General features: G+C 32.6%; 5 protein-coding genes and 1 long non-coding RNA gene across 6 annotated transcripts; 1 reads left to right on the top strand and 5 right to left on the bottom strand.

The window, feature by feature from the left end:
* Positions 1–13,379: 13,379 nt before the first annotated feature.
* LOC105798266 (uncharacterized) lies at positions 13,380–15,854 on the bottom strand. Its single transcript, XM_012628264.2, has one exon. The coding sequence runs from the start codon at positions 15,716–15,718 to the stop codon at positions 13,682–13,684; it is 2,037 nt and encodes a 678-aa protein (XP_012483718.1). The 5' UTR covers positions 15,719–15,854; the 3' UTR covers positions 13,380–13,681.
* A 15,860-nt stretch (positions 15,855–31,714) lies between these two features.
* Positions 31,715–35,257, bottom strand: LOC105798265 (uncharacterized). The gene is made up of 8 exons (XM_012628263.2): positions 34,812–35,257; positions 34,443–34,623; positions 34,253–34,347; positions 33,935–34,040; positions 33,497–33,714; positions 33,303–33,345; positions 32,947–33,200; positions 31,715–32,277 (listed from the first exon to the last, which is right to left on the bottom strand). Exons 1-8 carry the CDS (start codon positions 35,006–35,008, stop codon positions 31,854–31,856), a joined length of 1,518 nt encoding a protein of 505 aa, XP_012483717.1. The 5' UTR covers positions 35,009–35,257; the 3' UTR covers positions 31,715–31,853.
* Positions 35,258–38,274: 3,017 nt separating this feature from the next.
* On the bottom strand, positions 38,275–41,405 carry LOC105798263 (V-type proton ATPase subunit d2). Its single transcript, XM_012628261.2, has 10 exons — positions 40,976–41,405; positions 40,637–40,757; positions 40,048–40,155; positions 39,856–39,958; positions 39,587–39,667; positions 39,367–39,452; positions 39,194–39,253; positions 39,046–39,094; positions 38,837–38,971; positions 38,275–38,678 (listed from the first exon to the last, which is right to left on the bottom strand). Exons 1-10 carry the CDS (start codon positions 41,154–41,156, stop codon positions 38,547–38,549), a joined length of 1,056 nt encoding a protein of 351 aa, XP_012483715.1. The 5' UTR covers positions 41,157–41,405; the 3' UTR covers positions 38,275–38,546.
* An 8,250-nt stretch (positions 41,406–49,655) lies between these two features.
* Positions 49,656–50,528, top strand: LOC128032428 (uncharacterized). Its single transcript, XR_008188555.1, has 3 exons — positions 49,656–49,982; positions 50,155–50,237; positions 50,387–50,528. It is a non-coding gene; the product is annotated as an uncharacterized LOC128032428 (long non-coding RNA).
* A 59-nt stretch (positions 50,529–50,587) lies between these two features.
* Positions 50,588–55,646, bottom strand: LOC105797425 (AP2-like ethylene-responsive transcription factor At1g16060). The gene is made up of 9 exons (XM_012627407.2): positions 55,543–55,646; positions 55,369–55,451; positions 55,230–55,238; positions 54,642–54,730; positions 54,305–54,378; positions 54,167–54,217; positions 53,972–54,051; positions 53,518–53,881; positions 50,588–50,669 (listed from the first exon to the last, which is right to left on the bottom strand). The coding sequence occupies exons 1-9, from the start codon at positions 55,644–55,646 to the stop codon at positions 50,588–50,590; spliced, it is 936 nt and encodes a 311-aa protein (XP_012482861.2).
* An 11,540-nt stretch (positions 55,647–67,186) lies between these two features.
* LOC105797822 (AP2-like ethylene-responsive transcription factor At1g16060) lies at positions 67,187–69,228 on the bottom strand. The gene is made up of 7 exons (XM_012627731.1): positions 68,934–69,228; positions 68,807–68,815; positions 68,610–68,698; positions 68,354–68,427; positions 68,217–68,267; positions 68,023–68,099; positions 67,187–67,936 (listed from the first exon to the last, which is right to left on the bottom strand). Exons 1-7 carry the CDS (start codon positions 69,226–69,228, stop codon positions 67,359–67,361), a joined length of 1,173 nt encoding a protein of 390 aa, XP_012483185.1. The 3' UTR covers positions 67,187–67,358.
* Between the last annotated feature and the right edge of the window lie 2,861 nt (positions 69,229–72,089).

The following is a 72,089-nucleotide window of genomic DNA, read 5'->3' as shown; positions in this document are numbered from 1 at the left end:
TTAAATTCTTTTGCTAAATTTGTTGGTTTAATGTTTTGAAATAAAAAGCTCACTTAGTAGACATGTAATAAAAATGACATTACAATGAACTTGAATTTAACAAATAATTTTACTAGTATTTACAAATTTTAAAAGTTACATAAGCGTTTTAATCAAAATAAAGTATTTGGACTAATAAATGACATTGTATAAGTTTGAGGTAATTTAATTTTGTAAAAGTTAAAATACAAAGATTAAATCTTAAATTTGGGTGTAACCCCAAGACCAAAATTAAAACATTACCATTTTAATGCAAAATAAAAGAAAAAAGTAACTATATAGGTAAACATATGGACCAAAATTGAAATATTACTATTTTCCTATAAAATTCAAAAAAAAAAAGAAGGAAGATTGATGACCCGTGTCAACGACCCTTCCATATATTGTTATATAGATTTTACCATTTACATATCCTTTTTAATATTTCTTTTAAGATACCTTTTTAATATTTCGATTAAATTACCCAAAATGCCATTTTTTAAATTACTAGAATAGGCCGATTTTTAGAATATTTACGGGAATAGATGTTATATTAAGGTTGTTAGGGTTTTTAATGTGTTAGAGTTTAGGGTTTAGGGTTTTAAATTGATTAATTTTTTAACATAATAATTTTGATTATTGAATTCGATATTTAAAATATTTGTATTTACACTAATTGTATGTGGCCGCCTATATCGAGCGCTTCGTTTAAGTTGTTACCCAATAAGTCATTGCGTCGCAAACCAAAAGGCCGTCCGTCGTCGACTCGAATACGCGATAACATGAATATTCGAGATAGGTCAAACCAATCGAGGAAGATGCAAACTAGAAAACAAGTATCAATTCCATTGTAATATGTAAATGTGTGGTTCTGTGAAATGAGAATAAATATCAGCTTTCATTTTGTGAAATGGTAACAAATTACAAGTTCAATTTTGTGAAATGATAACAAATATCAACTTTAATTTTTGTTAAATGATAACAATATTCCTCTAAAAACATAACACTAAAAATCATCAATACAATATAAACGTTCGATCCAATGATAAAATTAATCAATCTAGATGCTGGTCAAAATTTGTGTCACATCGAGGTGGTCGAAGGTTATGCGCTGAATTTCTTCTTGGTTTAGCCTCTGGGCAGAGTTGTGGTCGTTAAAGTTGTGGTCTCGATAGTTGCCCTTCTTCGCCTTCGGTCGATTGCGATCCTTGCATTCTCGGTTGCAATCGTGCATCCTTTAGTCTAGGAATAGGTGATTAGGAAGATGATCCAGCTTGGTAGAATAAAGATATCGGAGTTGTTTGAGTCACAAATGGTGAATAAGCATAACTATATTGAGTCTCATACACCGATGGGATAACAGTGGACTCTTCGTCGGTACCTAAAACATAGACAACCTATACATCATCATCGGTATTGTTGTCATCAGAGTTGCTGATGGCATAGGTGTGTAATACATCGAGGATGGATGTATTACACTCTAACTTGACATCGGACTACAAGCAGAAAAATGTGGTGCAATATATGGTGCTTGTGTGAAGATGATAGGGTTAGAATACGTACCAGAATAAGACAGTACATACTGATCGGTGGGTGGTGTAGGCATCAATTATGTGGTCGTTGGTACCGTAGGTGCTGATGATGGACCCGTCTCACAAACCCTTAGATTTTAAAGAGGCCGTTGTGGCCTACTCATATGGGGATACCGACACCTCGCCTCTTCTCCATAAAAATATGGCTTGCCATGGATCTTAAACCATGGCATATACTTCGAATAGCATGTTAACTCCGAAACGATAATAGGTCCGCGAGTAGGTAAGAAATCATACCGATTATTCCACATGTTGATATGTTGGGAGTAAAATACCGGCCAAATCTCATTCAGTAGCTGCAAGTAAATAGGATGTAGATCATCAAGGTCTTGAGGTGCTACGGGAATCAATTATTGGAATCTGAACTGTCGCAACACTCTATCAGTCTTATGCATCTCGACAGTAGTGTACACTACTAATGAGACCTTCACGTGCCAGATGTTGGGATTCACAAAGAATTTCTCGTGGATGACTTCTGGAATTGCCAGATCCTCATATGGTGTCCATTCAAATTATATTAACGTGATAAAAACATTAGTTATATATATACTACTAAATACAAAATCGATTACATTAATATTATATAGTTCAAATTTAAATAAATAGATACCTCCGCTTCCGATCGTTGGTCTAATAAAAGTCGTATATCTTGAAGCTCAGTAGGTAATCCCACGTGACTCGGCCCATGGTTCCACATATTTAAATAACTTGTCAGCATAATAATATTTATTTAAATCAATTTTATTATTAAAATATCTATTGAATTTTAAATTGTTACAAGTGGGAATGTATATTGGTAGGTCGCCCGAGGATGTAAAAATAGAAATCGATACCGTGCCTATGATTGCAGTAGTAAAATGCAACCATCAATTTTGATTTTTCCCAGTTGCGTCGACCGACACATCTTTCGCTACAATGTCGCCAACATGACGAACCCTCAACTGAGCGTTTTCCCTAAATCGGCCTATACCCATAAATATTTCCAAAATTGGCCTATTCCAATAATTTTGAAAAAAAAATCGGCAGTTTTGGTAATTTAATCTAATATTTATAATATAATACTAAACATATTTTAAATCATATATTTATATCATTCTCAAACTTTAAAACATTCCAATTAAACTACAGAGATTATATCAATAATATCATTCCATTACTAAAATCATTAATTTAACTATTAAATAAAAATATCATATTTTATGTTACATAATTTAAAGTGAAAAGAATCAAAAATGAATATTATAAATATATTGATTTTGAGATTTTGAAACTTTACAAAAGCTTTTATCATTTGCTCACTTTTTCAGTTTTACTTTATTTTAATTTTTTTAAAAGTTATGCAATAACATTTTAATTTTCTTTTAAATTATGCAACGTAAGATTTACATGTCATTTAATGGATAAACTAATAGTTTTAGTAATTGAAGGACTTGATTGATATAACATCAATCCTTAAAAATGTAATTAAAATATTCTAAAGTTTGGTGGCTAATTTAAAATGAAGATCATACTTTAGGGCTATCTAGTGCAATTAACCTTATATATACACTAAATATATTTTAATGGGTTAATATTTGGTACATTAATTGCATACTTTTTTTTAATTTCACAAGCAAACTTAAAAACTACCACATGCCACATGTCCTATTTCTTTTATAGTGAGTATTTGGTACACCAACAATATATTTTTTATTCCACAAGCATCTATGTTTTCTTAACATTTATTTTTTTAATATTTTACTACCCTATAAGCTATAAAACACTTGTCAATCCTTTGACCACCTTGTGAAGTCTAAAACTCTACTTACATTGTCCCAATTATCAAATAATTTACTTTCTTTTATATATTTATTTTAAAATTTATTATCTTGTATGTATTTCCCATATTTTAAGGAAATTATTCCATAAACAATGTGTGGAGATTTTGACTCCACAAGTGGGTTAAAGGTGTGACATGTCCTATAAGGTATAGTAAAAAATAAAAATCATATGAGAATGCAGGTTCAAACATTAAAGATAAGGTTATTAGAAATCATCATGAATCCCCAATATAGACCATAAAACAAATATGAAAATTACAAAAAAAAAATTAATGTGATATATGATACAGTGTGCTAACCAACGATGCAACGTGGAGTAGAGGTAGATGAGGCAATCCACCCCCACCCCCACCCCCACCCCCACTTCATTACCATCTCTATTCTTGAGCTCTGTTTTTGCTCACTGGAAATCTGAAACAACCCTACCCAGTGTAAGCCATTGCCTGCATCTACTGACCTTGTATATCATGCATATTATCTTTCAATTCAAAAGGGTCTAATTGAATTCACCCCTCTCCCCTCATAAAGAGGGCAAGAATTAGAGCCATTTTTTGCACCTCTTTTACAAGGATAGTCAGCCTACAAGCTTGCAATGTTTTTTTTATTGTTAATTTACACTAAGAGATAGATAATTCATGATTTCTATGTCCACAACCAGAAATGTATAAAGAAGTAAAAACCATGAAAAAAAAGTGTCTTACGGCCAAAATGAAGATAAACACATTTATAGAAAAGGAAAGGGTTTACAAAAGAGAGAAAAGAAAAAATTTGAGAAGTAACTTGAAGGAGAGCTTGATTCAAAAGTCTATGAAAAAATTGCACTCCAAACTTGAATGTCCTTCTTAGGCTTCCTCCATCTCCTTTTATAGGAGAAGTTCTAAACTTTGTTTAATTTCATTTGAATTCCGCACAGTTTCCTGATAAGGATGATGTCTCATCTTTGATTTGATGATATTTTTTGTCCTGATGTGGTTGCTGCCACGTTGCTTCTTTTTTTGTCTGGACATAGATGCGGTTCCTTCCACATTGCTTACTTTTTTGTCTGGATGCAATTGTGGTTTCTTCCACGTAGCTTCTTTTTTTGGTCTTTTTCTTTGTTGGTTTTTCCCAAGTAGTTTCCTCTGTCTTTTCTTCTATCCTTCTTGAATATTATCTAGATTAATTTATTTAATTTCATCTAGATTTAATGAGTCAATTGACAATCTTGATGAGTTCAAACTTTCCCATTTATTTTTTTATTTCTTCAATTATATGAGATGAAAAATCGTCAATCTCCATGTCAGCTATCTTTTTTAATAGTTGAACGGATTCTTTACTTTTATCATCCTAGCGATATCCAGCTCCAGCATCATATACCAATATTCTTCGTCCATCAATCCAAAAGCAATAATATTTTTGTTGAAGTAGATATTGGGCTTTGGTCATAAATCTATTCCTCTGTAGCTACTGATAGGTTGGGTCCTCCAAGCATTTTTTTAATGGCCCATATTTGATATGGCTGATAAAAATTTTCTTTTTCTGCTCCTTTTATAATTTCAGCATAACTAGCTTGGTATGCTGAATTTGGATTTTGCAACTAAGGTAGTTGACTTACCAGTTGTGGTGTAAATGATAATTGAGTTGATATTCCAACTGGTTGTTTTACTATTGGATATGGAACATAATATCTTTGGTTAGGATAAAGTGATACTTGAGAAGGCATTTTTATAAATCCTTTATGAGGAATTTTTTATTTGAAGGTATACCTTTTTTTATGAACAGTAGTCTATTCATCGACTTTTTCTAGAGGTTGTTTACCTCTATCCATAAGGCCTGTTAAGATAATCAACAATAATATTATCATTACCTTTGACATATAAAACTTGAAATTAAAAGTACATAATTCATTATACCATCTAATTCTTCTAGGTACAGTTTCCAAACTTTTATTAGTAAGGAAATGTTTAACTGCTGATTATCGGTTTTATGATAATTTTTCAGGTGCTAAATATATAAGAAAATTTTTATTCCTTTCTTTATAGCTAAAATTCTTTTCATATATGACATAATTAATTTCATTTGGTTTAAATTTTTCCAAACTATATCTACATATTAATTTTTATTATTTATTGTTCTAGCTTTTAAAATACAACCCCAATGATTTTGTGAGACATCTGTTTCTAAGATTAATTTATCACATTGTTTAGGTAAATAAAATTTCAGAATCTAATTGATTTCATGTCTTAAATTTTTATAATTTCGAATTTGCTTTAGACCGGATAAAGGGTTTATCCTTTTTAAAAAAAATTTCATATAATATACCTATTTTTTCGGATAAGTTAGGAAAGAAATTTCTTCCATAATTTATAATTCCTAAAATTGTTGAAACTGCTTTTTATTTTCAATTTTTCAGGAAATTATTTTATTTTTACTATAATATCATCTTGTAGTTTAAGACCATCTGCAAATAATTTTAATCCTAAAATTTTATTTCTATTTTTCTAGCTTTATTTTCTTAGGGCTTAGCATGGTTCCATGTTTTATAAATTCTTAAGAAATGATATCTAAATGTTTTCTATGTAATTCTAATGCATCTGAAAAATCAAAATATCATCTATATAAACTACACAAAATTTTTTATATTTATTAAATATAGAATTCATCCATCTTTGGAAGATTTGTGGTGCGTTACATAATCCAAATGACATTACTTTCCATTGGTAATGTCTATTAAATGCACTAAAGGTTGTCAAAGGTTTGGACTCTTTTGTTAGCATGATTTGTCAGAATCCCGATTTACAGTCAAATTTACTAAAATATTTCGCTTGTTTAGCCTGATTAATTAAAACATCATTTCTTGGAATGAAATAACCATCAATAATAATATTTTAATTTAATCTTTTATAATTAATGATCATTCTATCTTTTTATTTTTTTTATTTCCGCATGATTTCTAACTATAAAGGTTGGATTAGAATGTGGACTATTAGTTTTTCTATTAATCCTTTTCTAATAATTCCTTAATTTCTATGTCAAATTCTTCTATATCTTGTTTAGTTAGATCATAGGTATTACTCTAATAATTTTATTGGGATTTTCTAATTTAATATCACAATATCTATGGCTATTTTCCATAATTTTAATGGTTCTTCACTAAAATTATTATCTAATATTTTAAACAACCAATGACTTATTTCAAGTTGTTTAATTTGTTCCTTTCTTAGTGGTGAAAATTTTTATCACACAAAATTTATGATTTTCTACTAATGGTATTTCTATAGAAGTTTTTCTACCAATAACATAAATTAAATTTCTATCAATAGAAAATGACAAATGTTGATATATGAAATTATTACCTAATAATATATCTCCATGCATTTCGGAAAACATAATATTTTAGGTATTACAAATCTTATATTATTTATGTAAACTGGTACGTTTCTAGTTTTATATTGAATTATAGTTTCGTTACCATCTTTCCTATGGCTCTTATTGGGTACTTCATAGGTTCCCATTTTTCTAAAGGAATGGCTTTTTTTCTGCAACTACTAGTTGTAGCTCCAGTATCTAGTAAAGCATGTAAAGAATATATTTAATATTCTTTAAATTGAAATGTAATTTCAATATATGTGTAATATTTCCTAGATTAGAAATTTGAAAATATAATCACATCACTTGTACCAAGTTTCATTTGTTGGAGATTATTGAAGTTTGTATTTCTTTCATTCTAGTATTTCTAGAAGATACAGAATTTCTACTTGGTTCTGTGAGAAAAATAGGAATATGAACTGTTTTCATTCCTATTGGTGTTGAAGATATAAAACTTCTACTTGGATTTTCCTCATCTTCCTCTATTTGAGTATTTGAGGTAAAACCAAATTATCATTTGTATTTTTATTGTCGTATTTTTAAAATATAATTTATCACCGACGACACATATTCTATTATACTAACTGGTTTAAAAGTACTTGCACTATTAATTCTTTCTATCATCCAATCTCTTGGAATTGATAGATCTCTTAAATGTAATAATTTTGGTTGTACTTCAGTTGTGATTTTATTATATTCAAAGAGTTCAATAATTTTATTATTAATTTCTTTAATTTCTACTTCATTATTTTAGTATATCCATTAATAGAAGTCCAACTGATTGCTAGATCTTTAGCTAAATCATTTATTTCAGAATTTTTGTCTCAATTCTAAGACATAAACAGTCTTCTATCAAAAGATTTGTAATAGATATAAAGTAATTTGGTTTAACTTTAAATTCTATTACTTCAATACAAATTTGATTGAATTTCTCCAATAAGTGTTTTTATTGGATTTTCAAATTTTTTCTAATAATCTGCTATTATTGGTATATCATGTCCTCTTCTAAATAATGCTCTTATAGTTATCATTATAATTGCTAAATGTATATATCTAAATTGGGGATATTTCTTTTAATCCTCTTAATTTTGTCTTTAGTAAATAGAGGATTTCATTAATCCGCCTCTAGTGTCTTTGACAATTGTATTACCACTTATTTTTTTCTATATGTCTTTCACACCATTTTTATATTTAGATATTTTATAAATTTCTTCTTTAGAAATATGATTTTATTAATTTTTCTATCATTTCTTCAAAAAGTTTTTCTTCTCCGATTATATTTCCTAATTTTATATCATTGTTCATTCTTAGGAATTTCTTCTATCGATTATTAGAACTACTTCCTATATTGAACATAAATATATATTCTTCATCATCTGTATCAGAATCTATTTTTGATATTAATTCGTATAATATTTCCTCAGGATTTATTTTGTAACACCCCTTACCCGTATCCAACACCGGAATAAGGTACGAGGCATTACCAAAACACATACACTTGTAAACGTATTTAACCGAGTTATAAAATTTCATCTAAATAAAAACTTTCAAAATAATTAACATGTTTCTATAACTTTTCACAATATATCCTCAAAATATTATAATCATAATAATTAGGGCCTACGAGACCTAGTACATACTCATACAATTCAATGCTTCATTTCCATTTCATTTAATTCGCAATTTCTCATGCTCACAATTTAGATCATATCACTAGCAATTTCCATTTAATTCACGTACAATTCAATGTCACTAAGTTTAACACTAATACGTATTTACCATTTAACTCAACGTTTATCGATTATATCATTCAATAACACATTTATGAAATTCTTAATTTTGCAATGAAAATATCACTTTAGCTTAAATAACAACATCATCCCGGTATAAATACACTACCACTTATTCATTTACTTTAATTCATTTGGGCCCATTTGTCACTTACCATCCTTAATCAAATTAGGGAACAGTTACGGAAAATTGAGTACTTCACTTTCACTTTGACATATGACCTCTTATCACTTGTCCTTGATCGATAAGTGTAGCTAGGCTACCACTTATCACTTTGCCATTTGATCGATAAGTGTAGTGAAGCTACCACTTATCACTTTATCACTTGATCGGATAAGTGTAGCCACTTATCACTTTGTCTCTTGATCGATAAGTGTAACCACTTATCACTTTGTTTCTTGATCAGATAAGTGTAGCCACTTATCACTTTGTCTCTTGATCAGATAAGTGTAGCTAAAGCTACCACTTATCACTTTGTCTCTTGATCAGATAAGTTTAGCACTTATCACTTTGTCACTTGATTAGATAAGTGTAACCACTTATCACTTTGTCACTTGATCAGATAAGTGTAGCTAAAACTACCACTTATCACTTTGTCACTTGATTAGAAGTACTCAAATCCGGCGTTCCACTTAATTTGATCATTTATTCGATTTTCACATTTTTATTTTATTCTCATTTCAACAATAAATACATTTCATCATACATTGTATAATTCATGAAATTAACATTTAATCATTAAATTTCAGCCATATGAACTTACTATTTCATTATCTTCCACACTTGTTTCCTATGCACATTACACAAGATATAAACATATCATTCAACCATAGTTGCAAGCTAGTGTATTGAAACATAACTCTTTTTGGAACTAATCACATGATAAACCATTCATGACATTATTTCATGCCAAATCATATACCGAATATACCATACACACATGCTATGAAATTTTATTTTCACACATGAGCTTAAACCATGTCCAATAATGCACAAATTTAAGCATCATTTCTATTTCATCATCTATCAATTATAATCAAACATATGACCAATTATACACAAATCATTCATATATTTCTCAATTTTCCTCCTCCTCCTCTCCATTCCACATCCTTAATGTGTATAACACACTTAAACAACATTAACCATAATTTCAATATTCACTAACATGTATATTCAAAGCTGTTTATCCGAGTCAGAGTCACTAAATTATTTTTACCCAGAGCTACAGAGCTCCAAATTAAGATCCGTTAATTTTCCCTGAAACTAGACTCACATATATTCATAGCATAAAATTTTCAGAAATTTTTGGTTGAGCCAAATAATACAGTTTATTCTTTAAAGTTTCCCTGTTTCGCTGTCTGACAGTTTCGACCACTCTTCACTAAAATTAATTATCTCATTGTACAGAATTCAGATGATGTTTTCGTTTGTTTCTTCTAAAAATAGACTCATTAAGGATTATAACCATATAAATTATAACTCATAATCATTTTTTTACAATTTTTAATGATTTTCCAAAGTCAGAACAGGGGAACCCGAATTCATTCTGACCTTGTCTCACAAAATCTATTATATCTCATGATTTACAATTCCATTGCTCACATCATTTCTTTTATAAAAACTAGACTCAATAAGCTTTAGTTTCATATTTTATTCATCCTCTAATTCAATCTCTACAATTTTTGGTGATTTTCAAAGTTACACTACTGCTGCTGTCCAAAACTGCTTTAGTGCAAAATGTTGATTTCCATTTTGCCCCAAATTTCACAGTTTATACAATTCGGTCCTTTCTCAATTAACCCCTCAATTAATCTAATTTTCTCTATTATTACTTTACTAGGCATTATAAGTTGTTACACAACTATTGAAATTCAGAATTTCCACATATAACTCTATCTTCAAACTCTTTTACTATTAGGTCCCAAACATTCACTTTCTATTCAATTCTTTCAATAAAATCAGCATATGAACAATTTAAAGCTCTAATTTCATGATAAATCATCATATACTTCCAGCACATATTCATATCAACTTTCAACTTCTTTCATAAAATCAAAAACTAATGAATTTAACAAGTGGGCCTAGTTGTAAAAGTCATAAAAATACAAAATTTCAAGAAATAGTCAAGAATTGAACTTACTTGTAATAAAAATATGAAGAACCAGCTTGAAGAAGCCCTTCCATGGTGTTTTAGCTGATGAGAATTCAGAAAAATGAAGAGAAATCTAGATAATTCCACTTTGGTCCTAACTTTATTAAGCAAATTTTGCAATATTTCAATTTTACCCTTAATTCTCTTTACTTTCTGCTGATTTCATGCCCTGCCGTCCAGCCCAAATAGGCCTTGGGTCTATTTACCTTTTAAGCCCTCTTCCTTTTATCATTTAAGCTATTTAATTATTTCCTATAATTTTGCATTTGTTACAATTTAGTCCTTTTGTTCAATTAATTATCGGAACTTTAAAATTTCTTAACGAAACTTTAAGACTAACTTTTTAACACTCCATAAATATTTATAAAAATATTTATGGCTCGGTTTAAAATCCCGAGGTCTTGATACCTCATTTTGATTCTAATTATTTTAATATTTATTTCTAGTGCACTATTCACTATTTCAAAATTTTCCTAACTTCACATTTAACTTATACTTACTAAATTAATAATATTTTTACCCATTTGTCGAATTTAGTGATCTCGAATCACCGTTCCGACACCTCTGAAAATTCAAGCCATTACATTTTTTTTTTCGTCGGATTTGTGGTCCCGAAACTACTGTTCCGACTAGGCCTAAAATCGGGCTATTACATATTTCCTCTTCAGAACATATTTCTAAATCTTATTCTTCAAGTGTTTTAATCATTTTTCTTACACTTTTTCCTTGTTAGGACAATTTGGTGCTATATGACCTTCATTACATATGAAACATTACATTTTGTTTTTAATATTTTTAAAAGTTTTTCTTCTAATGAAATTTTTCTTTTATTATAACCAAAATTTTTCTTATTTCCTAGTTTCCATCTAACTAGCTTATATCTTCTATTTTTCTTTTTATGTTTTCTATAAGTATTTGGATGTACTGATTTAAATCCAAATTCCCATGCAGCTTTTAGAATTTTTGTACAATGTTTATTACTTAATTTATACTTAACTTGTTTCAAAGCTTTACTTCATAAACAATAACTAGTTATTCTTATGTAAAATTAATTCTATTTCTTATAGAATCTATAGTTTCGAATCCACACGGAAATTTTAATGTGTTTTCTAAAATCGTAGGTGGTGGGAATTTATGGAATTATTTTTTCCAAAATCTACATTTTCATTTTTTAGTTTTTGATATTCATGAAGAATTTTTTAAAAATTCTTCTAGATATCTAATATCACATAATTTAATTTTGACAATACATAACTAGATAGGCTATCTTGATCTTTTTTATTAGTATAGCCGCAAAATTCTGTTTTTAGAATGGTTAACACTTTAATTACATCTTTGGGAGTGTGAATCTGGTTAATTCACTGCCCTTTTTGTTCTTTTCCTTTTTCTAATTCTTCCCATCTTCTTAAGAATTGTACAATATCTCCTTGAAATGTTCCAACAAAATAAATTAAATTTTTTTCTTTTGACCAAGTGTTGTTGTTAACAACTATAGTCATAAACTCCGCCCAATCATCTATGGTTTTTTCATAATCTGCTATGGGAATATTAGTTAGACGATTCTCCTAAATTTTCAGATTTTATTTCATTAACAACAATATTTTTGTTTAATTACCAAATATTCTAGTTGTATTTTCAACTTGTTCATTTTAAATGATCTTAAATAAGCATATTCATAAGCTACTAACCTAAATTATAGCTGACATCAAGACATTGAAGCACAGACCACAAAAGATTAATTCCAGTTGTTAAAATCCATTTCCTTGTTAATATCTTTTGGAGGTACATTGCAGATTGCAAATGCCAACGGTAGTTTTTGCCACATTCTCTCCAACAAACAGTCACAAGTGTGGGGGCAAAGCATTTGCTTAAAATTAACTGAAAAGCAATACAACTTATGCTACAATTGCTACTTCGAATCGGTGTTCGGTGCTGGGATTTTCTATGTTGCTCATGACCTTTCAATTTTCAAAAATTACTCTTGTTAGCCACATATCTGGCTCCTCAAAGAGGGCTATGTTTATCGGGTATGACTGTGTGTGCAAGGATAACTAGGTGTAAACTTAAACGCACCAAAATCCCATTTTCATCATCACCCTAAAACCTGATCAACATCGGTAAATCATATCATTGAGACTCAAACATATATCATGCATGAATAAATAAATGGAAATTTAGATGGTGAGTGACAGACAAGATTTTGGGGTTTTCCAGCAAGAGAAAACAACCTAGGGCAAAAAATAAAAATAGAAAAAGATAAAAAAGGCAAACAACAAATTGAAAACTTGTGTATATCCACCCCCGGTCTAAAGTACTGCTCGGTGACAAGCTTATCTCAAATCAAGCAAGGGGCTAACTTATCGACCAAGTGCAAATGTGCCTCGAACTAGAAAACAGCAGACTAAACACCTAGTTCTTATTCCGTGCAGAAATGTGAAATTCTATTTAACTATAGGATTCATAAGGATGTCCTATACCGTAAGACTTCATATTAGTACAAGTTATAAACTTGTGGTAGAAAAAGATGACAGGATAAATAGTAATAATCTAGTCACAGAAGTGCACTGCAGTTCATCAGGCGATTTTAAGGAAGCTAGTTGCAGACCGAATGTTAACATTAACTACAAACAAACAACTTCAAGAGCACGTGCAAGGTCTTCAAATTTATAGTTTCATTCCACAAAAGAAGGGAAACAGGTGGATGAGAAGGCAATGATGGATATCAGAGATACCACAAAATCCTTTATGATCGAAAGATTGACATCCATCCAGCATGTAAGGAAAATATAGCATGAGTTGAGAGATTATGCAGTTAGGAAAATCAACAAAACAGAATCTGTCCTAAAATTTCAGAAAGTCTCGAGTAAAACTAAGTTTCAACCTTGGGACTTACCACTCGCACAGGAATAAATGTGTTCTACTGAGTTCAAATGATACAGACTTTGCTTCATTAACTATCAAAACTGCTTCCTCTTGTTTCTAAAAATTTTGTCCCTTTTTGCATACACATAAGAGAGTGCAAGGAAACCAACTGCAGAAAATGATAATGCAGCCCACGGGAATGGTGGGTCCTTGAAACAAACAAGTGATGCTTCGATTTCTTGTGATGCAGTGTATACGAGATCATGAATTGCATAAAGATCATGATCTGAAGACTTTATGTAATAGAATGCCATCTCGAACTCAAAATGCGACAAAGCAGAAACTGCTTTATCCAGCTTGTACCGGAACAAGTGCCACCTCTGTATGAACTCAACATGCTGCTTCTGTTTAAGGAGATTTCTATCCCCACCATGTGCATCAATAGATTCGAGAACATCAATAGCACTTGTTAGACTGTAATTCAATGATGTCAAGAGAAAATTTCTCCGAGCTGCATCCTTCTGCACAAAAGACAATGACATAACCTCTGAAAATGGTCCAAAAGGTGTCTGACCAACACTCCATGTATAATCCACAAGTGTACTGTTATGTGTAGGGCTCCATAACAAATGAGTTGGCGACACTCCCCACATACTCTGTAAAATTGAACCAACAAGCGGCCTCTGCAGCTCCCTTGTACGAGTGAAAACATGACGACCATTACAACTGTAATCACTCACAGTTTGAGCAGTCCTTGTCCTAACAGCGATAACCATATCTCTAAATGCAATAGACTGATGATACCGATCCAGCAACAAAATGGTATGATAATCCAAATCAAACACATAAACAGGAAGTACCCTACTACCAAATTCCTCCTCGGGCAAGCCTGCGACCCTCCTAAACTCCTCTGCCGAATCAGACAATATCTGATGCAAACGTTTCGAATCCAAATACTCGCTCACAATCAAAGTGTAGTTATCAAACAGAAACCTCGAAGTAAAGGAATTGATCGACCTAGAAACCGCAAAAGAACAAATCGAACACTCCTCGTAGTTAACACTATACCTTTTGAACTCTAAACTCTGATTGCCAAACAACAACTCACCATCATTTGCCTCATTACGGAAGGATTTTTCAATCTCATTCCAATCCAAACCACTTGAATCCACATTTTCAGATGCGTGAATATGGATAAGCTCAACAGTTAAAGTATTCTCGAAATGAACAGGAATTCTCAAAGGAGGAACAACAAGTACCTGATAAGCACTGTATATCAAAGAAGCCAAGTCGGCAAGCAAGGTTTTTTCGGATTTGGGTCTTCCATGTGCAGCTGCCAAAGGGTGAAACTCGCCTCTCGGGAGTACCCCATCACCAGATAAAGCCGGCCCATAGTCAACGGGACCAGCCCCGAGATCAATCCAAAGATACCTTTTGTTGCCAGTCCAAAGGGTCCCTAAACAATTGGTGTAGCCTGCGGAAGACTCGGAATGAGAGTAAGAGTAGGCATAAGGTTGCTTGGGGGTAACACCCAGATTGAGAATATAAATGTAAACGGAATTATCGGTTTTCTCGGAGTCAAAATGGCGGGAAATGATGGAGTCGACGGTGGAATAGGGGATGGAAAGGAGAGGTGAACGGAGGGAGGAAGGGGTAGAGGAGAGGGCGGAGGAAAGAGCGGTGGAAAGGGTAGAGGAAAGAGAGGAGGGAGAAAGAGAAACGTCGAGATGGAGGGAGTGGCCGATGGAAAGAGAATGATGGGAAGAAGAAGAAGAGATGAGGTGAAAGTGAGAGGAAGTGACGGAGGATTGGAGGAAAGAAGTGAGCAGAGAAAGGGAGGAAGAAGAGAAATTGAGGCCAACGAGGCGGATATGGAGAGGGATTGGGACGGAAAGTGAAAGAAGGGAGGAGATCAGCGAAGCGATATGGAGAGGGGCAGCGGAGGAGGAAGAGAGGGATTTCTTGAGGGAAGAAGGGAGGGACTGAAAGGGGTCGTTTGTCGATTTCGGGTCGATGCGGGACTGTTGGGTTAGAAAGGAGTCCAGTCCGGGAATCGGTGCGGCGGAGCTGCAGAGGTTTGTAGTGGTGGAGAGGAGGAGGAGGAGGAGAAAGACAGCGGTCGGCATCTTCATTTGGGGCTTCAAAAGTTTGTTGACTGCTTAAATGGTTATATGTTGAAAAATCATATTAGATCTTTCAAAGATAGGGGAAAGTATGTTCCGATTACGGACTTTCGCCTGCTACTGCTTTGATCTATCCACTGATACGTGTAAATAAGATTTTTGTGTTTTCAATCTTATTTTAGGTTTAATTAAAAGAATCTCAATTTAATTTAATTTAATTATTCTTTCATATCAAAATACAACACTATTTATGCAGTTTTGAGTAGACCTGATCATGAGTCGGACCACTCGGCCTGGCCTAAAGACTCGCCTAAAATGTGAGAGGATTTGAGCAAAAATATAAACCCGAAAAATGGGATTGAACAAAAAAATAGGGCCCGTTTAAAAAATAGGTTAAGCCTCAGGTAAGGCATTTTTTGTTTAAGTCAGGCCCGGCTTGGCCCAAATTCACTAAAAGACAAAAAAATGTGCTTTTTTTTTGTTTTTGAATGTTATTTTCTTGTTGTTTTCTCTCTATTTTGCTACCATTTTACTATTATATTGCTACTATTTTGTTGTTATTGTTTGAATATTATATAAAACTTATTTTATTGTTAATTTTGTTATTATTTTAAAGGCACTTGTTAATTTTGTTATTATTTTAGAGGCATTTTCTTGTTAAGTTGTATTTATTTTAGTGTTATTTAAGTCTACATATTTTTTAAAATTTATTTTCAATTTGTTGAGAAATATTTATTTTGATTTTTTAATATTTTTGATGTATTATATATATTTAAAAATTATATAAAAATAATATAAAAAATTAATACGGGTGGGTCGGGTCAGGTCGGGCCTGAGTTTTATCATTTTTATCCAAGTCGAGCTTGGGCAAAATTTTAGGCCTATTATTCGGGCTGGTCAGGCCGAGGCCTAGTAAATGGACTTGAATTTTTAGTTGAGCCGGGCCCGGCCTGGCCCGGCCCATGAGCACCTCTAGTTTTGAGTTATGCCGCTATAGCCTAGAGATATTTTGGAAATTTTATGTTATTATTTGCTTGATTCAAATCGGTTAAATGCGTGTTAAGTTTTTATTTAAGGGTTGAGAAGGTACTATGGATAATTCTAGATCGTGTATCAAAAAAGAGCGATATGATAATAACTAATGTTCAAAAAATATATATGTTAGAATTAAGTGACCCGAATCCTTATTTAAATAAAATACTGTGGTAAAATAAAATAAAAGTAAAATCCCTATAGAATTATAATTCTTTTATTTATTTTAGAATAAGGTTTTTTAAACCTTATTAAAATCCATCTATTTGATATTGATTAGAATAAGGTGTTTCACTCCTATTAGAATATGATTTTACAAGCATATAAATAGACATAATCTACTCATCTTGTAATAATTCGAATTTGACATAGTGAATTTTCTTCTCCTCTGCCCGTGGTTTTTTCCCGAAAGGGTTCCCACCTAAAATCTGTGTGTTCTTTATTTTTATTTCTATTTCTATTTTCTTTGCGATATATTGTCATTACCGATATTCTATTTTTACAAATTGGTACCAGAGCTTCTGGGTTGTTCATCCCAATTACGGTAATGACGTCTTTAAAGTATAAAATTCTGATGTTGGATCGCAACACCAGATTCGCGTTGTGACAGATAAAAATACAAGCAATTCTTGAACCGATGGACTTAAAAGAAGCCCTGCTAGGGGTAGATAAGATGCCTTCAACATTGACGGAGGAAGAGAAGAAGCGCAAGGATCGAAAGGCATTAACACAGTTACATTTGCATTTGTCTAACGAAATTTTACAGGATGTGATGAAGGAGAAGACCGTCGTTGGATTATGGAAGAGGTTGGAAAAAATATGTATGTCGAAAACTCTAACTAGTAAGCTGCATAGGAAGAACGTCTTTATGCTCATCGTTTGGAGGGAGGTGCGTCTGTGCACGAACACTTGACAGTGTTTAAAGAAATTCTCTCAAATTTGAAGGCCATGGAAGTTCAGTATGATAAGGAAGATCTAGGGTTGATTCTACTTTATTTGTTGCCCCCGTCTTATTTAACCTTTAGAGATACAATTTTATATAGCCGCGAGTCTCTCACAGTTAATGAGGTTTATGATTCTTTAACCTCGTATGATAAGATGAAGCATCTTGTGGTTAAAACCAACTCTCAACGAGAGGGTCTCATTGTTCGTGGAAGACAAGATCGGAATGCTGATATAATCGTGGAAGGACACAGGAACGAAATCCTCGCGATAAATCTAAAGGTAGATCGAAGTCTTCAAACAGAGGTAAAACTTATAACTTTTGCAAGAAGAAAGGGCACATTAAATCTGAGTGCTATAAGCTACAGAACAAGATCAAAAGGGAGGCTACGAATCAAAATAGAAAACAACCAGAAAATTCTAGTAAGGCTGATGTTGTAGAAGACTACAGCGATGGTGAACTTCTAGTCGCTTCTGTCAACAATTTTAAAGTGAGCGATGAGTGGATCCTTGATTCGGCCTGCACATTCCACATGAGTTCCAATTGGGATTGGTTTACAACTTACGAAACAGTGTCTGAAGGTTTTGTTTTGATGAGAAATAATGATTCATGTAGAATTGCATGTGTTGGAACAATTAAAGTTAAGATGTTTGATGGAGTTGTCAGAACACTTAGTGACGTACGACATGTTCCAGAATTGAAGAGAAATTTAATTTCATTGAGTACTCTTGATTCAAAATGGTACAAATACACAGCTAAAAGTGAGGTTTTAAAGATTTCCAAAGGTTCTCTCATTGTGATGAAAGGGCAGAGAAAGACTGCTAAGTTATATGTTTTGCAAGGTTCTACTGTTACTGGTGATGTAGCTGTCGCATCATCTTCCTTGTCAGATGATGATATTACTAAACTTTAGCATATGTGCCTAGGGCATATGAGTGAGAATGGCATGGCAGAATTGAGCAAAAGATGACTTCTTGATGGGAAAGGAATTTGTAAACTGAAGTTCTATAAGCACCGCGTTTTTGGGAAGCAAAAGAGAGTTCGATTCACCAGAGGAATCCATAACACGAAAGAAACGTTAGAGTATATTCATTCTGATCTATGGGGGTCATCTAGAGTGCCTTCGAGAGGTGGAGCTAATTATATGCTAACTTTTATTGATGATTTTTCCAGAAAAGTGTGGGAGTTCTTCCTAAAGCAGAAAAGTGATGTGTTTTCCGCATTTAAGTCTTGGAAAACCATGATTGAAAAACAGACAGGAAAGCAAATAAAATATCTTCGCACAGACAATAGCTTAGAGTTCTGTTCTGATGAGTTTAATAAACTGTGCAAGTCAGAAAGGATCGTGAGACACTTGACAGTTCGTCATACTCTACAGCAAAACGGCGTTGCAGAATAAATGAACAAAATGATCATGGAGAAGGTTCGATGTATGTTGTCAAGTGCCAACTTACAAAAGTCATTTTGGGCTGAAGCAACCTCTACTGCATGTTTTTTGATCAACCGATCTCCATTCGTTGCCATTGAGAAAAAGACTCCACAAGAGGTATGGTCTGGTAATCCTGCTGACTATTCTGATTTAAAGATCTTTGGGTGTCCTGCATATGTTCATCTTGATAATGGAAAATTGGAACCAAGATCCATTAAATGTGTTTTTCTTGGATATAGAACTGGTGTAAAAGGGTATAAGTTATGGTGTCCTGAAAATAGAAAAGTTATGATTAGCAGAGATGTTGTTTTTGATGAAACTGCTATGCTACCTAACTTATCTCTTAAAGACTCTTCCAATAAAGAAAATCAAAGGCAGGTGGAGCATTAGATTAATACAGAATCTACAACAGAGTCGACTACTGAAGCCAGTACAAAAAGTCAAAATAGAGTTACTTCTTCACCACAAAAATCAAAACAGAACTAGAAGAGAAATTAAATCTCCAAAGAAGTATACTGAGGCTGATTTAGTTGCTTACGCTTTAAATGTGGCTGAAGATATAGATGCAAACCAATAACCATCTAATTATTTTGAGGCGGTTAGTTGTGAAGACTCAGAAAAGTGGATGTTTGTTATGCAAGAGGAGATGGAATCACTACACAAAAATAAAATATGGGATCTTGTGAAACTTCCTAAAGGTAAAAAGGTTGTTCATTGTAAATGAGTGTTTAAGAAGAAAGAGGGGACTCCAAGAGTTGAAGAACCCAGATATAAAGCAAGGCTTGTTACAAAGGGTTACAGTCAAATTCCAGGAGTGGACTTCACAGTTGTTTTTTCTCCAGTTGTGAAGCATAGTTCGATTCAAGCTTTGCTTGGTATTGTGGCCATGCATGATTTGGAGCTTGAGCAGTTAGATGCAAAAACTGTATTTTTGCATGGAGAACTTGAGGAGGATATTTACATGTAACAGCCAGAGGATTTTACAGTCTCAGAAAAAGAGGACTATGTTTGCTTCCTGAAAAAGTCCCTTTACGGTTTGAAGCAGTCACCAAGACAGTGGTATAAGAGGTTTGATTCCTTTATGACTTCTCATGATTTTAAAAGAAGTAGTTTTGACAGTTGTGTTTACTTTAAGAAAAACAGTAATGGTTATTTTGTGTATCTACTCCTTTATGTTGATGACATATTGATAGCAGCGAAAGATAAATGAGAGATAAGAAAGGTCAAAGCCCAACTAAGTGAAGAATTTGAGATGAAATATTTGGGACCAGCAACGAAGATACTTGTTCTCAGAGATAGAAAATCAAGTAAATTGTACCAAAGTCAGAAGGGGTACATTGAGAAAGTTCTTTGCAGATTCAATATGCAGAATGCTAAGCTTGTTAGTACTCCTTTAACAGCTCAATTCAGACTTTCATCGGCTTTGTCTCCACAATCAGATAATGAGATTGAGTACATGTCACATGTTCCATACTTTAGTGCAGTGCGATCTCTCATGTATGACATGGTTTGTTCATGTCCAGATTTATCATATGTAGTTGGTGTAGTTAGCAGATACATGGCGAATCCCGGTAAAGAATATTGGAAATCAGTTCAGTGGGTTTTAAGATACTTACGAGGTACTACCAATGTTTGATTACAGTTTGGAAGAACTAGAGACGGAGTCATTGGGTATGTTGATGCTGATTTTGCTGGAGACCTCGATAGAAGAAGATCTCTCACAGGTTATGTCTTTATAATCGGAGGTTGTGCAATCAGTTAGAAAGCCACTTTGCAAACTACAGTCGCTTTGTCTACCACTAAAGCTGGGTGCATGGCGATTACTGAGGCTTGTAAAGAAGCTATTTGGTTGAAGGGACTCTTTAGTGAACTCAATGAAGACCTTCAAATCAATACAATATTTTGTGACAGTCAGAGTGCCATCTTTCTTACAAAAGATCAAATGTTTCATGAGAGAACAAAACACATTGATGTTCAGTATCATTTTGTTCGTAATATTATTGCTCGTGGTGATATTGTTGTGAGCAAAATTAGTACTCATGAAAATCCTGCAGATATGATGACTAAGTCACTTCCTATAACCAAGTTTGAGCATTGCTTAGACTTGGTTGGTATTCATTGTTGAAGATAAACCCTTAAGGGGTTTTATAGAAGAGGTGGAGAACTTGTTCGTTGAGAGTTCGCAATAAAGAACTTGTTCATTAAGAATTTGTGTCAAGGTGGAGATTGTTAGAATTAAGTGACCCGAATCCTTATTTAAATAAAATATTGTGGTAAAATAAAATAAAAGTAAAATCCCTATAGAATTATACTTCTTTTATTTTATTTTAGAATAATGTTTTTTAAACCTTATTAAACTCCATCTATTTGATATTGATTAGAATAAGGTGTTTCACTCCTATTAGAATATGGTTTTACAAGCCTATAAATAGACATAGTCTACTCCTCCTGTAACAATTCGAATTCGACATAGTGAATTTTCTTCTCCTCTGCCCGAGGTTTTTTCCCGAAAGGCTTTTCACGTAAAATCTGTGTGTTTTTTATTTTTATTTCTATTTCTATTTTCTTTACGATATATTGTCATTACCGATATTCTATTTTTACAATATACTATGTGAGTTTAGATTTTATTTGTAATGACCCAAAATTTATGGGCATCGAAAAAGTATAATATCGGGCCTCCGTCTTAGTAAATTGAGTTCAAAAATAATTATTAAAAATAATTACTAGACTAGTTGTGTGTTTAATTAGGTTTTAGATAGGTGAATTTAGCCTAATTAAGAGTAATTAGCAAAAAAGATTAAATTGAATAAAGGGTAAAAGTTTAATTATAGATTAAAGGAAAATAATAGGGACCAAATGGGAAATTAAGCCACATTTGGAGGTTGAGGCAGCAGATTGTAAAAATCTTAGATTTTTATATTATTTATTTATATAAATATATAAATTAATTATAAAGTATATTATTAAATTAATTATATTATAAATATTATATTAAGAAATAAATTAAATAAAGACAAATGTATGGTGATAATCTAATACAAGTGTATTAATAAAAAATACATTTGTAATACTTATATTTAATTATTAAATAGATATTTGTTTTAATTATTATTATTATATTAAAGCAATTAAATTAGTGAACAAATAAACGAAAACAAAAGGAAATAAAAGGAAAATAAAACAAAAGAAACAAACAAAAGAAGAAAAGAAATAGGTCCAATCATTGATCCCGAAAATTTCTACAATAAAATAAGGTAGGTCACTAGTATAGTTCCCTAGCCACGATTCTGCTATTTACTTTTACTGAAAACTGAAAAAAAAATGACTAAAACAGAGGAGAAATTGTATTCTCCTGATCGGTAGAAAGAGTAAAGTAAGTACGACTTTGCATGCTTTGCTTATCTCGAAAGTAAGAAAGATTATAATTGAATCCGTGAATCATTTTTCAGTCATTCAATCAAAACAGGGGAGAAAGGAAACGGTAAGAAAAATAAAAGGGAAAACTAGGGATTTGAAGCTTGAAGTTTAATAGGTAAGTTAAATCAAGTCCTTTTCTCATAAATTTGATGTTTTTGGAATCCTAGAGTGAAATACTCTTGGATTTAAGTTGAAAATTTGAAAGTTAATAGATTTTTTAGTAAGGTTTATGTTGAATAAATGACGGAAATGTGGGTTTATTTGATAGAATTTCTAGTTAGAATTGATAAAAGGATTAAATTGTGAAGTAAGCTATAAGTTTTATGTTTTAGGGACTAAATTGAGGGAAATTCAAAATTTGGAAAATATGCTGAAATTTTAATAGATACGTTTGAGTTTGGATGAAATTTGAATAGAAATAGAGTGTGAATTGAATTAGGAAAGTAAGTGAACTTAGTTAGGATTAAATTGAGAATAAGGAAGAAATTGAATAGAAATTCAATTATTTATCATAATTGGTGCTGAAATTAATAGTGTAAATTATTTTTATGTTCGTAGCTAGCAAAGAACTAGAAGCATCAGCTCGGAAAGGAAAAGAGAAGATTATCGAGGAGTAAACTTGAGGAAAATCACGGTTTGTATTACTATAATTCAAATTATTTTTTATTTTAAAGTTAAATTTAAATTATGTGTATGGTAAGCAAATAATAAGGTAAGTGAAATATAAGGTAAGTATTATTATTAAGTTGAAATAAATTCAATTGAATAATGGATATATGTGTGGAATTGAAATGAATATTGACTTGAAAATGGAAAAGTAAATTTTGAATTGAATTGTGATTGGAAGTGAAAAGGTGAAATTGAATTGAAATGTGAATTTGAAAAGTATATGTTGGTATTGAATTGTGTTTTGATTAGTGAATGGAAAAGTATAATTGATATTGAAAATGAATTCTTGAAATAAAGGTGAAAATTGGATTGTGAAATTGAAATACCCTATTAACTAGTCGGACTGAGTCGCATATAATTGGCATGCCATAGGATTTGGAAGAGTACGGGATTTATCGGCTTGACCGATCAGGCACTTTATGTGTCGTGCATCAGGCACTTTATGTGTCGTATCTCAGGCATTTTATGTGTTGTATCAGGCACCTCGTGTGTCGTATCAGGCACCTCGTGTGTCGTTTCAGGCACTTATGTGTCGTATATTGATTAGGTACTATGTGCCGTTTTAGGCACAATGTGCCGTTTTAGGCATAATGTGCCGTATTGGTGTGTTTAGGTTGGAATCCGTGTATCCGTCAAGTCCAGATTGTTAATAGGGTGAATAATTAAATGAGTAAATCAAATGAATTTGATCGGTTGTAGTATTAAATATGAGAAAATTTAAAATTGTTGATTGAAATTGAGATTGAAAATAATAGGCATGAATTTAATGTTTATGTGGTGATTGAAATTGCTACACGTGATATGTAATTGAGATTGAAGAATAGCTATATATATATATATATATATATATATATATATATATTGTATTGCTATTGTTAATTAATGAAAGTTTATGAATTAATTGATATTTAAGAAATCGGATAGTTACATGCTTGGTAATTCTATTTCTTTATTGCTATTATAATTTGAATTATGGTAATACCACTGAGTATAAAATACTTAGCGTACGGTTGTTTCCGTGCGCAGGTTGAAAAGGGGTCAGAGTCTCGGTTTAGCATCCAGGACAATCCCGACTCCGGCATAAAGATTTTGGTGATGTTTTCTTCCTTTAAGTGAAAGTGGCATGTACATAAGAATTATAATGTCTATTTTGGTATGTTATATAATTTTGTTGTAAAGAAAGGTATTTGATGTTTTGATGATTATATTAGTAAAATGGTAGAAGTTATTTATAGCATTGGTATCGAATTGAAATGGCTTGATTAGTTTTATGAATTAATTAGAAATGATAATAGGATTTTCATTAATTAAGTTGTTATGTCAATATGTCAAGTATAATTTAAGTATATAAATGTATTGGTTGAATTACTGGGATTGGTTTGGTTGCGATTTAAAATTCGCAGGGGGTTTTATGTAAAAATAAGCAGAAATGCTGCCGAAATTTATAAAAAAAAATGAATGAAGTCAATTAGTAAAATTTATATGAATTTATGATTTATTTTAATATGTTTGTTATTTATTTAAGAATTATTTGTAAATTGTCTGAAATGTCCGGTAATGCCTCTTAACCCTATTTCGGCGACGGTTTGAGGTTAGGGGGTGTTACATTATTAAGTCTAAATGTTTTTTAAATTATTAGTTTAATCCTATTTGTAATTATTATAGTTCTTTCTTTCTTTCTATCTTTTTTGATAATTTTCATTTTGGTTTTATTTTTGGGATAATGATAAAAAAAACAGAAACAGAACGATAGAAAAACACACGGTAACAACTCCTAATCCTACTAAAAGTAAAGCTAAAACTAAAAAGTCAGCAAAACAACTCAGAAAAATCCAAATCAAACAAGCTAACACAAGTTGAAACCCTAAATCAAACAGCAAAAAATAATTGGCCATAATCTTCCATTTCGACCAAAACGATGAACCTCCTCGCTTAACTCACCGAAGTTATTGTGACAGGAAAGGAGATTGAGGGAACCTTTTTCCCAAGTCATAAAAACCTCAATTCCAGTACCAATCAGAGCATTCAATCCTCATGGTGTGTCGAGCTAGCGCCAATCTTTTGTTACCACTTCCCAAACCCCTAAAGGAACATCCTCTACCCAAAACCGATCAGTCGACCCCTTCCAACCCAAAGCTACCATTGCATGCGCAGCAGTATTACATCCTCGAGGTACGAATTTGAAACGACAGAACTTAAATCCTTTCAATAGAGATTTCACATCCCAAATAATAGGTCTTAGAGCTGAGTAATCTTCAACATTTGATTGTAATTTCAAAATTACAGTCTTCGAATCACTCTCCAAGATGATTCTCTAGAAACTCATTTCTTGGGCAAGTTGTAGTCCATGCAGGACCGCCATCACCTCCGCCATACAAATTGTATGAGCCCAGGTATGGACACAATAACCCTGATCCCATTATTTTCCCCATATCATTCCAAATAATAAACTCTAAACTGAATTGATCTCTTGGTTCGGAGTAACTCGTATCCACATTTACCTTAACCTGCAACGGCGGTAGAGGGGACCAATGGGTTACCACAGTTGGAGGAGTGTGCCTCAAAACAGAACTTAGCCCCTAATATTCTCGTCCATAACCACAAATAAAGGTAACAATTTCATTTATACTTTGTGAAATCCTTTCATGGAGGTATTTATTTCTCGCATACCACAACCCCCAAAGTGTAATAACAACAATTTCTTTATTATATGTGGTTGAATGCTAAAAACTTCAACACAACCAGTCTAGGAAACCTGCCTCGACCACCACTTCAGGCCACTAAAAACCTAATTTTCCCCAAACTTGCTTTGCGAAAAAGTAGTCACGACTAGCATGAGTGGTAGATTCAGCTTCCTGCTGACAACGTGGACGTAATTGGCTTGCTATAATTCTTTTACAGTATAAAATTTGCATAGTTGGAACATAATCTTTAAACAAACCTCCAAAGCAAAATTTTTATCTTTGACACACAATTTAAACACAATAATTTCTTATAAAGAAAACGCTCAATCATACTCACAAAGCGCAGTTGTAATAAAGCTCTATAACTACTGTGTACTGAATATTCACCTTGTTAGGGATCGTCCCGATTAAGCAACGAACAAGTAAAAATAGTAGAAGAAATTGAGAAGATGAACACACAAATTTAACGTGGAAAAACCCCTCCAAAGAGGATAAAAAACCACGGGCAAAGATAATTTTACTATAATGGCAAAAGAATGAAGAGTACAAAAGATGGAGATAAAACTAAACCCCGAAAACCCGAAAAACAAAGAACCCTCAAAACGTAAACACAAAATTCTCTGAATGTGTTATGAGTTCTAATCTAATGGGTGTGTTTACTAAGGTTGTAAAAGAGCCTATTTATAGGCTAAATTCATATGTCAAATAATAATAAAATAATCTAAACTAATTAGTGTTTGACTGAAACAAATAAAAAGAGTTTAACTAATAGATTATTTCTCAAATTTGACTAAAAATATGAGTCATACTTAATACACCTGTATGCTCGCCAAACTAAATATGCTTATCATTCTGTTATTCTTTCATAATGGGATGCTCATAATAACATTTGCTTCATCTTTTATGAAAATAGATCTAATTAAGCTAGTATTCCAACAATTCAATTCTTGTAAAATTAAGTCACTAACTCGATCCGCCCTTGCTGCCTGCTTCGTTGTGATCTTCGCCATTTCCTTACCCGGTAACCAGTAATCTTCCCAAATTGACACCAAGTGGTCTGAACCAATCCTCTATTTTATCCCCGACTTCAACAGACCTTTTGCACTCCAAATACTCCTCCAAGTCATAGAAGGGTTTGAACCTAAATTTGACTCAAGAAAGCCCATGTTTGGGTAATACTTCGCACAAATCAATCTAGCCGAGAGAGAGCCTGGGTTCTCAAGTAACCTCCATCCCTGTTTCGCCAATAGTACGATGTTGAATTTTGCCAAATCTCGAAAACCCATCCCCCATCCTCTTTCAAATAACAGTGTCTCCCAGGAACACCAACGCATTCCTTTCCTTCCTTCGGATTTTTGCCACCAAAAATGGGCCATCATCGCTTCTAACTCCCTGCAAAAAGAATTAGGTAGCAAAAAATATGGCATGGAAAACATTGGGATTTCCTATAATACTATCTTAATGAGAACTTCCCGACCTCCTATTGATAAATTTTTTGAACCCCATCTATTTAGTCGACCCATACATTTCTCCTTTAACCCCCTAAAAGCCTTTATTTTACTCCTACCAACAATCGACAAGAAACCAAGATACTTCTCAAGTTTGTTAATAGAATGCACCCCTAACATTTGACACACCTCCACTCTTTAAGTTTGGGACACATTCGCACTAAAGAAAGACCCTGATTTATCAAAGTTGACAAATTGTCCCAAACTATTTGCATACTTCTCTAACACCCTTTTCAAAGTATTCGCCTCTTCTAACGACGCCTTACCAAAGATCATACTGTCATTAGCAAATAGTAAGTGAGTGACTGTAGGAGCATACCGATTAATGTAAAGTCCCTTAAAGTGACCATGCATGGCTGCCATTCGTAATAACGTTGATAAACCCTCGCTGTAGATAAGAAATAAATATGGGCTAAGGGGATCCCCTTGTTGCAGCCTACAACTCGGGTGGAAAGACTCCCTCACTTTACCATTAAGCACAACCGAGTACGAGACTGACTCCACACAACGCATCACCTTTTTGACCCACAAATTCGTTAAACCTATCTTCCTGAGCATCCGCCTTAAAAAACCCGTTCAACTCTATCATAAGCTTTGCTCATATCTAACTTTAAAGCAAAAGACTCCAATCTTCCCTTCCTCTTATGCTTTAAGTAGTGTAATATCTCATATGTCACTAGAACATTGTCTGATATAATCTTTTCGGGCACAAAGGCACTTTAAGCCTCGTCAACACAATAAAGAATCACAGACTGTAATCTATTCATAAGCATTTTAGAGATAATTTTATAGAAAATAGTACACAAGCTTATCGGTTTGAATTAAGTCATGTTTTGTGGGTTACTAACCTTGGGAATCAAAACAATTTGGGTACCATTTATCTCTACCATGTCATGTTCACCAGCCAAAACTTTTATACAATATTAGCCACCTTCGATCTTTCAATCTGCCAAAATATTTGATAAAACACTACATCGAGTCAATCCTCCCTCAACGCCTTTAACGGACTCATAGACTTTATTGGGTCACTAACATCTAGGGGTGAGCATTCGATCGAATCGAATCGAAAATTTTTGAGTTAATCGAGTTTTCGAATCTCATTTTATCATCCTAACTTTATTTGAAGTTTTCTCGAATCGAGTCAAGTGAGATGGAATTCGAATCGAATCGAATCGAATATATTTGTTCGAGTTAAATTTTAAAATATAATTTTAGGTCCTTGTAACCATTGTCACCCATCGTAATAAAATTTGTCCACCTTAATCAAATTTTTTATTAACTTTCATCACTTCATAATTTATTTATTAATTTTTATATACTTGGTTAGCTTCTTTGCTTGCTTAGTTGTTTCAATTATCTTGATTCTTGTCACCATGTATTTTAGAATTAAAAATATATTAAATGTAAAAATATGATTTTTAATAAAAGTTATTTTAAAAATAAAATGTGAAATTGATACCAATATAAAATTTTAACACGAATATTTTATGGCATAATTAATAATTCAATTTTAATATAAATATTCAATATGACTAAACAATTCAATAATATAAATAATATAAAATGTGAAATTTAATTTAATAATATAAATAGTAGATATAAATAAAATTATTACTATTTATGTTTAGTGATTTTTTATTTGGATATTTTGATTTTTTTATTTGGGAGTAAAGGGTGAGAAGTAAAAGTTTAGGGGAAAAATAAAAAGTTTTTGGGAATAAAAGTTTGAGGGAAAGTAAATAGGGGAAGTAAAATTTTGGAGGGAAAATATTAAAAAAAAATTGGAGGGGAGAGGGTTTGAGATAGATGGGAGGTGAGATTGGAAGAGAATAAAAGTTTTAGGGGAAAAGTGGGAGGGAATAAAAATTTTGGGGGAAAATAAAAGATTTTAAGGGTTTTTGGGAGTAAAATTTTGAGAAAAAATAAATGGGAGAGTAAAATTTTGGTGGGAAATGGATTTTGGGTAGATTGGGGGGTTGGGAGGGGAGGGGAGTAAAAGTTTTGGGGAGAAAGTGGGAAGGAGTAAAAGTTTTGAGGAAAAAGTAAAAAGGTTTGGGAGTTTGGGGTAAAAATGTAAAATATTATAGTTTGATATTCGAATTATTCGAATTATTCGAGTTATTCGAATTCGAAAACTCAACTCGATTCGAACTCGAAATTCGAAAAAAAATTCGAGTTGATTCGAATAACTCGAATAACTTGATTCGTTTAACTCGAAATTCGAATTTTTTTTTTATTTTTTCGAGTCGAATCGAGTTTTGCTCACCCCTAACATCCATAGTCGAGAAGTCTCGCAATAAATTCTCATTCATATTTGACGAAATGTATGTCTCAACCCCTTGCAAAACTTCTTCAACGTCCGTCAAGCCATTCGAAGATAAAATAGAAGTAAAATAGCTGTTGGCAATGTTTAACAAATCCAAATTACCCTCATACAAGATGCCACGATCATCTCTTAGATTTGTCACATGATTTCTCCTTCTCCGATGTGAAGCAAAATTATGGAAATACGTAGTATTTCTGTCTCCATTTTGCAGCCTGTTGGCTTTCGCCCGTTGTTCCCAATAAACCTTCTTATCAGCCTCCAAATTTAATGTTAATTTCACATCGACAGTCTCCCCCAATACCTCATCTATAGGATAGGACTTGTTTAACTTTTGGAGTTTATTTTGCAATTCATATCTTGTTATAGATCGAGTTTTTCGTAGCGTGTTAAACCATTTATCAAGCCCAGCTCCTACCTCTCTTAACTGTTTCGGAACCCCACCAATAGTAGAATCCCAAAGCTACCGCACCTCATTCTCACAGGACTCCTCCATAATCCAAGCAGCTTCAAACTTAAAATGCGAGACTGGGTTGTTACTCCCCCTTGTATCCGTAGCTAACAGCAAAGGACAGTGATCAGAAAAAGATTCATCATTTGCTACAACTCTATCAATCCGCTCTCAAATATTACTTCCTTTGAAATGCCCCCTCTCCCACGTACACCACTGACCCAGATAACCCAAATTCGACATAGAGCAGCCCTCCAACACCGCCCGGAAACTCCTCATCTATCTTTCCCGAGCCACCCTTTTTTTCAGCCGAGTATACAATCTCATTGAATCTCCTATTATTATCCAAGGAACATTCGGTAAATCATTCAACTGTCTCAATAAATTCCACGATTCCTCTTGAAATTTCTCCTTAGGTACCCCATAAAAACTCATACATCATATAATATTAACATTATATTTATATAAAATTAGTTAATAAGTAAAATAGTAAATAATTTCTGCTTATATTTTATTTAAGGTCCTTAAACATTGCATTTACGCTTGTTTTATTTAAATTATTTTATTACACACGAATACGTGTGGAAATTACGTATTTAGAACATAGAAGTGTATTTGAAAATAACATGCAATAAGTAATAAAAGGTATGATTTGTAAATTTGAGATTTTACTAATGCAATTGGCATGCCTTCAAATCCCACTATGTGTATTTTTATTGTTTTTTAATTAAAAAACTAAAATGTCATTGAATAATATAATTTATTATAATTACGAAAGGATATTTCTATAATTTTTCAAATCGAGTTGGTGCTCGGTTGACTCGGGAGACCAACTCAGTTAGGTGCTTAATTAATAGTATAGATATTTTATATAGTAAAAGATGAAAATGCCATTATATTAATATTCAATCTTTTATTAAAAAAGGTAAACTACACTCAAGGTCACTGAACTATTAGTAGGTTTACATTTTGGTTACTCAACTTCAAAAATTTATAAAATGATATTAAACTAACTAAAACTCTAAAGTTATAAAAGTTACTGCCAACATAATCAAAGTGTAAACTTTTAAATAGCTTAGTAACAATTTTATAGTTTTTGAAGTTAAATAAATAAAATGTATTTACCCAATTAAAAGGGCTTTTTAAGATTTAACCGAGACACTCAAGTAAAGCTTTTTTACAATAAATATTATTTATTTTTAAAACTGTCATTTGACATTTTGGAAATTAAGTTTTTACTTAAATATCAAATATTTACCTTATTACACTCCTAAAAGAACCCAAATATTATATTATTGAAGTACAATTTTAATAATTACATGAACTTAATTAAATTTAAACTAACTAATTTGAGTAATTCAATTTTCATTTCATTTAACTTGTTCATTTATTTAATTTTTTGAGCGCTTTCATTAAGCATTAAAAGGTAAATATTGATCACAAATTTTAAAACTGGTTGACTTATTTAATTTTAAAGCTCAAATTTCTATTTGATTTAGAACCTTTTGCCGTTAGAATATTAATAAAAAGTGTCCATTAGAGCAAATCAACAAAGAAATGCCTCGAGTTTCTTTTTAATTTCATAAAACTACATAGACATATGCCCCAGTAAAGCATCTCACTGTTAACCTTATAATCATCTGCATAAACCAATGTTATGTTTAAAGAAGAGAGATGCAAGGCAATCATTCATTAGAGCCGTCTGAATCACTATATGTTTGTGTACCCCAAAATTTCCAAACATCCGCTTCTTCTTCGTCATCATTGCATTTTGAAGAAGTCGGACGAACTGCACCGGAGAAATCCCGGAAACTGACAAGTCCCTGACTTTCACCATAACTAGCAGTAGCGATTCTGCATGCATTCACAGCCATGGCCGAACATCCGATATTGGTATTTCCAAGCTCTGGACGATTACAAAGCAAAGAGTTTGTTTGTTTGCCAGTGTCAATCTCCCAAGCATTAACAAAGTTATCTCCCAGCCCTCCAGTAACTATTTTATATGGATCCATATGTAATAGTGACACTGAACCCATATGACCATCCAACTCTGTAACCGCTTTTGGTTTTGATGCCTCTTGGCTTCTCCTGATATCCCAAAGCAATGCTCTGTGAATCCAGTGTAGAATTTCGAGTATTAGTTTCAAAACCGGAGATAAAACAACCTTAAGTTCAAATTAAAATCGGCTTGCAACAAATGGAAAACAAAAATCAGGAAAAAAAAAACCTATTTAGCATGAATAGAAGTCAACATAACCATCCATTTTGCGGTAAAAGTACTATTGAGGCCCCAGTAGTTACTTAAAAAATGAACAAATTAAACCCTGTACGTTAAACTAAAGAGCAAATTAGTTCATTAAACCCTGTACGTTAAACTAAAGAGCAAATCAGTTCTTTCTATTAAAAAAATTCATCCATTTGAACTGTTTAAAACTAATGTGGCTGTTGGAATAACCAAACAGTGACATGTGACGTGCCACGTGTACATCATGCTAACGTACAATGACCAGTTTTTAATAGTAAACTAGATGAAATTTTTAACAAAATGACTAGTTTGCTCTTTGATTTAACTTACAGGAACTAATTTACCCATTTTCCTTTTCAAAATGGATCTCACAATGCCAACATGCAAAATCTTTTACCTAAAATGTCGGCTAGGCATTATCTCGATAAAGTGTAAAAACAATCTCATTCATACTTTCTTTACCTACCAAACAATCATACCATGACAAACGGAAAATTAAAGGGAAGGATTCATAACAAGGAAAAAGGTCTTACTTGCCAAATCCACCGGTACAAATTAAAGATTTGGAGGGCATAATTGCAAAGGAGTACAGTTTTGGTTGGCATATTGCTACAGTGTTAACCTTTCGCATTGTCCTCAAATCAACTACCACAACAGAGGAACCAGCTGCAATGTAGAGCAATGCCTCATCGCATTTCATGTCCACAGGTGCACCCGGCAAGGAAGTCATTCCCACGCAACAAGAAGAACGAACAGCTGATGATGTATTCGTATCCCAAACTCTCACCTGTGAACCCCAACTGTTGAGAAATATACGAGTACAAACATGAAAGTAAAACTCGGGTGGTGTTAAGAAGTGAATGCTCAAGAAGAAAGCCAAACAAGATACCTTAGAATCCCTTGACATAGTCACCAAAAGGGAAGGTTTGTGCCTGGAAAATGATAGGCAAAATCAACTATTGATTATAACTAAAGAAAATATAATCAAATGTAAAGAATATAAAGCTCAGACTTCGATAACGTTCTTTCTTAATTGAACAAGGGATAAAAAGACCAAGTATTCTTGAAGAAACAGATTCATACCCTGCAACTGACATCAATGAAATAGGTTTCTGATGCCCATAAAGTGTAGCCTTTAAAGCTTGTTGGCCACGTTTTCCACTAGAGCTAAGGGACCAGAGGCGAACAGTGCCATCTTCCCCACCACTTGCCAACACTTTGACGCCACCAGCACCTAATAATTTATCTGACAAGGTGGAAACAGCACCATTATGACCTCTAAAGCACCGATGACAAGCGCCCTACAAACAAAGCATGCAACCAGGACGTTCAACGAGAACAGAGGCTAAGAAAGATAGCTTACATCCTATTCATAATACAAGCACAAAAGAAATGATAAATTGATGATAATGAACAACCAAGAGAATGCCCTTCTACTCAAAGTAATGCAAGGAATAAATTGAGGTTAATAATACAGCTCTGTCAAAACGGAGAAAAGCAAGTGAATGCTCAGGATAATACCTTCCACCATAGACGAATTGAGTGATCACAACTTGAGGTTACCAGAACGTTTTCTTCTCTTTGTATCTCACTCCGAACTAAAGAAGTTTCATTAAGTGGAAACAATCTGCAGAGCAATTACACAAGGCATATTAAAGGGAAATCAAGCTTTTGCATACGAGCATAACCATTTCCGATGCCTAGTGTAAATAAGTATGCCTAACTTGAAAATAAAAACATCACCAAGTACATCGACAGATTACAACCAAGAACACCATGCTCTCTATCATAAAGACAATGCCGCTTATTCTACAAGGATATCCATCAAATATTGCTCACCTCATGCATGTGATTCTTGCATTATGATCACTCATCCTAACAAGTGAGCCACCGCCCAAGAAGCTGTCGGTTTTCATCATTCTTATGATAGAACCCTAGGCAAACAAACTTAAGTAAGCTTTGCAACGGTGCTCAAATGTAAAGCATTATATAATCAAAAACCACGACAACAAAAACTAAATGGCCATACTTGAGAAAAGATAATATCATTCTTATCAAGAAGTATATGATCAAAATGCCTTGCTTCAGTATATAAATCGAGGACGAAAGGATCAGCAAATTTAAACTGATGCAACGCCGTACGCCAATCCAAATACGCCTGCCTCACTCCTGATGAAGAGCTGGATAGCATTTCTAGCGGCCAACGCAGGCTAATTCAATAAAAAACATAAATTATGAATATTCAATCGAAAATTATTTAAAAATAAGAGAAAATGAAATTCGAGCCTGCAAATAATTGATTCATATTAAATTTTATGTTTTTTTTTTAAATTACAATCGAAATTTGTCTTTTCTGAAAGCGAATCATATAAACATTTTTCAGAGGGAAAAAAAAAACCTGAAGCGGTGGAGCCAGATGGAGTCGGAGTAAGCGATTTTCTTGAGAAATTTGGAGGTCATGGCGAGGCTTGAAAGGTCCTGTAGGCTGAGGTAGGTGGCGCAATGAGCCAATGAATCTTCGTCCAAATCGGTGATTTTTGTTGTCGCCGCCTCTGTCGTTGCCGTTTGCGGCTGTGAAGCTGGTGGCTCCGCCATTTTTTCGAATTTTGGAGAAAATAAGTAGAATTTTTTATTTTTGGCCAGAAAATAAGTAGAATTTATGGCCCTTTCAACTTCACAGTAAGGTTGTTCTTTAATGGCAAAATGTTAATTTTCAAGAACCCAAAAGCAACATTAGAAAGCTCTTATAAGAAATGTTTTCAGAACCGACCGGTGATCGAACCGGTTAGAGGTCCGACCGGTTCAACCGGTTCGCCCTCAACAATTGCAATTGCACCAGGACTACCAACTCTTCTCAGTTTCCAAGTTTTATATTATTATTTAATAAAAAGTCATTATACTTTTCATTTTCAGATTTCTTTTCCTGTCTTCTTCAATTCTTCTTCATATTTTGTTTCTGTTTTATCGTTTAGCCTTTGGTTCAAAGCTCAAAGGTTTAAAACCAAATAACAGTGGATGATGGCACCAGCAAGCCAGGAACCACCGATCTGAAGCAGGCGAAGGCGAGCAAGAGGAGAGGCGAATAGAGGGCTGAGTTAACCATTGGATTTGATTTTCAAAGCTGATAAGTAAAGGGTGTAAATTCTTGAAAATTTATGAATAGTACATACACGCATATTTTAAAACTTATAATATTTTATATTAATATTTTATTAAATTTAAATATTTTTAAAAATAAAATTATTATTATAATATTAAATTTGACTTAAATTAATTTTATATTAAAATAAAACACACATAAATGAGTTCTTTTCTAGAAAAATGATTTACACTTTTCAAAAAGTAAGTCATTCTATAGGAAAAATGATTTATTGTCCGTTAACTCGTAAATTATTTTCCGTTGACTAAGTTGTTATTCATAAAACAAATACAGGAAAATGCAGAATCTATTTTTTGAAAGTTATTTTTAGTGAAACAAACTGAACAATTTTAAAATACTAATAGTACGTTTAATTTATTGTACTTTAATGTGGTTTTATAGAAAACATAGAAAATTATTTAAAAATTCTTAAGAATCTAATTCTTAATAACTTTTAAAATAAATTTTCTAATTTTTATAATCATTTAATAATTATTTAAGAAATTATTCCTAAATAAACTTAAGATAATTACTTGTCTAAGTTCGTTTTGCCTAGATTAATTCTGAATGTAACTTTTAATAATTTTAAAATATTTTTATTAAAATTTAATAATTTCTTATAATTCTTAATAATTTCAAAATAATTTTATTTAATTTTAGGACTTTTAAAATTTGTCTAAGAATTGTCACGTTAGCATGAGATGTACATGACACTCCACATATCATTTTCTGATTGCTCTGCTAATCACATTAACATTTAACAGTAGAAATGGATGAAATTTTTAATAGAATGACTAATTTTCTATTTGATCTAATATATATGGACCGATTTGCTCACTTTTTAGTAGATGGTCCAAAATGCAATCCGACTCCTAGTATAGAGACCTTCATAGTACTTCTACTACATTGGATTTTATGTTTTATTTTCAAATAAAAATTAATTTTGCCTTCAATATTACCTTCCATGTTATCATTTAATGGTAATTTTTAATAGAATGATTAGTTTTACTTTTTCCTAATGTACATGGGCTAATTTTCCCAATTTTTGAATATAAGAGGCAAATTACAATCCAATTCATAATACAAGGACCTCTATGATATTTTTACCATAAACCTATGTTATATTACCATGGAGGAGGTTTTTAAAAAATATTTTATATAAAATAAATAAAATAATTCATAATAAAATTTGAACATTAAATATTATGATTTTAAGTCTTCAATTTTATCCAAATCTAAATTTTTATATAAATTTTAATAAATATATTTTTACATAATTTTTTATATGCAGCATAGATGTTTAATAATTTAATTTATTAAGTGTTTAATTGAATTATTGTCGTCCATCGAATCACAATTTAGTAGAAAAATTATAAAAAATTTATTATTTTTTAAAATAATAATAAATATTACCATGATAGTGTTTTTATCTTTTACATTTTCATAAAAATCTAAAAAAAATACATACATGATAGGATTTGTTTGTATATCAGTTTTTCATAAATATATTTGTCCATCCACATAGTGAGTGTTTCAGAAATTTCTTTGTTGAACTGAAAATTTCAAGTATGAATAATAAATTATGATAAAAATGTTTATATGAAAATATAAAATATGTATATCATATATTGACAATGAAACTCCACCTTTGCTAATATTTTATTATATATTGTTGTAACTTTATTGATAAAAAGTATTGTATTCTTTCGCCTGTCATGTTTACTTCTTTTTAATATAACTCTCTTAGTTGTAGTTGCTAATATTATCTAAAACATGAGACGAAGTTATAAATCTGCTATTATATTAAATTAATGTATTTTGTAATTTTTATTAAGGGTAGCATGGTTTTGATAAAAGGAATGTTTCTCTTATTGCATTAAATTTATACTGTGGAGTTCATTATTGGTGCTAAAGTAATTTATAAAAGAATTCTTTTCCGTAATTTTTTACTCATTATGATCTCTCCTTTCAATTCCTACACCCGAAATTGTTGAAATTTGAATTTAGGATGATTATATAAGAGGATGTAAATTGAGTGTGCTTAAATATATTGTCTTCCTATTTATGGATTGAAAAAGACTATAAGTAATTCTAAACATTGTATTAAAAAAACAAATATGATTAAAATATGTAATGAAATTGTTCAAAAAATATATATATACCCATTCAATGTATAGCATTTAATTCATACATCGTGAGAGAATTAAACCTGTTAAGAAAAATCAACTAAATTCATGGCAACTCAATTTGATTAAAAATAATTACAATAATCGAACTATTATTTTTTGCAAACAAATAAGTTACCAAAATTTCCAAATAAAAACTCAATTTGATAGTATATACGAACAATTCAAATTCAAAAGGAAAAGAAAATCAGAACAACTTTTATAGTGTTTTAGAACAAAATTTTATACTTTTAAACATGATACAAAAGATCTGATAATTTAAATATGATACGAAATCGACACCAACATGAAGCATTTAATATCCATGACCTTCTCTCATATTCATGCTTAAAATTTTAACCTATTTAATAATTTATTTATATACAAAATAAACAAAATGCACCTACACACAATATGCATGTCATATGTGTTCTTCCTTGACATTCAAAATGTAAAAATGCTCATGAAACAATAGCATACTATTACATTTTAAGGAAAGAAAAAAGAGAGCAAAATAACAAAATTGAAAATTAGAAACTCAATAGTAGAGGGGGAAATTTCCTGGAAATTCCTCCAATAAAAGATTGAAAATAAGCTCAAGAACACAACATATATATCCTCAATTAACAAAGAAAACATATAATAATATATGAAGGGATTTATTCCTCAGCACACAAATTGTTGGGATAAAGAGCGGCTAAACACACCACTTAAATGAAAATATGGGTGGAGAATTTGAGGGAGGACAGACAATGTACAGCTGATCAAGTAAAAGACATTACCATTCATTATTCCTAACCGAATTCGGCTCGGTGGTCAGATGGATCATTTAAAATATAAAGACCACACTGTCATGAACCCTAGACTTTTGGTTTTGAGCCACACATTCAGAGATCCACATCAGGTTCCTTATCTCCTGCTCCCTTAATCTCATGTATGCAAAGAAAACACCGTAATGGAACTGCAGGGGGGGGGGAGGTCATTGTCCAAGAAAACAAGTCAGAGAAAACTAAATGACCTTATTTCATGCATGAAAAGAAGTGGGGGGGATATTTTCACTTCACGAAAACTAGATAACTGTTATAAAAAGAATTGATGACCACGGTAGCCAGTACAAACCTGTTGCTCGAAAGCTAAGCAAAGCCTTTTCACTTCCTCCTCGTAAAATGCTTTGTCAAGCATTTGACTTTCTCCATATGATAATTTAGAGAAAATCGATTGATAGGGAGGATATTTTTCCATTGCACCACGAACCTAGAAGCAATCCAAGCAAAAGACTAAGAACTACGAGTAACTTCATTTAAGCAAGCATAACGTGTAAAACACACCTGGTCAATATCTTCGCAGACAGCAAGTTCCTCGTGACCATAAGGATAACTGTTTAACATGAAGCAGCATTGTCAGAGAAGACACTCCACAATTATCTTATACCAAAAAGTAAAAATGGTACGATCAGGCCTGGGAGAAAGAACATACAGCAGACCGAAATTAGAGTATAATTTCCTACGATCATCACGAGTAAGTTCAGTTCCAATGCTGCAAAAAGTAAACAAGACCAAACATGTTTATTAGAAAATCCTTGGTAAGAAAATATTGAGGGTAAAACTAAAAAACTTTAGGAAGTAAATGATTTCTATAAGTAACAATACCTGTTAATTGTAATATTGACAGCTCTCCTATCAGCTTCAAAGGCTAAGAGGTCAGACATTATCTCTGCAGTTGCACCGCCTAGTTTCTATAGGAAAAAGCACATTGAAGTTAGAAGGAGGTCCAAAATAAGAATAATCTGCATTGCCAAATATAAAATGCCATCTTTCTTCTGTACTTAGAACCTTACCTGATATATTCAAAAAAGAAAAATGACCGTACCTGACAAAACTTGTAAAAATCTTCAAGGTATGCTTTGTAGAGAGTGTTCCTCATAATTTCAATGTTCATGTCATCAAGGTCCTAGGAGAGAAAAAAGGCAAATGACTCCAAAAATCGAAGTCATAGAAATGATAACATTCAACAAACAGAATACTCCTTCAGCAGGGTTGGCAACAGTCTGACATGGATGCTTATACAGAGAGAGAGCCAGACGGGCAGACAATCAAATTTGGTGAAACATTATTAGAGAAGTTGTTAGAACCATGTACCTCAGATGTAATACATTCAGAAAAGTATGGAGCCAGTGGAGTGTCAACGAGAACCAATCTATAGAGTTCACGCATGTTCTGAGCAACTGCCAGGGTTGCAATGCTGAAGCAGTGAAAAAGAAAAGTGAGCATAATAACAATAATAATAATAATAATAATAATAATCCAGTCTCTCTGTAGGGGTTACATTACCTATCAAACATGCCCAAAGGATGGCATTTCTCCAAAAGCTCTTGAACATCTCTCTCATGCAAGGTTCCAGTAACAATCAAGACAACATTGTCTATCATGTGACCATATCTGAATGAAGCGGTCAAAATGTTAATTTTTCGCTGGTTGTCACTACCAAAAGGACCCGTTAATAAAACTGCATCTCCACAACATCTAAACAGAGTTCTAGATACATCCCAGGAGACATATTGAAGCAGCCCAACCATTTGGGCAGCTATGTTCCACCTGAGCCTAATACGGATTAACCAGATCAAGAGATGAGGGAAACAAACAACCCCCCTCTAACTTCAAAGCAAATAACAAAACCTCATGGCAGTGTACGGATGGGCACAATTAATACTTCCACTTCAGAACCACCAGCACTTTGATGCTACTGAATTAACACCTAACATTTTATAAAACAACCTAATTCACACAGAAAGCTGCCATTGCCAATAAGCAATTAAATCAAAGGTAGATCATAATACCGAAATAAATCAAATGCATGGCCATATTAAATATGTCTCAATAAATTCAAACAAAGAAACAAAAAGGACAAATCTTTACATACGTGATATACTCTAAGAAGGTGGACAATGGCTCGGTAGCCTGGCATAGCATATGCTTATACTCATCAACGAGCTTAAGAGTGCATTTCTCCACAATAGTAGTCGTATGCAATGGTGAAGGTTCTGCAAAGCATCAACAAGTGGCATAATCAAATTATTAAAAAAGAGAGAGAGAGAGCAGATCCTCTATCAATTAAAAAATCAACAATATATGCTTCAAATTAAATCTATAAAATTATAATTGAATCAGTTTAGATTCAATCCAATAAAAAATCAATGCATTACTTAGTAGATTCGAAGTTGAAAAGGCCATGAAGATTGGAAGGAATTGAGAAATGTACCATTTTGGAGGTAAGGACCGTATTCGGTGGCGGAGAGGTGCATCTTGATATCGTCAAGGGTCTCGCATTGGCAGAGATTGTTGTAATCGGCGGCGGTTAAGAGACCGGCCCGGTGACCTCTCACGATCGCTTCCAGGTAACCGCCGTGGATGTTGAACGTCATAGCTTCGAATCCGTACATTTTGCTGGGTTGTTTTTTCAGTGATTTGAGTGGTTGAGATCTAAATTTGCGAATTTGAAGCTAAGAACGGAACCCTACAGATAAAGAATTGGGAGATTTTAGATTTATGGGTCCAAAGGATGGTTGTGGTGATGGGAATAGAAGGGAGCTTGGAGAAATTACAGTTTAGATTTCTGATGGGATTCTTTTTACATAATTAATTAATCAATATTTAAAAATGAATTTTAAAAATATAACTAATTAATAAAATAAAAATATTTTGTCCGACTTGTGTTAGAGAATGGCTTCCAGCGGGTTCTTAGATTTAGATTATTTATAATTTTTATTTAAATTTTTAAGTTTAGATTTTTTCGACCTAAACCTTTTCTAATTTATTTTCTTGGATTAGATCAAGATCGAACAAGGTATAGATTCAAATAATTTCGATGTTTTTGGATTCAGATGGGACAAATTAGATAGATTTAAATAATCTTGTTGTTTCATAAGCTATAATTTTGTATTTCCAATATAGTAATCAATTTTACTTTTATACAAATTTATTGTTATAACTAACTTTTTTCGTACATGCATGGGTTAATTATGTGTATTAATTAAAATATATTATATTAAATTATTAAAAATGGTACAAAATTTATAACATTTTATAAATACTATTATTGAAAAAGTAAAAATAATATAAATATTTAATTTTATGATGATGGTAATTTAAATTATAATATATATAAATTAAATAATAATAATAATATTTAAAAAAACTCGAATGATTTGATACTACTCCTAATTATGATTTCAACTTTACTCTTAAAAATATTAGAATATAATTTAGAAATTTAAAGAGGAGGAAAACGATGTAAATTAAGTTACTAAACAAAATTACATGACGGAAAGATGTATAGAAAAGAAAAAGAAAACACAATTGGTAACTAAATTAATAAATTAATCTATACTATTTCAATTTTTCACTTTTCTATTAAAGAAAGAAATATATATTTTCAATAATTTTAAAAATAATTGCATGAATGAATGAGCAAAATTTAAATTTTAGAGACTTCAAACAAATATTTATATTTTCTTAGATTGGATATTAACAATCATATGTAATGACTTAAAATTAAGAAAATATTAAATTAGATTATGTGTATAAATATATATATATATATATATATTTATAACCTACAATTTAATTAATTATAACAAAGATTATTGACATATATGATCCTTGTTATATGAATGAGTGTTCATTGTTGATATATTTTTATAAGGAAATTAAATTGAAATAATATTCATTTTAAATTTTAATCAATAAAAACACGTGGCAAATAATTAGCGTGCTAAATGACAATTTTAGATATGCCACATAAGAATTGTTTCCTTTTATTATAACCTCAAATTGCTATAGTATATATATATAATTATTATATTATGTAATATTATATTATGTATATTATGATTTATAATTTATCTTATACTATAATTGTTGTAACAACTTAATTTCTAGTGGTATAAAAAATTACGGTTTCAAGATCTTGTTTCCGTAAATTGAGTCCGTAAATATTAAATAGAGATATTTATAGAGTTAATATATAGATGAATCGAAATTTTGTTAGACAATTTAGCCGAAATTATGATTAATTAAGGGTTAGAGACAAAATTGTAAAGCTCAGTCGCTATAGATTTTAATTGACTAAAAACTTGGGGGACTTAAATTGCAATGATCCAAAGGGCCAAAATGGTTAATAAACTATTTTTAGATATGTATTAGTGTCACGGGCCAAAGTGCAAATCCCGTGATCATGGCACAAGATGCGCCCCATGGAGGTCTATTGATTAGATGGGGAACATTTAGCCACGAGAACTGGCTCGATTTAAAGAACTGTTGGAGAAGCCTATCAGATTAAAGCCCGGTTGGCCCGATAATGAAGATATGGCAACTTAAGATAATTTGGTAACTAATCTTAGAAGATTAAGGCAATTATATCTTGTAAAGATTAGATTAGATTTGATATGGCATATCTTGTAAATCCCTAAAATCAAGGGGTATGGTTAATCTCGTCCGTCGATGTAAATGTATCTTGACCATCAGTTTTGGGGGAGCTCAACTATAAATAGAGAGCCTCCCCCTCTTTTGTACTCATCTATTGTAAGTTGAATACTTAAAAGTAATAGAATTCTTTGAGCATTTACTCAAACACTTTGTGTGCGTTCTTTCTTTGGCTTCCTGTTGTTCATTTATAGCTTTTTTTGGCACAATCGCTTCCGCTATGCAAATTGGCGCCTTAGAGGAGTTCTAAAAGAATCTTCACTTTTGGGCGTAAAGGCTGACTTAGACGAGTTTGGAGCAAACGGATCTCCTATCTCCTAAGGCCACATAGATTGCGAGACGAAAGGTCTAGCCCCCTGACAAGTGGTATCCAAGCTGTTGGTTCGAACCAAGTGATATTCGAGTGATTGGTTCGAAGGCACCGTTGGGATGTCGAAAGAAGTTGTTGATCAGAATGAGCTAATGCAGACTCGTGGGTACAACAAAAATAACATGTTGGGCACATTTGCATAGACTTCACATACACACAACAATAACAACAACAACAACAACAACTCTTCAAGAAGATATGCGCATCTATATGAACATCGACCGTACAAAGAATCACCATAAAATATGATGCAGAAGTTGGTTCTAGAGACTCACTAGAAACCTACCTTTATGATGCAGAAGTCGGTTTTAGAGACTCACCAGAGACCTACTTTTATCTCGACCTAGAGCTTCTATTTCGATTGTCCTTCCCAATCCAACAGTAACAACTGCTTACAAGATCATGTAATTTCCATTATAATCCCCATTTATAGATAGTTTACTGACGTTTGAACTATGTGCGACCCCCATGTAGGGCCTTTCACTCACACCTTACTGTTCTCACACATTTTAACATCCTTACTCCTCAACAATCGTAACATACAAGGCTATGAGACTTAATAGAAGGTTGAATCATCCATTAGTTAAACGAGGTCTTAGCTCTATTTTAACGAAGAAGAAGAGAACATGTAGGTTAGAAAGAACTTGAATGTTGAGCAGAAAGAAAAACCATCTAGAATGTCCCCATTCTTTCAATAAATATATCCCCTTGATTTCCCTGCCAAATTTAGAGGCAGTTAAAAGAAAATCCGGTGAAGATCTACTTTACTGTTGACTAGTTATGAGGAAGGTCAAATCAATCCAATTGAATCTCGACTAATCCCATTACAAAAACTAACTTGAACAATGCTTATGCAACCCGAACATACTATACCTTTGTGGTGACTTGCGTATGGCATGGTCTTAAAGATAATTAAGTCTCCTACAACTTTCTCATACACTTGATAGGCTATTCATGCTTAGCCAATACTCTAAGGCGTACTCTTCCTTAGGCGTAATCTTTCTTCACTTGAAGATATACTGTAACTAAATCTTTAGGTACCGCTAACGGGCAGATACTATAACGTTAGTATGCGCCAATACTCTAACTCACCAGCAAGTCAGCAGGGTGGTAGTTTATAAGTTTATACTACCACAATGCCAAAATAGTCTACATACATACCTTACCTTTTTGGATTTGTCGTTTTTGGGGTGTGACATGAACAATGAAGAAGCCTTTATATAAGCTAGCTAAGTACATCCAAATAAAACTCTAAAGTATATTGAAATTCTAATTAACCTAAATAATAAGTAGTTTTAAACTAAACTTTTTCTTTGACTAAGAAACAAAAACTCCTAAACAACTTAAAATACTTAAACAATATCCAGAATTTAGAATAATAAAATAATAAAATATAAGAAATAAAATATTGGCTCATATATAATAAAAATTAAGCCTAAAAATCGAACCAAATAGGAAACTCAAATTAAAAGCCAGAAACTCGTAATTTCCATCATAATCCCGTCAAGAAATTCTACTCGCGCAGTCTTCACTAAAACAATCATAACTTGAGCTCCCAAAATCAAAATTAAGTGATTCACTGTACATTTCAAAGCTAATAGATAGATTTTTGAACTCTATGAAGACATCTAAATCAAGAAATGCATGGATTCCATCCAAAAAGTCATCGCAAGTCGGCTGATTTCCCAAACTTGAAAATTGACAGCTTCAGTGAATGAAATTTAATAAATTTCACCCAATCCGTGCATGTATCAAAACATATCTGCAAATTGACAAAAGGGAAGACACTTGGAGTGAAAGAAAAGAAAATAGGAAAAGAGGGTTGGTGAGAGGAGGAAAAGGCGATGGTAGCAAGCCCGAAGGTAGTAACTACCGCTAGGCAAATGGGCATAAAAGGCAAATGGCTCTAGAGATGGAAAAGAGAAAAAAATTTTAGAGTTTGATTTTAGATTTTATTCGTGCTCTTTTTTAATATATACAATAAAATCAAAAGATATTCTAAAATATTTGATGTTTTGTGATAAAATACCTAAACTACCCATAAATTCCCATTACCCTTAAATCAGAGGTAAAACTCATTTAATCATACTTAAACCCACGTCTTCCTTGTTATTGCAACAACAGCGATGTCAATCTAGCTGACACTCAATCATCATAATTGATTTTTTGGTGTTGAGTTTTTACCCATTTTTCTTTTTTATTTGTGTTTGTTTGTTCGAGGGACTTCCTATATCAGGTTCTTGGTTTGCATTGTGTTTGTATTTTAAACATGCTTTTGAATAAATAATTTTTATTGCCGAGAACAAAATGCATGCAACACTTTCATTATGGAGGATTAAAGTAGTTGTTTTCCGAAGAGGAAATTTCAAGTCATATTCAAATGATATTATCTCCAACGAGATGAAAGATCATTTTAATCAATGGTGGAGTTAAATTATGGTATTTTTTTCATCATCCTTATTTAGTTTATTATACTAAAATATATTTTAAACTTACCTATATTCACTTTCCCCATCATTTTATTGTTTAGTGTGAAAGCTTCACCTTATAATTGTACGTTCTTATTAATTTTAGTTATACTTTACGTTTCTTTTTTCTAATTACTATTACTGTTATAATTATAATTTTATAAAAACCTCAATTTAGAACATTAAATTCTTATAATTTATTGCTACAATTTTATATATTTGTTTAGGAAATTTGTAACTACGAATAAATTAATTCCATCAAAAGTTCAGTGTTGATCGAAGATGGTCAATTCTCTAAGGACTAATCAACAAATTTGTCTTTTCCTTGATTAATTATGATTTGATCCAATTCCGATCTATACAATTATTCAATTCATCAATTTCAACCATCTTATTTCATCCAATTATAAACATATATCAGCTCAATTTAATTTTTGGATGCTCCTAAATTTTTGCATTTTATTCAATTTAGTCCCTAAAATCGAACTTATCATATCTTCCGAATTTGAACTCCAAATCTTAAACCCACTTCAATTATATTCATATACAGCCTCCTATTATCACAATTTACAAAATTTCATATCGTTTCAAGATATTCACAATTTAATCCACCAACTCAAATTAACAAAATTTACTTAACAATTTAATCTTATTTCATTTCTAAGCTTCAAAATCTACCATTCTACCATAAACATTCAAAAACTTCAATTAACATGAATGAAAACTATATAAATCTTTAACAGTTTTGAAAAGAGATATGAGCTAGATAAACCAAATTGCAACAATATCAAAAATATAAAAATTATAGGAAACAAATTTAAAATGACCAAACGTCCAAAGCTCCAAGACCTTTTTTTTTTTTTTTTGCTTCGCCAAGAAGATGAGTAAAAGAAGGAAAAAATTAGGTGTTATCTTATCTCTTTCTTTAATTTAATATATCTTTAATTAAAAATTAATTAATCATAGTTTATTTAATTAAACATGTTTAACTAATATTAAACTCAATTAACAAAGTTGGTGGATAACAAATCGATTCCACCACCGTTTGACATGCAAAAGAAGGTCTAATTGTTAAATTGGTCCTTCGGTTAATTAAAAATTCATAGCAATTGAACTTTTACCACTTTTATGATTTAGGGTGGGTTTGGATGGGTGATTGGGTGCGGTGTGATGCGTTTAGCTTACTTTTTGTCTCACGCTACAGTATCGCTACAGTATCTAATCTCACTACCACCCCTATTTTTACACTAACTGCAGATAAACGCACCGCCCATCTAAACTCACCCTTAGTCTTTTTTCATTAATTAACTATCAAACCATTGAAAATTCTGGACCAGGCTTCAATTCATTAATACAACAACTGCGTAAATATTTAATTTAAATATTTATGGTTCGGCTTATGAAAAAGTGGTTCCGACACCTCCGTTTTCAAAACCACTGACTTTCGGTATGCACCATTTGTACCTTGACTAACTAACCAATTAATAAAATTTATCCAATCAAAATTCACCATAATACTATATTTCACTCTTAAATATTAATTACTAATATATACAGACTCACGCGCCAGAATTGTGATCTCGAAATCACTATATCCGACACTATTGAAAAATGAGTTGTTACAGGGTTTCTCGTCACGACGTGACATATTGTCCTGACCTCGTCGTGATGATGGGGTTCCTTGTCACAACGTGACAAACTGTCCCGACCTCATCTTGGCGACGGGGTTCCTCGTCACGACGTGGCAAATTGTCCCACCCTCATCATGACGACGGGGTTCCTAGTCACGACGTGGCCTGGAACTCAATCCTCGTTATCACGACGAAGATTTGTTTAGAAGATTCTTATTATTTAATGCTATAATTTTATATTTGTTTAGGAAATTTATAACTACGAAGAAATTAGTTCCATCAAAAGTCTAGTGTTAATTGAAGATGGTCACGAGGATGATAGATTAGACAATAAGAAGAAGACGAGAATGATATGTGAAACAAAAGATTAAAATAAAAAAAAATTATTTTGTATCATTATTATTTGGTAAACAAGAACAACGCTAGGCGATTACAATGAAAAATATAAAATCAAAAGCCCCAAATATCTTTTTGAATTAAACCCCGCACAACTTGAGGAGGTATGGAGAACACCTAGACACTTGTGAATCTTATAACATGTTTGGCCATAAAATTTGCAACTTCATTATGAGTTATGGAAATGTGATGGATACGAACCTTCCAATTCCTATGTAACAGCTTATGAATAGCCCGTAATTTTACATTATGACTAACAATAGAATTACCGGCTAACATTAATTCTACTAACAGAGCGTTATCAGATTCAAGCTTAACCTGTCGATAACCTTTGTATCATTATTAGTATTTATTTTAATATATATTAATTTCTAGAAAGTTAGATTTTTTTAGTTTACTTTTATGAGGAAAAAAATATATTATTAAATTTAAAACGCAATAACGTTAACGTGGCATATCAATTACAAAATTCAAATACTTTTATTTTAATTATTTTGAAGTAGTTGAAGTTTTTTTAAATTTATCTTTAATTTATTTCATATTCTTTTATAACACTATTAAATAATTTAACAAGAACACTAATGGTTTCACTTATAAAAATTGTTAGGGATCGTCCCGATTAAACAACAAGTAACAAAAAATAGCGGAATAAATTGAGAAATTGAACACACAAATTTAACGTGGAAAAACTTCTCCTAAGAGGATAATAAACCACGGGCAAAGATAATTTTATTATAATGGCAAAAGAATGAAGAGTACAAAAGATGGAGATAAAGACTAAACCCCGAAAACCCGAAAAACAAAGAACCCTCAAAACGTAAACACAAAATTCTCTGAATGTGTTATGAGTTCTAATCTAATGGGTGTATTTCTTAAGGTTGTAAAAGAGCCTATTTATAGGCTAAATTCATATGTCAAATAATAATAAAATAATCTAAACTAATCAGTGTTTGACTGAAATAAATAAACAGAGTTTAACTAAAAGATTATTTTCTAATTTGACTACAAATAGAGTCATACTTAACAAAAATAAACTAATTATAATCATCCACCATTTTCTGATGATTTAAGAAGCTTCCATTAAATCTATTCATCATTTTTAAATCTATTTTCAGCTTATATTTGTTCTTAATTTGCACTGTTTTTCCAAATCTAGTTTCTGGGCATAACAATGTGTATAAATATATATATATATATATATATATATATATACTTATTTTAATATTGTAAAATTGAAAATTTCTATTTTTAAATATAATTTATATAAATTATTTTTAACAATGACTATGAAATAAAAATATTTTATTAAAAATAAATATTAGAATTACATACAATATTGCACTGTATTTGCATTTTAAACATGCTTTTGACTAAATAGTTTTTATTGTTGAGAATAAAACCATGCAACACTTTCATTTTAAAAATCATGTAATATAGTTCCATTTAATTATTGACACAAAATAATATTCTATTCTAACATTCTAACAAAAAATTAATATGTCCGTATTGAACCAAATGCTTGTTACCAAAACGCTCCAAAAATATTAGTATACAAGCAATGGCTGAGCAGCCAGGAGAGGGCAGCGACATCTACACGCAGAGTGGAATTAGAGTAATTGGGAAAAACGCAATGGCTCAAAAGATGTTGATGGTGGCGGTCCTTGTGATATTGGGGACGAAGATGGCGACGGTTACGGTTGCGAATCCGACCTGTTTGCCCTGTGCTCCTTACTTCAACAACGCCACTCTCCAACTGCAAGACAATTGCTGTGACCCTCTCAAACAAGCGCCAGTTGCTACTCAAAGGCAGCCTCTTTAACAACCCTACTTTGCTTACTTCTTTCAACATCCCCATCGATGGAGCTCTTAGGATCACTCGTCAGTGCGGTGTCACTGATGAGATCAACGGCTGCATCCCCGGTCAGTGTTTCTAGCCATCCTCTTTATTTCATAGAAACAATAAAAAACCAGCCGCTATATCAATTTAGACAAAGAGGTTGAACTGATATTTTAAAACTTTTTATTTAAAAATCTTAATTTAAAATTTTAAATCCATCCTACTACTACTTAGAAACCTTAAATTTTTAAATAGGAATATAACAGCTGCTTGAATAGTACGATATGGCTGAACCATATCATTATGTGTTCATACCACACCATCTCCTTCCCCATCAGGTAACAAAGCATATCTTTTATTCTTATTTAATTCTTCATTCATATTGTTTGTACTTTTTGGATTTTTATTTGTAAGATATGGTTGAATTTTTCATAATTTTGATCAGAAACTAATTACTTATATATTGGATTATGTTTTGCTGCTATAGCTACTTCTCCCACATCTGCTCCACCCACTACCAGGTAGCATACTTGTTTTATTCGATTATCTCTCTATATTTATTTGTATACTTGTTTGGTCAATGTTATTAGCATATACATTATTTATTCAGTCAATTTTATTATTTTTGTTTGTACTATCAACATCATTTTGGGTGTCTAAAGTTGAAACTACATATTTCTTTGTACTTTCATTTCAATTTGGCATACCCGAACCTGATTTTTATATATAGTCTTTGTTGTTCACTTATTTGTTTACTTTTATGTTTATTGGTGAAACTTGATTCACAATCCAGCAGGTGAACTTAAAGTTTTATATTAAAGATTGAAATTGAATTATAATATTTTAAGAGATTAAAAATTAATTTTATCATAATATTATATTATAATTTTATAAATTTTCACATAAAATTTAAAATACTAATTTATCATTTTTGAGAGGGGTTAAGGTTCTTACTTGTCCTCTAATGTCAATGTTACATATATCCATCAACTTTGTACACCTAACAACATAATTGCCCCCTTGCTTATATGCATATATGCATCAACTTTCTAACACCAATGAAGTTAAGGGTCTTAGGACATAGTCTAATGGGGAAGCTTATTGGCTTGGGATTAATTTGTTGCCCTTTGCTTAATTTTTTTTGGTGTTTTTTGTCTTTGTTATCCTTTTAATAGAATTGGCGCTTTTCCAAAAAAAAAAAAAGTATACATTGTTGGGATCTAAAGTGGTTAATTGCTTGGACTGCCTAAGTTTAATGAAAATGTCTGATTACCTTGATGACAAAGGAGTGAAATGCATTTTCATTGGTTATGAAAAAGAAGCAAGACATATTAGACTATACAACCCTCTCACCAAGAAAGTTATTATTTCAAGAGATGTTGAATTCGATAAAGCTGATTACTGGAGATGGAGCAAAGAAGAAAAAAATATTGAAGGATTATTTTTCCAGTGATGATAAAGGCGTGACTTCATCAATCAAGATGAACAAGGTGATGATCGAAGTCCTCCACCAAGTCCTATTGTAACAACTCCTACAACAATAACATCACTAACCAGCAACAGTAGTAGCTCAGAGGAAGCAGCTGTAACAATGCGTAGTTTACGTGATATTTAGGATATCACAGAAGCCATAGAAACAACACTTGATTATTCTTTATTTTGTTTAATGACAAAATATGATCCAATAAAATATGAAGAAACAATTGAATATGTCAAATGGAAGAAGGCAATAGATGAAGAAATTGCATCAATAAGACAAAATGACATATAGGAGGTAACAAATTTGCCAAAATGACATAGCCAAATGGGTGTACAAAATGAAGACCAATAAAGAAGGAAAAGTGGAGAAATACAAAGCAAGACTAGTTGCCAAAGGGTACAAGTAAAGACATGCAGTGGACTATGATGAAGCCTTTGCTTCGGTCATTAGAATTGACACTATAAGACTTCTCACAATAATTGTAGCACAAAATAGATGGAAGATTTATCAAATTGACATGAAGTAAGCATTTCTTAATGGCTACCTAGAAGAAGAAGTCTACATCAAGCAACCACCTAAATAACAGCAAACAAGCATAGGAAGACAAAGTCTATCGCTTAAAGAAAGCTTTATATGGACTAAAGCAAGCCCCAATAGCATAGAGCACAAGAATAGATGAATACTTTCAGAAGAACAGGTTCATGAAAAGTCCATACGAGCAAGCCTTATATATGAAGAAAAATAGAGTTGGTGACATAATGAACGTGTGCTTATACGTTGATGATATCGTTTTCACGGGAAACAATTCAGATATGTTCAATGACATTAAGAAGCTATAACTAAAGAATTTGAAATGATAGATATTGATGAAATGTCATACTTTCTAGGAGTCTAAGTGTAACAAATAGAAGATGAAATATTTGTGTATCAAAAAAAATAAGCAAAACAAATTTTAAATAAATTCAGAATGAAAGATTGCAAGCCTATAGCCAATTTTAAATAAATTCAGAATGAAAGATTACAAGCTTGTAGCCACATCAGCAAAACAGGGCATGAAATTAAGTGTTGATTCAACTAGAGAGCCGGTAAATCAAACGTTGTTTAAAAGCATCGTTGGAAGTTTAATGTCCTTGACTATTACACTGCCAGACATCATGTACGCAATGAGATTAGTTCGCAGATACATGGAGAAGCTAAAACAAAATCACTTGATTGCAACAAAGAGAATTTTGAAATATGTCAAAAGTACGATGGATCATGGTTTATTTTATACGCACTCAAAAAGTTTAAAATTGGTTGGTTATTCAAATAGTGATTATGGTGGTGACTTTGATGATCGCAAAAACACATCCATATATTTCTTCCATGTTGGCTCTATAACATTTTCGTTGTCATCAAAAAAACAAAGAATAGTAGCTCTTTCAATATGTGAAGCAGAATACATGGTTGTTGCAACGTGCATGTGCCAAGCTATTTGGTCGAAGAATATTTTGGGTGAATTATCTATTATACAAGAAGGTCCAATTACAATTTATGTTGACAAGTCCACAATATCTCTTAAAAAGAATCTAGTGTCTCATAGTAGAAGCAAGCATATCGATACAAAGTATCATTTTATTTGAGAGCAAGTGAAGAATAAAAATATGGAATTACTTTACTGTAGAACGGAAGATCAATTAGTAGACATTTTTAAGAAGCCATTGAAAGTAAATGTATTCCACAAACTCAAAGAAAAGCTTGGAATAAAAAGCTCGGTTTGAGGGAGCGTTAGAAGTAAAACCGACTTCCCAATGTCGGCAAAGCTTGAAGCCAAGAGTGGCTCAATAGACTTAAAACATGGCATTAAATTGGTTTACAAAGGTGGGAAAACAGCAACAAGGAAGCTTGTTTAAAGTTTCCTTAATGACAAGGATAAACAAAGAGTTGTCGGTGAAGCATATTGGATAGGCATGGATTTGCTGGAAGCTTCACAAGCTTATTACACCAGCTTTTGAGTCGGTTTATAAAAAACTGTAAGGTTAGTGTAATATAGGTAGTGAAGAAAAATTAAAAGTGTGAGATAAAAACTAGCAGCAGCTAGTATAGAGAGAAAAAAAATTGTATTTGTATTGTGTAATATTCGTGTGCAATAAAATTATTTTCGATTATTTGCATTCTTTTCTACCAGTTCTTGAAATACCGAAGATCGAAGGAGCAAACTTAATGCAGTAGGCGATGAAGACTTGTATGATTTGACATTGATTACTGGGAGTTTGGTTTCAGCATGTTCTTGCTTTAGTGAGTTGAAGTGACCTACAGAAAAAGGGTAGTGGATTGAGGGCTTAGATTGTTCTATTAGACTGTAACAACTTGTTGATTGTACTGATTCTGTTTCCGTATTATTTGTCAATTCGGGCCTTAACCAGCCAGCATAAGTACTTAAATCGAACTTGGTCACGGCATTAATCCCTCTACATTTGATTGCCGCAATGTCGTACGCACGAGCAGCCTCCTCTTGTGTGTCTGCAGATCATATAACCGTTATAGTTTTCAACCATGAACCATGGCTGAAAGGTTGACATATTTTTAACACAGGAAAGTACAGGAACTTACTGTAACTGCCAAGGTTTAGATATTTGTTTCCGAACTCTCTCCCTATTCTAGCTTCCCATCTTCCATTGTGATAGTAGTGCCTGCAAGTTTTATCCAAAGGAATCTTTAGCTTGCAATACATGTGTCTCAAACGTACGAGGACATGATCCTCCAAATATATAGGAGCATAGGTCACCAGATTATCAAGAAAAGTACTTTGCAACTCCCCTGTACTTGGATACTCCTCTTGAGAACCCACTGCTCTTTCTGTAATAAAGAAAAACCCAATGGATGTTAACTATTTAGCCTTTAGATAAGTCTGTTAGTTTATGATTTGATAGATCAAGTGTTAACCTTCTTAATGAGGCCAAGAACTCCTCTTTGGTTACAGTTTGCATTATTTCAATCTCCTGTTCATAATATGATATCTGCAGAAACCATTGAGTGAGTTAGATCTGTTGTTTAAGTATACTACTTTAATTAAGACTATGTTGCTCCAACTCTTTATTTTTCTTACAAAATTCGTATCCAACAGATTTTTGGACATGAATACGAGATATGACCCTCCAAATACATTAAAGTAATTAGAAAAATGAATATAATGGTGTTGAATATATGTCTGTATCCAACACTTTAAACTGAATCTAGAAGATAATCAACTTTGTTAAATGAGAATATAAGATATACATACTGGAAAATTGGTGGAAGTTGATGTCCCCCAATACTTAAGTGCAGCTAAATCATATGCTCTTGCAGCAACTTCTTCATCATCAAAAGCACCTGATCAAAGTTCATCTAAGATATCATTGTCTTTTCACATTAATATATATAAGAATTTGAGTCTGTTTGGTTGAGTGGAAAAGTAGAGGGATGGAAGGAGGGAGTATAAAGTGAAAAGAAAATAAATTGAGTTTGTTTGATAGGGAAAAAAGTTAGAGAAAAGAAAATAAATGGGATGATCATTTTCTATTTTAATACATAAAAGTTAATCTTTTCAAATAATGATGAATAAAAGAGAAAATGAGAGGGAAATATATGTTAGATCAGAATGATGCATTTTTCAAATGTTTTATTTTATTTTATTTTATTTTTAACTCTACCAAGCAACGGAATGAAAGAAAATTACTTTTTCCTTTTAAATTTTCCATCCTACCAACCAAGCATCTATTTTTCTACCCTTTCAATTTTTCATCTTCCTGATCTTCTTTTCACCCTATCAAGTAAAGCTTTAGGGTTGTATATATGTGTTAGAAAAGTGAAGAACTTGTGATGTACTCACCAAGGTAAACTGCAGGATCCCGGAGCCGATTCCAAAGAACGAAAGAAGGGAAGAACATAGACAAATCATGTTTATAAGCATCCGAAATTGGAAATTATATTAAAAAAGAACTAAAATGCAATGAAGATACATAGTTTACCTTGTTTGCCTTTCTTCTTTTGTGTAGCATTCCATGAGAGCTTATCCCACAAGTGGGCTTCATATTTGCCAGTCCATCTATGCCTGTTGATTTTTTATTTTTCATATCGATAGAGAGTTAGGCATGGATGAAACGATATCGGAAATACTCAAATTAAAGGGTGGTATTGGAAACCTGCTGACTCCACGGAACCGGGAGCTTCGTTTCACAGTGGTTGCAACATTGCTGCTTTGATAATTTTGTTGCATACCTTGATTGTCATCATTTATCATTTCCATTCCTTGTTTATCTCAATTGTTTTCTTCCTTCTCTCTTTTGCTGGCTTTTGATGTTCCTATGGATGCTTGATCCCATAGACAGTATAAATTCATGTACACACATATATAATATGTTATCAATTTTGGAGCTATTGTTGCATAAAATATTGTTGAAATCACAACAAGTATGTCGATGAATTCAATAAACAATTAAAGACAAATATACATTGTCCATGCAAAGTTCACATGTCCATATTCTGTTTTCCAGCTCTAATATATATATATATATATATATATATATAGATTGTTTATTCATTTTAAATTTGGCTGGCAAAGTCGGTTTGTTCTTTGGAAGTGAATGAAGGAAAGGTTAAATATATGCTGCCATTTAAAGAGAAGTTAGTGTTTTGCTAGATTTTCCTATTCCTAACATCAAGTTGTGAATTTCTGGTTAATCCCTACAAAAAAAAATAAAAAAAAATCAAAGATCAATATATTTCTTGTGGTTAAATCCAGCCCATGGAATTTATTCCTTTCCAACTTCACTAGTCACCTTCGGTTCACTGAAAACAACTTTTGGAAAATGATTTTCAGGAAATGAATTGATTTTCTGGATGATTATGCGTAAAATATTTTCTGTCATTTGACAAATTTTCCTGAAATCATTTTTTAAAAGTTATTCTTAATGAAACAAGCACAACATAAATATATTTATTACAAAAATATTATAGTAGCATTTTCTTTTCGGCAAGAATAATTTATTTTATAATAATTAATATCATATATAAACTTGATAGTAAACAATAACTAATTAAAATTTAATTTAGAATACATGTATTACATATATGAGGATGTATAGTAACATTTTGAGTTGGAAAAGATAAGTGAAATTAAATATGTTTTAAACAAATACTCATATTTATATAATTAATATATTAATAATTTATACTATAAAACATTTGTTATTAAATATTTATAAATTTTAATATATATATATTTATTATTAAAATATTAGTATAAATATTTTTTAATAATATATTAAGAATATTATTTAAAATTAAAATTATTTTTTCAAATTTTATTATTAAAATAAAATTGTAATAATAAATTGTAATAATAAATTATTATATTATTAAATATAAATAATTAAATATGTATGAATATTGAACATTATAATATTTTATTTTAATATTTTAATATTTCTAAAAATAAAATAACATTTTTATTTTAATATATTGATATTAGGTTTGATGCAAGTTAATATTTATATGAAAATAAAGTTACTATGCAGGCATAGGTGTAGTCCTTGCCCTGGAAAATGTTTTTATAGCACCTCCTAAAAAAAAATTAGTTTTTTCACATTTGAATAAATAAAAATTTGTAATTTTAGTTTTTTTGAAAAATTAATAATTTAATTCAAATATTTTTAATACAAAATTTTTAGTTTTGTCCCCAAAATTTATAAGTTTATCTCGGTTCCCTCTAAACAAAATTCTTGATTTTGCCCTTACATGCCGTAGCTCTTTTTTGGAAAAAAATGACTTACGCTTTTTAAAAGAGTAAATCAATTCACAGGAAAATGGGTTTATTTTCCATTGACCAAGTTGTTTTTCATAAAACAAATATATGAAAATTCAAAAAAAAAAATTTTCGCAAGTCACGAATTCCGTAAAGTCCTTTCATTGTTATAAACTGATCAAATTTCTAGATTGAGAAAATTAAAAAAAAAATCGGTGCATGTACTTGACTATTATAGAGAACCGATGGAATTAGTCTTTCTACTATTAATTGAATCAATTTAGTCCTTAATTATACTATTAAAAAGAATCAAATAATGCTAAATTGGAATGTTTTAAAAATATCAATTATTATTTAACAAAGTTAATACTTTAAAAAATTATGGTCTCGTAAATGAAATCTTTTATTTGGAATTGAACTGCAATTAAGAAAATATTTTTCAAGACATTTTTATACAAGAAATATTAACTTTGTTACAATTTGAACTTATTTGATTCTTTTAATAGTATAAGGACTAAATTGATTCATTTAATAATATAAGGACTCATTTGATCCAAACCTTATAAAATAGGAAACCCCCAAGCAATTTAACCAAATAAAGTCTATTGCTAAATTTATACCCTTGAAGTAATCACCTTTAAACCTCATGAATAGTAGCACCCTAAAGAAGTTAAGCTGTCAAACTCGAATACTGTTAAAATTAAAATCATAGTTCCAATACGAGATTGGAAAATTTAAACAAAATTCAACTAACAAACAAAGAAAGAAGTACTGGTTTTCGTTTACTATGAAGAATTCAGACATGACTGATTAATACTTCACAACAAACTTGTTGGATTTTTTTATGAAGGAGAGGTTGTAAACAAAAGCAAAAAAGATGAAAAATGGAGAAGTTAATTTTTGGTGAACTGTTTCATTAAAAAACTTATACTTAGTTTACATAAAAAAGTTTATGCTTAAATAAGCTAAAAAAAAAAATTAAAACTTGGCTTAATTCAGTGACTAGATTCACGTAACTTCCTTTTTCATTTGCTGGTTTCTGTCTAATCGCCTACCAAAATGTTTAATCAAAATTTACCACAGTTTCAGTGCAAGTTGGCAAGTTGGCAACTTGCAGAGTGAAGAGCTCACAGGTGAGCTCTAGACCTGTCCACCGGGCCCGAAAAAAATTTTCAGCTCGCCTCCTAGGCCCGGGCCCAGCCCATTTTTAAAATAAACATTAAAAAATTATTTTAAAAATAAAAAAATAAAATAAAATTATTTTAAAATTAAAAAAAAATATATTTATTATATTCGGGCCGGGCCGAGCTGGGCCCGGGCAAAAAAAATGGTGCCTGAGGCTCTGTCCGTTTTTTAAACGGGCCTCATTTTTTTGCCCAAGCCCATATTTCGTGTCTATATTTTTACCCGAATCCTCCCATATTTCGGGCGGGCCGTCGGGCCGGGCCGCCCGGCCCATGGACAAGTCTAGTGAGCTCTTATGCTTGGTGAGTTCGTAGTGTTTGTGAGCTCGCGATCTTGGTGAGCTCGCACATTTGGTGAGCTCGTACATTTTGGTGAGCTCATAGTTCTTGGTGAGCTGTTCTGGTGAGTTCGCAGTTCACAGTTCATAGGTGAGCTCGCAATCTTGGTAAGCTTGCAGTTCGTAGTTAGCAATGGATGGTCATTTCACAACACTCCTCCTTAACCTCCATGCTTTGAACTCTAATATCATAACACATGTAACACCCCAAACCTGACTTAGGAGTTATGGCCGAATCTGGCGGTGTTACATTTCGTGGTATCAGAGCCAAGTTGAAAAACTCGACTGTGGAATGGGTTTTGAAAATATTTGGAATTTCTGGAAAACTGTTCTTGAAGTGTTTTGGAAGGTTTACAAGTGTGACACACCGAGCCTCTAGCGCTAAATCCGTAAGTTTTCTCTATATTGCAGACTGCTTGAACTGAAATATATTGAGAGACTACTATAGATAGTAGGACTGTGCTGAAACTCATTAGTTAGAGTAAATTGAGACAGTAGGAAACTGGAAACTGTAGGGAGACCTTGATTTGCGAAAACAAAACTCTGATTACTGCTTTTCATAAGACATCTGTTAATAATTACTGGAATTACAAACTGATACATAAAACTTCTTAAACAGATAATACGTTATTTGATATGAGCATAAGAGGTACACACGAACGAGGTATAATAGGCCATGGTAGAGGCCATAGAGGTGTTTGAGTTAGGTCTTTGTCGTTTGGCCATATACCTAATTTGGAACTAGAGTGCGTAGCAGAAGCGTAGTGGTGGAGTCTGTGCTATGCGACTGATTTGATAATTGGAAATTTCGAGGGCAAAATTTCTTTTAAGGAGGGGTGAATTGTAACAACTCGAATTTTGGGCTTAGAAGAAATAGGTTTTGAACAATGGAGCAGTTAGGAGACTGTACATAAATATTTAGTTGTGCAAGGAAGTGACATAAATTGCTTGTTTGCTTTAATGGCTAAGCGATTTGGGTGTGTATGAGAGTGTTTGAGAAGCTTGGGTTCAAGTCTTGGCTTTTGCAGAATTTTTAGTTTTGCTTTTAAATGAATCTGGACACTAACATATAGGCTTTATAAATAATAGTGCTTGTTTTATGACACAAAAATAACTTGTGGTCTAGTGGCAAGGTGGTGTGTTGTGTAACTGTGAGGTCTGAGGTTCAAGTTTTGGGTTATGCAATGGAGTATTTATTTTGCTGCTTGAGTTGTGTAGGTAGTGGAGTTGGATTGAAACACAGCTAAGGGGAGTTTGAATGAAATTTGAATGGAGTTGTTGGGGGAGTTGAGGAGAAATCGGTGGAGTGATTTAAGGAGGGATAAGGGGAGAGATTTTAGGAGAAAATCAAGGGAAGTGAGGGGAGAGGAGAGGTGTGCCGAAAATGGACTTTGTTACTCAGGAAAATTCAACTAGAGTGCATACTGCTCATTTTTGTTGTACTTTTCATGCCGATTTTGTGTGGTGTTTTCACTCTTTTTGCTTGAAGGCCGATGTGGTAAGGGGTTTTTGCATATTCGTCTGTCTCGTTTTTTTTTTGTGTTGGCAACCTCTATTTGGCCGAATATTGCCTCTCTCAATTGTCTCTTTTTCTTTCCTTTCCAAGTAATTCTACTGGTGGCTAATCTATTTTCTCTCCTTTTTCATTTTTTTTATTTTTTTACCTTCTACCGAAACCTCTTCAACCCCTAAACCATTCACCTCCCTTCTTTCCAATTTGCTCCTTTTTTCTACCTTCTTTGTGCCGACTTTTTCATTGCTCTCTGTCGATTTTGTATACCATTCTTATTTTACGGTTTTATACTTTCAGTAAGTTGGTGTTCGTTTTGACTTAAATTGGTCTAATAGATAATTGATATTAAGGGGTTTCAACTGGATTGCAGGTAATAATCCTGAGATCTAGTGACCAACATTGTTTCGATGAGTGAAGTGTTTAGGGATTCGGTTGTTCAATCAAGGTAAGTGAATGTCAATCAAGAAGTTATGTGTAATGAATATGATTCATTTTAAATTCAATTGATATGTGGTTAAACGAGTGTTTCGGGTGAACATAGGTTCGAAAGTGTTCGAGGATTGTCTGCGCATCTTCTTGTAAACAGGTGTGTAAACACCCCACTGTAACTGTAGAACGATAAAAGTCGAAAAGCTGGAAATACGACGTTTGAGACCACACACGCGTCCGATCGCTCGTGTGGTAAGCCCAACCCACGAAACATTGGCGATGGACTGTAGAGGCCTCCGTGAGCTTTTGCATGGGCTTAAGCTGTAATGGGCCACGTTAGGCTGAAATGGGCTATGTGGGCTCAAAGGGCTTGTGGGCCCCACACGGATGAAATCCACGAATTGTGGCAAATATTGGACTAGGCGATATAGATCTCATAGCCGTGGCAAAATCTGGGCTAAACAGGCCGCACGAGCGTGTGAGCCCACTTGGGCCGAGTAATGGGCTTTGGGCCCATTTACACTGTTATGACTATTTAGGTTACCTGAGTCGCTTGAGGCGACTGCAAATCGTTCGAGAGGTCGATATCTACACCGAGACCCCCATAGGGTAAATGACCGAAATTCTCCCATAGGGTAAAATGACATAAATACCCCCATAAGGTAAAATGACCAAAATATCCCCATAGGATAAAATGACCGAAATACCCTAATAGGGTAAAATGACCGAAATACCCCCATAGGGTAAAATGACTGTTATACCCCTAGGAGATAAAATGACTGTTATACCCTTAGGAGATGAAATGACTGTTATGGCCTTATGTTATGTATGACTGATTTGCTCTATGATATGTATGACTATGATTGAGCATGACATTTTGCATACACGTATGATATTATGTCACGATACATTGCATGGGGATGGGTTGTTATATTTGGAGGAAGTGTATCGTACTGATAAGGTTGCATGGGCCGCCCAAGACGACTGTGGATCTACTGATGGCTATATGCCATTTATTTTACTGGCAACTTTGCTACAATACTGTTTAGTGCCGCAACAGGTGCTAATCTTGGTATGTCTGGCTGGGGGGGTCGATTTTATCCCCACATGGTGTGTTTGGTGAGACAGAGTGGTGCGTAGAGGCTGGATTTGGTAGGATTTCTAACTGCATATCTGTACTGATTAATGATTTTGTACTGTTACTGCATCGATTAATAATATTACATATTGTTCACTGCATGACTAATATCTGTTACTGTTATGGGCCAAGGCCCCACTGATACTATTATTGAAATGGGGCAAAGGCCCTACTGATTACTGGCATTGTGATGGGTTCAAGCCCAATCGTTTACTATTATGGGAAAGGGCTTAGGCCCACACTAAACTGGACTGTTATTGTAACGGGCTCAGGCCCAAACTGCATTTATCTATTGTTTAATTGACTGTTTGCTTGTTAGAGGATTACACACTGAGTTTTCGTAAACTCACCCCTCTGTTTAACTGTACAGGGAATCCCTAGTTGTAGGCGGGTCAGTGCTGCGAGGGACTCGATGATGGCCACACAACCGCATCAGCTTTCGTTTTTAGCTTCTGATTTATAAGTAACTGAATTTGGGTATTTTTATGTAAAAATGCCTCTTTAAAGTTATAAACTTTAAATTGGGGTTTTTATTTAATTAGTTTGACATAAACTGCTAGTTGTAGAAAAAGACGGGTTTTCAAAAGGTAATTGTTTTCAAAGACACTAATTTTCGTAAAATAATGTAAAAGTTTCCACATCAAACAACGTTTTAAATATAGTAACAAACTAATATGATCAACACACTGCTAAAGACAACTTGAGTTTTCAATAAACGTGAATTAGTATGGAACGGGTTTTCAATGAAACTATGTTTTTGAAAAACACTTCAATGTGATATCACCAGATTCAGCCATAACGTCTAGGCCGGGTTTGGGGTGTTACAACACATCTTTTCAAACCTCATCTTCCTAAGAGGTTTTGTTAGAATATTAGCTAACCGGTCTTACGAACTGTAGTGAACTAATGTGACTTCCTTAGCTTGCTCCATTTCTCTTACAAAGTGATACTTGATTTTAAATTGTTTTGTTCTACCATGGAACACTGGATTTTTTGCAATTGCAACAGCTGATTAGTTATCACACTTGATCTTTGTTGCTTCTTCTTGTTTCAAATTTAAATCATTCAGCAATTTTCTTAACTAAATGGCTTAATTTACAGCTGCTGATGCTGTGACATGCTCAACTTCAGCAGTTGGTCGTGCTACTGTTTCTTGTTTCTTTGAGCTCCAACAGAACACACTCGATCCTGGAGTGAAGATATAGCCTGAAGTACTCTTCATGTCTTCAAAAGATCCATCCCAATCACTGTCTGGATACCCAAGTAGCTTGATCTTTTCAGTCCTCATAAACTTCACTCCATGATCTAGAGTTCCTCTTATGTATCGTAGAACTCTTTTTGCTGCCTTATAGTGATTCACATTACAACAATGTATGAACCTTGATAACAGACTTACAACAAACATGATTTCAGGTTTAGATGGTGTCAAGTAAAACAGACATCCCACCAAGCTTCTGTAGCTTGTTTCATCAACTTTTTCATCATCTTCATTGCTGGTGAGCTTCTCACATTGAGTAATAGGGGTGTTCGCAGGTTTACAATTCTCCATGCTATATCTTCGTAGGATTTTTATAGTGAACCCTTTTTGGTTTATAAAGATTGCATTGTGAGTTTGGTTCACCTCCAGACCGAGGAAGTATGTCATTTCACCTAAGTCTGACATTTCAAACTTTTCTTGCATTTGATCTTTGAATATAATTACCAGTTTGTTGTTGCTGCCAATTACAAGTAAAATAATAAAATAATGAGTAGTATTATATTACTAGTTTTCTTCACATATAAAGTGGCCTTGCTGATGCTTCTTTCAAAACCCATTTCTGTAAAGTGGCTGTCAATTCTTTCATACCACGCTCTTGGTGCTTGCTTCAAACCATACAACGCTTTATGCAGTTTATACACCTTGGCCTCACACCCAGGTACTATGAACCCTTGTGGTTGTTTAACATAAATCTCTTCCTTCAAATAACCATTTAGGAAGGCTAACTTCACATCCATCTGATGTACTCTCTAACCCTTTTGAGCAGCAAGAGTTAGTAGCAGTCTTATGGTATCAAACCTTGCAACGGGGGAAAAGGTTTCAGTGAAGTCTACTCCATATTATTGGCTAAACCCTTTCACAACCAACCTCACTTTATATCTGTTGACTGATCCATTAGGATTCCTCTTGGTTCTGAACACCTATTTGACACTAATTCATAACTGTTCACCATTCAGCTTCCTGAGTAGCTTCTTCAAAAGTGACTAGTTCTTGCTTCGCCAAATTACACTGTTGATAGATTTTAGTGATGGACCTGGTTCCTCGTACTGGTTGTTCATCAACTACATCATTTTTAGTTTGGTCTACAGTGGTTTGCAGATACGGTCTTGGACTCCCTTGTTCACACATCTCCTCCTCTATTGTAGTTCAATTCCAAATTTTTGTTTCGTTAAACTTCACATCTCTACTTGTGATCACATTTTTGGTGAAAGGATTATAGATTCTATATCTTTTCTTAACACTAGAATATCCAACAAGTATCCCTGGTTGTGATCTACTGTCCAGCTTGCTTCTTTTCTCTCCTGGAACATGAACAAAATAGGTGTAACCAAATACTTTTAAATGTGAAATAGAAGGTTTAAAACCATACCAGGCTTCAAATGGTGTCTTCCCTTCAACAGTTTTAGTAGGTAGTCTGTTTACCAGGTAAGTAACGGTGTTTACTGCCTCTGCTCAAAAATCATTTGGTAATTTACTTTCAAACAGTAAGTAGCGAGCCATATTCATCACAGTTCTATTCTTTCTTTCACTTACTCCAATTTTTTTGTGGAGTGTATACATTGCTCAATTAATGGTGAACACCAGACTCTTCGCAGAACTTTTCAAACTTCTTTGATGTGTATTCTGACCCATTATCTGATCTTACCATTTTGAGCTTGTAATCACTTTGGTTTTTAACCATAGCTTTAAACTTGAAGAAGATTTCAGCCGCCTTGGACTTGTTTTTCATGAAGTACACCCAACAAAACTTTTTACTATCATCTATGAACAACACAAAGTACCTACTTCCATTTAGCGAACTTATTTTCATGGGTCTGCAAGTGTCAGTATGTACTAAGTGTAATTTTTCAATGGCTCGCCATGTTGTGTTCGTAGGAAATGAAGACCTCGCTTGTTTCCCAAGCTGACATACTTTGCATACATTTTCATGATCAACCATTTTTGATAGATTTTCAACCAAGTTATTCTTGGACATTAGACTTAAGGGTTTGTATTCAACATGTCCCATTTTTCTGTGCCATAGTTTTGTTTCATCCAACAAGCTGGTATATGCTGCTGAAGTTCTAAGTTCCAGTTAACATTAAAACTTCTATCTGCCATCTTTGTTGATATGAGCTTGCATCCACTTGAATTAATAATTAGACATTTGTTTTCTTTGAATACCACCGAGTAAATTTTCTCGAGCAGCTATCCTACACTTAGCAGGTTTTGATCTATGTTAGGGACTAAAAGAACATTTGTAACAAGTTTAGTACCTGATGCAGTTTTGATTAAAAAATTTCCTTTTCTAACTGCTACAATATATTAGCTATTTCCAACTTTCACCTTGGAATGAAACCTTTTTTCAACATTCTTGAAGATGTCCGCATCTGCTGTCATGTAACTTGTACACCTGTTATATATGAGCCAATTCTTTTTTACTCCGTTGGTGAGTTTGCATGGTGTTGCGAGCTGGGCTTCGCAAGAGGCTGTGAACATGAGTTCTTTTGCTTCTGTTGTCTGTGCCTCTGTATTTTGTTGTTGAGTATGCTGTTTGTTTTTGCATACTTTCTCTACATGACCAAGCTGCTTGCAGTTTTTGCATTGAGCATTAGGCCTGAACTAACAGAATTTCTCAGGATGACCCAACTTCTTGTAGTGCAAACACTTTTTCTTTCCACTATCTTTCTTTGACTTCTCCTTTTTGTCTCACTAACCCTTCTTTACTTTCTGACTTGAGGAGCTTGCAACCTCTCTGTTTTTAGCTTGAAAAGCTCCTTCAGCATGTCCTTCTTCTCTGTTTGCCCTTCTTTATTCTAGAGCATATAGAACATAGATTAGCTTTGAGAGTGAGATGGTTGATAGATCCTTTGAATCTTCTAGTGAGGATATCATTGATTTGTATCTCTCAGGTTGTGTGGTAATCACCTTCTCAGCTACTCGACTATCAAGGAACTGATCACCTAGCAGTCTTATCTGGTTCACCACTGCCATGGTTCGATCTGAATATTGCTTCACCGTCTCAACTTCCTTCATTTTGAGGTTTTCAAAATATCGTCTGAGATTTATCATCTGCTGCTGCCTTGTTTTCTGTGATCCCTAGAACTCCTCTTTGAGCTTATCCCAAGCTTGTTTGGGAGTTTCACGAGCTATGATTGTTATGAAGATCACGTCTGAAACACCATTTTGTAGGCAAGACATCACCTTATGTTTTATGGCACATTCCTCACTGCGCTGTTTCATTTGAGCAAGAGTGGATTTGACCTCAGCACTAGTGGTTTTATTTATCATTTACAACCTCTCAAAAATCGAAGGCTTGAAGATATGTTTTCATCTTTACTACCTAGATGTGGTAGTTTTCACTTGTAAAAATAGGGGGTGGTGGTGTAAAGTTTGCTGAAGACATTTTTTATTAAAAAAACAGGCCTCAAAGATAAATGACTCTTGATACCAATTGTTGGATTTTTGATGAATGAGAGGTTGAAAATAGAAGTAAAAAAGATGAAAAATGGAGAAGTTAATTTTTGGTAAACTATTTCATTAAAAAACTGATACTTAGCTTACATGAAAAATTATGCTTAAATTAGCTCAAAATAATAATAATATATTACAGCTTGGCTTAATTCAATGACTAGATTCACATAACTTCCTTTTTCATTTGTTGGTTTTTGTCTAATTGCCTACCAAAATGTTTAATCAAAATTTATCATAGTTTCAGTGCAAGTTGGCAACTTGCAGAGTGAAGAGCTCGCAGTGTTGGTGAGTTAGCGATCTTGGTGAGCTCACATATTTGGTGAGCTTGTACATTTTGGTGAGCTCATAGTTCTTGATGAGCTGCTTTGGTGAAGAGTTCGCAGTTCGCAGTTAGCATAAATGGTCATTTCGCAAAAAAAAAGTCTGAAAAGACCGTTATGGTAATTTCGGTTTTCGAGTTCATCAAGTTCATTGGATTCATCTTCCAATTTGTTGTTTATTTTTTTGGTATCATTTAGACAGGTGCGAAGAAATGGTGTTTGTTCCCATTATTAAGCTCTAATTGACCCTTCATTATAAAATTCTTATTGCTTTTTCGTACCATACAAGTTGGTAAATGTGCATGTATTTTCTCATTATTTTCAAACAAACTATACAGTATTTTTATACAAACTATTTTTTTTCGAGAACTATGCATTACCATCTAAATATATATCTACAAATACTCGACTTTTGTAGATGAACATAAATATAGATGTTATAATTTACAACATTGCAGATTTTACAAGCCATCCCCAATGCTACCATTAGCTACTTTCCTATGTTTCTAAACCATACACACTACATATGTATAGAGACTTTCGGATCAAAACGGTCATTATCTCGCAGCCTTTCTTGGTAGATCATATAACGAAAGGGAGCTCATTTTCTTGCAATTGTATGCTATCTTTAGTTGGAGAGAAAAATAATGAGAAACCACTACCAATTTCATCATAAAATAGCCTACCAAACTCATCACTATGATCAGAACGTCCTGATTGTTGATTCTTTTGTTCATTATCTGCATCACTGTTACTGCTTTCATCTTCTGATACATTATTTGCATTCTTTTCTACCAGTTCTCGAAATACCGAAGATCGAAGGAGCAAACTTAATGCAGTAGGTGATGAAGACTTGTATGATACTGGGAGTTTGGTTTCAACAACATGTTGTTGCTTTTGAGGAGAGTTGAAGTAATCTGTAGCAAAAGGGTAGTGGATTGAGGGCTTAGATTCTTCTATTGGACTGTAACAACTTGTTGATTGTACCGATTCGGGTTCGACCGTTGCTGGTGTTTCGTTAGCTGCAATTCGATAATTATTTGTCATCCCAGGCCTTAACCAGCCTACATAAGTACTTAAATCGAAGTTGGTCACTGCATTGATCCCTCTATATTCGATTGCTGCAATGTCGTAAGCCCGAGCAGCCTCCTCTTGTGTGTCTGCAAATCGTATAAACATGTCGTTTAGGGTAATAGAAATGTTATATTTTCCATCCATGGCTGAAAGGTTGCCATATTGAACTTACTGTAAGTGCCAAGGTATAGATATTTGTTTCCGAACACTCTCCCTATTCTTGCTTCCCATCTTCCATTGTGATGGTGCCTGCAAGTTTTATCCAAGGAATCTTTAGCCTGTAATGTAACACGTGTCTCCAACGTACGAGTATATGATCCTCCAAATATATAAGAGCATAGGTCACTAGATTATTAACAAAAGTACCTTGCAACTCCCCTGTACTTGGATACTCCTCTTGAGAACCCACTGCTCTTTCTGTAACAAAGAAAATCCATTAGATGTTAACTATTTAGCCTTTAGATAATTATATTAGTTTATGATTTGATAGATCAAGGGTTTACCTTCTTAATGAGGCCAAGAACTCCTCTTTGGTTACAGTCTGCATTACTTCAATCTCTTTTTCATAATCTGATATCTGCATAAACCGTTGAGCGAGTTAGATTTGGTGTTTAAATATACAATTTTAATTAAAACTATGTTGCTCGAACCCATTATTTTTCTTGCAACATCCGTATCCAACACTGAAAACTGAATCCGAGTAACATAAATAGAAGATAATCATAGTTGTTAAATAAGAATATAAGATATAATACATACGGGAAAGTTAGTGGAAGTTGACGTCCCCCAATACTTAAGTGCAGCTAAATCATATGCTCTTGCAGCAGCTTCTTCATCATCATAAGCACCTGATCAAAGTTCATATAACATACCATTGTTATTTCACCTTAATATATACAAGACTTCGGGTTGTATATATGTGTTAGAAAAAGTGAAACAACTTGTGATGTACTCACCAAGGTAAACTGCAGGATCCCCGAGCCGATTCCAGACACAGACAAATCATGCAACATGTAAGCATCCTAAATTGAAAGTTATAGTGAAAATGAACTGAAATGCAATGAAGACAAATAGTTTTTTTACCTTGTTTGCCTTTCTTCTTTTGTGTAACATTCCATGAAAGCTTATCCCACAAGTGAGCTTCATACCTGCCTGTCCATCTATGCTTGCTGACTCCCCGAAACCGAGAACTTCTTTTCACAGTGATTGCAGCAGCAGGAGCATTGCTGCTTTGATCATTTTGTTGCAGACCTTGATTGACATCACTGCGGTCTCTTCTTCGTCTTTTAACACATTTTACGGCTTGAACATCACCATATACGGAGCTCATACGACGCCTTCTTTGGTAAGATTCATCCTTAACCATAATCATTTCCATCCCTTGTTTCCCTTCTAATTGCTTTTCTTCTTTATTCTCTCTTTTGCTGGTTGTCGATCTTCCAATGGCTGCTTGATCCCATAGTAAGAATTCATGTATATATATTATGGTTATAAATTTTGGAGCTATTATGTTTCGTTATTTGTTGCATAAATTATTGTTTTAAGTCCAAACAAACATGTCGATGATATCTATGAACAATTAAAGACAAATTTGGTCCGTCCATGAAAATTTTACTTGTCCATATTCTGTTTTTCAGCACATATATATACGTATACGTATATATGTGTGTATGTAAATATTAAATTCCTTTGAGCTTTTTGTTTTATGCGAAACAGGCAAAGACCGAATAGAGCCGAGAACAACTTAATTGAAGTTGAATTTTCAATAATAAATTAAACATGCAACGGAATATAACAGGATTTTTGTTGGATAAGACAATGTTGAGTTGGGTTTTGAGGGTCAACTTTCATTGGATTCATCGTTCATTTTGTAGTTTATTTATTTTGGAAGTGGGTGAGTGATGGTAGAGTGGTGGAAAGAAATGGTGTCTGTTCCCATTAGGAAGCTGTAGTGGACTGAGTTTACTAAAGAAGTGAAATATTCTAATTATTTAGTTAAGGTTGGAGGGTTGCACAAGAAATATAAGTTCATTTTAGGAACTATTTGTAACGACACTTGTTTATATTTATATATGGGTCTTAGGATATGATGTTTCACAGACAGCCAGAAATTAAAATAAGGCATAATGAATTTTTTGTGATTCAATTTTACAAAAAAAAAAAATATTGTAGTTATTTATTTAATTTTTTTGGTTTTTTTTTTTAGTTTTTGAATTTGTATTTTTTGTCAAATCATCTCAAGATGGATAAAAGGTTAACGTCTTTTTAATTTTGCTAACGTGACATGCGCGTAGATTGTCACGTGGATGATATGTAAACGTTTAATTAAATTTATCAAATTTTAAAAAATATTTTTTTATATTTTTAAATGATTTTATTTTTTAAAAAATATTTTTTATATTTTTTTGAATTTTTAAAAATAAAAAAATTAATTAAATGTTGATGTGTTATCGAGGTGCCAATTCACATGTATGCCATGTTAGCAAAGTTTAAAATGTTAATTTTTCCATTCATTTTGAGGTGATTTGACACAAATCGCAAATTTAAGGGCTAAAAATGAGAAAAATTAAATGGAGGACTAAAAAGATTTTTTTTTTTAATTTGGAGGGCCAAATACATCATAAATGGTAATAAAATTTAATAAAATATTATAACATTCATTTCTTAAAAAAATTAAAATGCATGTACATTTAGACTTAACCTACAAATTGGTATTTAAACTATACTCTATTTCATTGGTATCCCTTTTGGCCATCAATATAGGTTTTTGGACCTATATTGATGGATTTTAATACTTATAGTGGCGGATTTCATCTGTCGGTATATGATAGTTTTGTTTTAGTGCATGAGATAAAATAACATCAAGTTAATGCATCTAACCCAAAGAGATAAGGATATTCTATGACGGTAACACACTAATGACAAGGTCATTGGTTGAGAAAAATTATAAATTTATTTTCGTAATGGTATGTAATAAGGGAGAGTTCAATCATGGTACTTTTAATGGATTGATTACATAGCTAAATAATATTATAATTAATAGACGAAAAGTTGAAACTTAATTATAAATTATTCGAGTCCTAATTATATATGTACAATTGGTCCCTCCGCTAGATCAACACAACCCTATATGGATTGCATTTGAATTAATATGTTACATAAATGAAAATGGCAAATAGAGAAATAGATTTCATGTATCACTATCAATAGTGAATTTTCTCACTAAGAACAAGAGACAACTTAGTGATTAGTTTAATTTCTTTCAATTATTATTTAATTGAATGTAATTAAATAATTAAAATTCAAAAGTGAAAATTAATTAGTTATCGCAATATTGTGGAACGAGGCAATTGAATTTATTTACTCATAGATTTTATTACGATAAAGATGTCGTGATTTTAATTGGATTGAGAAAAATTAAATAACATTTTGGGAATAAAGAATTAATTATTGGGTTGGATAAATTATATGAGTTGATTTAAATATCACATAACATATAATTGTACCCAATATATGAATGAATCAAATATGGCCAACTATAAGTTATGGGTGGCATCCTTGGGTATCCTAGAGTGGTGTGTTACCTATCCTAGCAAAGTCACGGTGGGATTCTGTATTTTCTATTAAAATATTATTATTTTGTCTCCTCCTGTTTGAATAGAGCTTTTGTGATTTTTCCCTACAAATATGTGGTATGGACCAAGTCAAAATATAACACATATTTAGCGTAGTTACTCTGATGGAAAATAATGAGATTTATTATTCCCTAACAAATTTTACTTTTGTGAGAACTTGAGTTAGGTTTCTTGCCCATAAAGAAATTTAATTTTCCCCTCTGGAAAACTAAAAAATTTTCATTGCTATATCGATTAGTGTAGTTAGAGCTCACACTCTAAGCAAACCGATGGTTTGAGAATAACGGAGAAGATCGTGTTGGTTGAAAACTAGGAGATGACCAAAATTGTTAAGTCAAAAACACATATCCTAGTTTGGTAAAGGTTATTGTTAAAAATAACATAATAGCTCAGGTTTTATAAAATTTGTAAAATTTCGTTGCGTAAACGAACACGTTTTCTAAACTAATTTTTCAACAATTTGGGTCCTAATGAGGTAAATTATATTCTACGAGAGGTTTTCCAGGGCATCTATGGAATCATATAGGTGAAAGATCCCTTGCCCAAAAGATTCTAAGGCGGGGCTATTACTAGCCAATCATTCACAATGACACTTTGGACTTTG

Source organism: Gossypium raimondii, chromosome 9, assembly GCF_025698545.1.
Source record: "Gossypium raimondii isolate GPD5lz chromosome 9, ASM2569854v1, whole genome shotgun sequence".
Classification (NCBI taxonomy): domain Eukaryota; kingdom Viridiplantae; phylum Streptophyta; class Magnoliopsida; order Malvales; family Malvaceae; genus Gossypium; species Gossypium raimondii.
The sequence above is the reverse complement of the archived record's forward strand: the minus strand, read 5'-3'. Positions and strand labels throughout refer to the sequence as shown.

Bases quoted from the DNA above. Each gene is read 5' to 3' on its own strand.
- LOC105797822 (XM_012627731.1), bottom strand. From the start codon at position 69,228: ATGGAAATGATTATGGTTAAGGATGAATCTTACCAAAGAAGGCGTCGT. The intron at 68,100-68,216 runs GTACTTTTGTTA...TAAAACTTGCAG, and splicing joins AAGTACAGGGGAGTTGCAAG to GCACCATCACAATGGAAGAT. The intron at 67,937-68,022 runs GTAAGTTCAATA...TACGATTTGCAG, and splicing joins TCTATACCTTGGCACTTACA to ACACACAAGAGGAGGCTGCT.
- LOC105798263 (XM_012628261.2), bottom strand. From the start codon at position 41,156: ATGTACGGATTCGAAGCTATGACGTTCAACATCCACGGCGGTTACCTG. The intron at 40,758-40,975 runs GTACATTTCTCA...GATGCTTTGCAG, and splicing joins CGGTCCTTACCTCCAAAATG to AACCTTCACCATTGCATACG. The intron at 39,668-39,855 runs GTACATGGTTCT...TTTCTCTCCTAG, and splicing joins CTGAATGTATTACATCTGAG to GACCTTGATGACATGAACAT.
- LOC105798266 (XM_012628264.2), bottom strand. From the start codon at position 15,718: ATGAAGATGCCGACCGCTGTCTTTCTCCTCCTCCTCCTCCTCTCCACC.
- LOC105797425 (XM_012627407.2), bottom strand. From the start codon at position 55,646: ATGGAAATGATAAATGATGACAATCAAGGTATGCAACAAAATTATCAA. The intron at 54,052-54,166 runs GTACTTTTCTTG...TAAAACTTGCAG, and splicing joins AAGTACAGGGGAGTTGCAAA to GCACTACTATCACAATGGAA. The intron at 53,882-53,971 runs GTAAGTTCCTGT...TATGATCTGCAG, and splicing joins TCTAAACCTTGGCAGTTACA to ACACACAAGAGGAGGCTGCT.
- LOC105798265 (XM_012628263.2), bottom strand. From the start codon at position 35,008: ATGGCGGAGCCACCAGCTTCACAGCCGCAAACGGCAACGACAGAGGCG. The intron at 34,624-34,811 runs GTTTTTTTTTTC...TTATTGAATTAG, and splicing joins ATCTGGCTCCACCGCTTCAG to CCTGCGTTGGCCGCTAGAAA. The intron at 34,041-34,252 runs GTGAGCAATATT...ATTGCTCTGCAG, and splicing joins GCAAGAATCACATGCATGAG to ATTGTTTCCACTTAATGAAA.